At 40.2% G+C, this 72,089-nt stretch overlaps 1 pseudogene; it reads left to right on the top strand.

Annotated features, from left to right (window-relative positions):
* The first annotated feature begins 45,950 nt into the window (after positions 1 to 45,950).
* On the top strand, positions 45,951 to 47,687 carry LOC116458573 (pescadillo homolog; annotated as a pseudogene).
* The last annotated feature ends 24,402 nt before the right edge of the window (positions 47,688 to 72,089 follow it).

The following is a 72,089-nucleotide window of genomic DNA, read 5'->3' as shown; positions in this document are numbered from 1 at the left end:
ACAGAAAGCCTGGAGATACTTAGTGCTGGAAGAATGTTTTCCACTATTTTAGGGTGGAAATTGATGGGAAATTCAATGGGTGGGTAAAAAGGTCACTACCATAATGCAAAAAGCAATGTTTCAGTATCTCCATCCCACAACTCAAAAGGACCAAGGCAAAACTACCCAAAAGCCTGTTACCCCACTCACCTTCCCCTTCAACCAGAAGGACAGGGTTCAGAGCCTCAGGGGTAGACGTCAGGTAGCAAACAGAAAATCTCCTGCCAGTTCCTCATTTATGCTGGAGAACAGGCACCTGGTCTTCATTAACATTGCTGCAGTAGTTAATGTGTTGCAGGTGTGAAAGTGTGTGGCTGAAATCTGACAAAACACCTGTCTTTTGTGGCACCATTAGATCTGCCTAGTGTGGGACACGACCCCCTCGGGTGTGCTTTCTCCTGCCTTGAAAGCCACAGTAAGCATTGTCCTGTAATTACAAAATCAGAGTCATCATTGCTGGGAAGAATTCCTTAACAAATTACACCTAATTAGTCTGAAATTACCTTTAATTCATGGTGAAACCATAGGCTTAACTGTGTTCTATAACACCTTCCTTTTTATCTTTATGCAAATATGATTATACACTATCAAACTGGCACCACCAGGCATAAAAAACAGCTGCAGCTCGTTCTTTGGTTACTAAATGGGAACTGGACGCATGCCATTGATTATGTTTTCTGAAATGCTGCATCAAAAAAAATAATAATAATATCAGCCAGTTCCTTCTCTGTGAATTCTAGTTTTCTTCCCCACCCACAGAATCCTAATTGAAAGCTGTGAGATTGATCTCCCTTGCCCAACCCCCCACCTCCTCACCACATTTCTGCAGACACGTGTGTACATCTTGCTGCCGCCCAATCTTTGAGAATGTCATTAAGTGTCAAAACATATCTCATTTTATTTCTGATCACAGCTTCTTATGATATGGCTTATTTGGCTCTCATTCTCATCTCAAATCTTCACGAAACTTTTGATTCAATGCAATTTGATTCATGTACTTTGGATTAAGAAGTTACTCATGTAGCAGGCGTTGATCTACGAGCTTTACATATACTCTGTTATCTAATCCTGGCTGCAGTCCTATCCAGTATGTACTACTATTATTATCCCCATTTTGCAGATGAGGAAACCAAGGCACAGAGATGTTATATATCTTGCATGAGGTCAGGAAGCTAGAAGAGACAGAGCCAACATTCTTGACTGAGCCATCTGTTTCTAACATGCTCTTATTCCTTCTAATAGGCATTCCCAATGATGTCCAAGGTCTTTCTAATTGACACTGATTATTTTCAATTCTCCTATCACACTTCTGAGCATAACACTGTGGAAAATTTTTCCAGTTAGTTGGCATGTAAAGGTGAAAAGTTTTATTGTCATCAGAGAAAGAAATCATAGCTGACTCCTCCGTTGAATCCATACAATTTGTGTAGCAATTATATTTCCTCCTCTACTCCTGTGAAGGCATTTTTAGAGCCAAAGTCATATTTTCTGTTTTTTTAAAAACACAAACAAGCTGAGTGTATCATAGGTATTTTAAAATCTGCATGTATTTTAACTGGATCATACTTGGGTAACTTTTGCTCTGATATGAAAAAGGTTTGAGATGCTTTCTCAAATTAAACCAGTTTAATTCTTCAGAAAGCAATTAAAAATATTAAATGCTTTCAGAGTTTAAGGTCTGTTGCTTCTTTCTGCATCTTCTAGATAAGTTCCTTGAAAAATTAGCATCAGCTTTGCAACAGTCATTCCCATCCTACGAACAATGACAGACCATATTATTCCTAAGTACAATCCAATCCCAGGTTCTCTGAAGATTGTTCACTTTGAAAATGAACCCCAGACCACATCTAGGTTACTTTCCAGATAGGATTTTGAAGGTATGCAAAAGATTAATTTTCTTGAACAATTTCAGGCTTTGTATGCAAAGTCAAACACATAATCAGGTGCAGAGGTTGTACCAGACACCTCAGTAGGATGTCTTGAAGTTCCCCTGGAATGTCATGGTGAACTGGTTAAAAAAATAATTATAAGACTAGCGGTAAGGTTTTGGCTGAATACTACTTTTGTTCAGTATCAATCAATTAAAATAAAAGCATTTTTTGAAGGTTGTTCATAACAAATATCCGGGTCCATCTGTGGCTATTTTATTTATGGCATTGCTGTTTTTCACCAACAACAAGTTGGCTAAAAATCAGGTTTTAAAATCTTAATTAGAATCAAAACATGATCTTCTCATTTAACGCCTCCATTCAAGTTCATGTTACTGCTGTGTAGAAAACGGAGTCTGCTTTCTGGAGGCAGATCCTGACTCCTGCACCATGGTAATCTACACAGCCGGCCCACAGCTGAGGGATGAGCTGTATTTCTTTAAGTATTTTTATTAGGCTGATTCCCACAAGTTTAAGAACACTGTAATCGGAGACCCTGCAAGGCCACATTAAAATAAGAGGAGGAAACTGAACTCTCATTCAACCCGTTTCTGTGAAGTTTAGAATTTTCAACTCATTTCAAAGCAAAGGATGTTCCTTTTCACATCCTTCATGTTTTGTAAACACTGCAAGTGCCACTGGCTTCGTTTTCATCAGTAGGAGCCACCAGCTTATGTTTATTATTTTTAATTATTAGGCCTTCTGCAAAGAGAACATTACTGCTGACAATTTATATTAGTGATGATGCATCCTGATTGGTCAGAGGTGTTATTCCCTCCTTCTTTCCTCACTAGTAATGTTTGTGATTATTTATAACCTCCACACTTTGGTGTGTCGTGTTTTTCCCCCAAACAATTTTCTGTGACACCAGTTAACAATGCGTAATTACTATAACCAAGGCTGGGTCTATTTGATGCCGAAGCATCCGGTTGGAAGGCGAAATTTAGTCAAACATCTGAATGCTTGAGTTGCATAAGGCCAAACATCTGGATGTTCCCAAATATTTTCTCAAATATTTGGAAACAACCACAGATTTCTCCTCGTGTAGACAAAACATCCAGATGATTAACTGAATGCTTCTCTTTTCATCTGGATATTTGGCCACTGAATTTTCTTTGGGTCCTCTGTATAAGAATATCCATCCAGCTGTTTTACATAGCCATTGCTACACCAAAACAAGAAACACAGGGAAAAAACACACCCTATTTCTCCAAGGCAAGTCTATCTGGTTTTCAGTAATTGTGACAAACACCACACTGAAGCATAAATGACCTCCAGAAGGAGAAATCTTTCTGTAGTCTCTTCTTATCCACGGTTTTGATTTCTGTGGTTTCTGTTACCTGCGGTCAACCATGGTCCAAAAATATCAAATGGAAAATTCCAGAAATAAAGAACTCATAAGTTTTACATTGCTCACCATTCTGAGTAGCGTGATGAAATCTCACACCATCCCACTCCATCCCGCCTGGGATGTGAATCATCCTTGGTTCAGTGTATCTGTGCTGTCTACACTACCCACTTGTGAGTCACTCAGCAGCAGTCTCAGTTATCAGATCCACGGTTCAGTTATCACAGCACTAGTGCTCAAGTTACCCTTGTTTTGCTTCATAGTGGCTCCAAAGTGCAAGAGTAGAGATGCTGGCATATTGTTATAATTGTTCTATTTTGCTATTATTTATTGTTGTTGATCTCTTTCTGTGCCTAATTTATATATTAAACTTTATTATAGGTATGTATGTATAGGAAAAAACATAGTATACATACGGTTCACTATTATCCATGGTTTCAGGTATCCACTCGGAGTCTTAGAATGTATCCCCTATGGATAAGGGGGAACCACTGTATATCCTAAAAGCTAGGAAGAATAGAGTTCAAGTGTCGAGTCTCAGAAAAGGAAATTACTTATCCAGTTTTAACACCTTGCAGTAACTATTTTTGTTGGCACTAATAGTAATTTTGAAGCTCCAGTCTCTGTGTTCCTTCCCCAGCCATGCTCTTTGGGCTCCCTTGAATTGTCCTCCATCTAGAGATTGACAAAGTTAGACTAGAAGCTATTAAAACATTCAACACTCTGGTTAGATGATACTAAATCAAAACTGTACAAGTACATAACCTAAAAAAAATTGCAATTTTTGTAAGCAATAACCTCTCATCCAGAAGCTGGTAGCCACACTACAATATGTGACCTCTTTCTGAAATAGTGTATAAAGATTTATATAAATATGCATTTTGTGCAGAGGAGGGAGAGTACCTAGAAATTTCTCTAGTCTCTCAAGGGCTGTTTTTCAATGAGTACCTTCTCCTCAGTGGGCATATTTTTAATACTTTCTAAAATTATTTGTGAGTTGGGAGAATCGATGCCACTTATTTTATGTGGTTGTTTGTGATGAATTCTAGCAACATTTTGTTTCCTCCGTTGGGCTGGTTTCAAAGATAACATGAAAATAGTTTAAAGATATCAAAGACACTTTATATGTAGTCACCCCCAGCATATACTCCCTCTTAGCCAAGGATTGTTCAACTGCAAGAAACTGTTATCCACTCAAGCTTGTGAAGAACAAGGAGTTTAGCTTAAGGAGTCAGAGTAATCTCTTGGAAACAGATGGCAGGAAATACAAACAGGCCTCACAAAGGACTAGAACTAGGACCTGCGATGCCCAGAGGCACAAGGGAGCCACTCTTCTGGTCTCTGCCTCTCTGAGACCACATGGTCCCTCATCTCTCTGCCCTCTGCACTATTCTCTAATTCATCTAATCTCTCTGTGTCTTGGTTTCCTCACATGTACAATGAGGATAATGATAGTATCTACCTTAAAAGTTAGATGTGCCTATTAATGAGTTAGGCCATACAGCGCGCTTAGAAGACTGCCTGTCACATAATGAGCACACAATGAATGGCATCCATTGTTGTTGTTACCATTGATTATTCTCTTTGCAGACCAAACTCTCCTGCCTGCTCAGCATTACATATGGCTTTTGAATAGCCACACTCAAATGACAGCCCCTGTTCCCCAGGTTTGTTTGTATGATTCTCATTCTCATAGTTAACTGACTGCTGATTCTGAATCCCAATTTGAAATTCTCAGGAAAGAGGATCCAATGAGCCCAGCTGTGGGCAGGTGTGTACCTCTGGTCCCATCAGCTGCTGCCCTGCCCAGGGATGCCACAGAGCTCACTCACCCATTCATGACCTGCTGGGCAAACTCCTAGGGAAAGAAGAGTGGGTCAGGGAAGAAACAGAAGGTATTCTTAATGCAGATAGCAACATTTTAAACTTGCATTATATGTCGTTAAAGTTAAAACACATAGCTGAGCGTAAAGGAAAAAAATCTATGATCTCTCTACTTAGGGAAAATTTTATTTTTAATATTTTAGTACATATTTTATCATGCATTTTATACATATTTTTACCTATTTTATAAATGTAAAATGATAGTCTGCATTTTGTTTGCAGTTTTTTTTTCACTAACAAACTGAAATTTTCAATTAACTATTCAGTATTATTCTACAACATGTTTCTTAATGACAGGATGGCATTTGTTTAAATACATATAAAATAGAATATATTATAATAGCCCATCTTTGAACATTTAGGTTCTTTTCAATTATATAACTTATAACTGGTGCCTTCACATAGCATCTTTTGCATAAATTGTTATTCATATGGTTTTTTCTTCACTTTTAATTAAACAAGAAATAAACTCTGGTATGTCACTTTATTTTCTATTTTTACTTTTATTGCATTATCTACGAGTTTGTCTATTTTTACTTGTTTTTATCCAAGAGCCACTGTTTGGATTTATTTATCAGTCTATCAGTCATTTAGGCAGGCTTCAATGGTAAGCTGCTAATTAAGTTAAAGATAAAAGTCAAAGACACAATAAGATTCAGGATATGATAAGGTTATCTATGGAATATATAACTCTTTTTAAAAATGAACTTAATGATCTGTCCTGTTCACTTCAAACTTTCTGAGACTGTAAGCTGACTTTGCAAGAGGAAAATCTCCACAGCTATGTCATCTACCTGCTTATAGGGTGTAAAATTCAATCTATGACTAACAAATCAATATTGTCAATTATATTCCTTGGATATTCATTTGTTTCGCATTTATATATTTAGCCTGCTCTGTGGGTCAAATAAGAGGAGAATCTTTTTTTTTTTTTTTTTTTTTTTTGAGACGAAGTCTTGCTCTGTCACCCAGGCTGGAGTGCAGTGGCGTGATCTCGGCTCACTGCAAGCTCTGCCTCCCGGGTTCACGCCATTCTCCTGCCTCAGCCTCCCAAGTAGCTGGGACTACAGGCGCCCACCACCACGCCCGGCTAATTTTTTGTATTTTTAGTAGAGACGGGGTTTCACTGTGTTAGCCAGGATGGTCTCGATCTCCTGACCTCATGATCCACCCGCCTCGGCCTCCCAAAGTGCTGGGATTACAGGCATGAGCCACCGCACCCAGCCAAGAGGAGAATCTTAATAAAGAGTCTTACTACTATTGAACCTGACCATTTCTCCTTGTTTCTCTGACATGTTCCACGTAATTTCTTCCACTGATATATTCAGATTCTATTACAGTATAAATTAATTATAGATTGAAACTTTAAATACTTACACTGCCTTTATTTGTCTGATTTATTATTACTTGATGTAAATTCTATTCAGTCATATACTAATATTCCTAATCCTTGCTTTTATGTCTGAACTTGACCAAGATATTTTTGCCTAAACTTTTATTTTTGTACCTTTTGAGTTCCTTTAATATGGCAAATATATATATATATAATATGCTGTTTTAATTCTGTCTGATATCTTCGTTTTTGTTCTGCTCAGAATTTAATTCATTTGTAACTAATCAGAACTGATCAGTTTTACTAAAAGTTTAGTCGTGACTCTCTTAGAAACGAACGCTTGTTGAGATTTTATTCAACATCCAAGCAAACCAGACAGATGCCCTAATCAGTTCAAAAGAGAATCTGAAGAACAGATACATTTGATCAGGAATAGACGTTAATGTACAAATGCAAGCAAACTGGTTTCTTGAGGCAAAGCTGGAGGTAGGTCAATTGACCAGGTCAGGGCAGAATTTGTGTGTTTATAGACAAGAAATACTTAGCATTGCTATCAGTTACCAACAACTTACAGTTGTGAACTAACACAAAGACAACTAGTGGCTAGAACTAGATAACTGACAAGGGTGTCCTGTATAGAGCCAAGCATAGCTTTTCATTAAAGCTCATATTTCCCTGAAGTTTCTTTTTCAGTCACTCTGAATGCTTTCTGCTTTTTCAATTCTTTCCTATTTTTTTTGTTTTCTATTTTATTCAAGTTATGTTCCTCCCTCTCTTCCATCTAGTTATTTATAGGAAATTAACCTCTCACTATGGTTGAACTGTTCAACTGTGCATTCTAATTCGCTTTCCTCTAATTATTAACTTTAGATTACAACTTTTACTTCTTCCTACCAGTTTCTGTGATATAGTCCAGAACTTGAGGTCTAGTTTCTTGCCTTCAAATAATCACTCTCACTTTAAAATATGCATATTTTTGAGTACTAACATTTTATTGTTTCCTTAATTTATAATTATTAAGATTTATGTTTTACGATGATAGCCCTCATCTTTCTATATTTCATTACTTCCCTGTTCTTGAGTGTGTGTGTGGGGGGGGGGTATACTCATTTTTTAGTCAGAAAAGTTTTGCATATATTTATAAAAGAAACATATGTGTAATTCATGCACACTGGCAGTCATTGTATATCCAATAGTGTTTCTGGTACCTTTGTATGTGAACAAAACCTATATATATTATAGAAATCTTTGGTGATAGTCTTTTTTTTCCCATTTAAAACTGAGGAAATCACTTCATAGTCTTCTAGCTTCTCATTACAAAGGGAAAATTGAAATCTGAAACCGAATGTTTTTTATTCTTTCATGGATGACCAGTCTTGTCTGCTTAGATGCATGTCAGATGGGTTTTTCCCCTTGAACTTTAAGACTTTCATCAGCATACATCTATTTGTTGTTACTTTCATTAATATTTTTTGGGATTTTTTGAGCTCATTCAGTTTACAAAACCAGACCTTATTCACTAGCCCAGCCAAATGTCATTTAATTTTTCTGACTATTTCTTTCTTTCTGTTTATGCTGACATCCCCTTCAGTAACACTCACTCTCATGATGTCAGTAATATATCCTCCAAATGACTTACCCCAGCTTTGATTGTCTTTATTTTTTGTCATTTACCTCTGCATTCTGGAATATTTTTTACCAAGCATATATTCAATACCCTTCATTTGACTTCCTATGATGTTATTTCTACTCCTATTGCATTTTTAAACTCTGTTCTTAAATGTTTACTTTAAAAACATTTTTTCCCTTGGAACTCATTTTAAATTTCTGCCTCTCTGCAACCAGTTCCAATTTCAAATCTGTTTATTGTATTATCATCTCATCTTACAGGTTTTATTTTATAGAACCCATGTTTTTCTAATATTCATAAGACCACAAAATGGTGTATAAACCATATTTCTGTTTCTCTCAATAATTTTTAAAAATATGCTTCTGTCTGTGAATAGTGTGATTCTGGTTGTGTATGTGCCTGTGTGTGCCTATATGTGTATCCAAAAAGCTGAACCCTAAGACTAGAGGAAAAGGACAAAGTCAGCCAGCAAGATCATTTGTGTCACACAAGTCTAGAAAGTCATAAATTCATTAACACAAGTACTTCTTAAAGAAAAAAAAAAAGGAGAAAGAGAGAGAGTCCCAAGGGAAGGCTAAAAACAAAAGAAATGGTTGAAAATCTTTTCAAGGATGTTCCAACACCTCATATATCCAGCCAAGAACCCACCTTACCCTACAGGACTCTCCTCAGGTAGATTTACTCCCTGGAGAGACAAAACTAGTGCGATTCCCAAGTCAGGGTCCTTGGGCATACTTGAGGGTGAAGCTGAGGTATCGTTCTGAAAATGGAGCTGAGGATCCAGGCTAGGAATGCATATTGAGCTATGAGACTCATGTTCCCCATGCAAGAGACCGGAAGTTTCCTCTCTGAAAAATGGCTTCTTACAAAGACTCAGATCATGACACTCGGAGGGCACCAACTGACAGGCCCTGCCCCTGCACACAGAAATTCTGATCTTCATTATAAATATGAACATACAGCCAAGGCTCACCACACGTTTCAGAGAAGTCTCTGACAGGAAAGACTGGCCAAAATAAACAAATAAGACACGCTTGCAGGAAATAAAGACAATACAGTGAGCAAAGAAAGGTTTAAAAATAAATTCAAATATAGTATTAATAGTCTCAAAGTAACCAGAAAAGATTTTTTGCGTCATGAGATAATAACACATTGCTATTTTTTAAAAGACTTTTCACAGAACAATTAAATAAAAATGCTATAAAGAAGGGACGATAACTGAGGAAATCTTCAGAAAGTAAAGCAAACCCACAAGAAAGGATAAAAAATAGGAGAGGAGGGAAAAAGTTAATAAAATCTGAGCAGGGGTCCAGGAGACCTAACATCTAAATAAGAATTTTAGGAGGAAGAAAATCTAAAAGTTGAAAACTAAGAAATCATCAAAGTAATAATACATAAAATTTGCCACCTCTGAAAGAAATGGCTTTCTGGATCATGAAGACCCAAGTGCACATCGTGATGAATAGACCCACAACAAAGAATATCTTTGTGAAATTTCACAATACTATGGGTAAAGAGAGGAGCCTAAAGGCCTCCAAGGAGAAACAGCAGATCCCCAAGGAAGGATGAAGAATGAGAAGAGCATTTGACGTAGCAACATTGGAAGCTAAATGATAAAGGAGCAAGGCCTACACTCTGTCAGCAATGATTTTCAAGCCAGAATACTGACTCCAGCCAAATTTAAACCAAATGTCAAAGTAGAATAAGGATAATTTCAAGCAGTCCAAGTATCAAAAAATTGTCCTGTCATGTTCCTTTTTGAAGAAAGCCACATAGAAACATACTCCATTACAACAAAGGAGTAAATCACAAATGAGAAAGATGTGGAAATCAGGAAACTGGAGGTTCCACACAGTTAAAGACTAAGGGAATTCTAGGAAAAAAAAAAAAAGTGGTAAAAGAAGAGCCCAGGATGACAACAGTGCAGAAAGCCTAGAGGAAAATCAGCCCAGATGCTGGGCATGGAGGGCTCCAGGAGCTACATGCCAGCACTGCTTTGGTTGTAATGAGGAGATTTGCATTTCATTTGGAGAGTTTAGCAATAGTACACAGAAACTAAGCAAACCCACAGAAAGGAGGCAAGTCTTAGCTCTAGTGAAAACAAAAAGTTGTACAAGAAAGGTTATGATACAGTGTAGCTCAACTGTGAGCATTCTTTATATGATCATAATTATATAAATACTGATGACTGATAAGATTAAGTATGGATATGATTATACTGAGAGGTGTGGGGTGTATGAATTAGTTCAGGCCACTATAACAAATTACCATAGACTGGTTGGCTTAAACAACACTCATTTATTTATTATAGTTCTGAAGGCTGGGAAGTCCAAGATCAAGGTGCCAGCAGATTTGGTGTCTGAAATCACCAGAAGAGGGCCCTCTTCCTGGTTTGTAGGCAGCCAGGTTCTTGTATCCCCACATGGGAAAGAGCAGAGAGCGCTCTCATGTCTCTCCTTATAAGGCCACTACTCCCATTCATGAGGGCACCACCCTCATGACCTAATTATCTCCCAAAGCCTTCAACTTCTAACTTCATCACATTGGGAATTAAGGTTGCAACATACAAATTTTAGGAGGATGCAAACATTCAGTCCATAACACAAGGGAACGAACCTAATTCCTATCATAGGAAATAATATCTAAACTAAAAAATTAGCAGTAGAATGTGTTAGTTAAATATGGATACAGCAATAAGAGTTATGTGATTGCCTTAGAAGGATGAGGATGGGGATGAGGAAAAGGAGATAAGCATTATAAGTTGTTCAGTTGCTTTTTAAAACTAGAACTAAATATATTACTTTGATTAAAATAAAACTTTACATTTAAATTTATAATAAAGGAACACAATCAAAATATATTTTCCTTCAGATTATTCAAACTATATGCTCATTTCTTTATGATTCAGAATTATTCACGAGATCCTTTTTTCCCCCTAGTTTCTCATACTGAAATAGTAAAAAGTCTATTCAGGGCTGGTATTTCCCTCAGAAACAGGGTGAGAGAGTTTTCTCAGCTTGCAGTTAGAGGATATCTTTCAGATTTCAAGTGATGGGCTTTGGGCAATATCAGTGACCCAGTAGCTTGAAGGACATAGGAACAGAGATGGGGGTCTGGAAATCCTGGAAGGTTGGGAGTAGGGGGTTTTAACACCAAGGATTTCTTCTTCATTTCTAGGAAACCTGCTATTTCAGGGTTAAACCAATTGTGGGGCAGCTTCCTTCCAGGAGTGGAAATGATCTCCCTGATTGTTCAAGAAAAGGTTTCTTTACTGTCTTTGTTGGCCCTGTGCTTCCAATGCCCTGAAGTCTCTAGGCCCATTCCTCATGAGCAGCTCCACACCTCATCAGTAAATGTGCCCTCTTAGGAAGCTGCCTCTCTGTAACTACTGCCACTGCAAAAGTTGGCTTTTTGGTATTACTGCCCACATTCATGGATCTGTGGGTCAGATTTCTCTAGGCAGCTCCCTGCTGCATCAATTAAGACATCTCAGCCTCAGGAAATGACTTTTCCAGAGCCACTGCCACAGCGCCTCTGGGGGCTTCAGCTCAGTTCCTCCAGCCACCCAAAACTCTGACCTCAATTCTGCTCACAGTCAGTGGGAAAGAGGATACAAATTCTGCTTTCTCTGTCATCCTAAACTCTTGTCTACAGTATGGGTCTCTCTGAGTCCTAAAGTTGTCCATAAGCCCAAGATTTCTTCCACTTGCTTGTCACAAAATCACAAAACTTCCTTACAGCATTCCACCTGGGGGTCCTTGCTTTGGACCACCATTGAATCCAGTAGGAATTCCTCAGGTTTTCTGACATTTGAATAGCTCTATTTCCCAGCTGTCAGTGCTAATAAACAGGTTTTTTCATGAATTTTTAAATTTTCTAGATCTTCTCCACAGAGGAATAGCTAAATATTGTCAGCCTAAATCAGCATACAGCAAGTATCAGTTAAAATTAGGTTCACTCGCCAAGGTCATGCCTTTGCACTCCAGCTTGGGCAACAAAGCCAGACTCCGTCTCAAAAAAGAAAAAGTTAGGTTAACTCGCTTGCATGTTACAAAAACTCAAAACAAGGGTACTTAAATGAGATTAAGGTTTACTCCCCCCTCACTAAAGAAGTAAGGAGTTAAGCAACCAGAGTCGATGTAGTGATAACTTTTATATCATTGCTCTGCCATCCCTACGAAATGGTGCTTGTACTCATTATCCAAAATGGCTGCCAGGACTCCATCCAACAAATCTGTTTTCCGGGCAGAAGAATGGAGGAAGGAGCAAGAAACTGTGCTCACATTTCCTTTAGAGGACACCTTCTAGGGCCATACCCAATTCTACTTATTTCTCATTGGTCAGAGCTTAGTAATGTGGCTTCATTAAGCTTCAGAAGAAGTTGAAACCCAATATTGGAGTCATTAAAAATCCTTGGATATGAAATGAAAAACAGTGATTCTAAGGAAGCTAAATGTATTTTGATAAAAAGTGTTTTTAAGGACAAAATAAAAGAAAAAATAGAAATAATAAAAAGTATATGACCCTTGTGGGATTTATAAGCTTCGATCTCTCTATGACGAGATTAAACTACAGAATAAAATCAGATAATATAAAGAAAAGCAGAAAGAAAAGGGATGGAAAATGTATTGCTTTCACAAGAAATCTTACCTTCTATTCTTAGTGTCTCTTCATTCTGTCTATTTACATACATATTACATAATTTCTGTTAAACCCAATTCTCAATATTAGAATAATTTTTTACAACTTAGTGTCTCCCAAGCTTGAGCAAAAATCCTAGCACAAGGGAGAAACCTAGTAAGTTTATATTAAATGGGCAGTTGGATAAGGGGATATATGACTGTCAACAGCATAGTTTAGCAAAACACATTGCCATGCACTAGTTATCAAGTATTAACAAAGCTTCTATTGTATGCATACTATAGTAATGATTATGACAAAGAAAATAGAATCCATGGATTATGCTATCCTGGATCTTAAAGTAGAATCTGTGGAGTACTTTTAAACCAACATCAGGAAGCAAGTATAATCACCAGTCTAACTTTCTACCACCAAATGTCTGAGATGAGCCAACAGCCAGCCATGAATCCATATTACATATAGATTACAATGAATACATTATAGACTTCAATGGAAATAGAGAAGGTGCCAGAAAATGTAAAGTCTGTTTACTAACCTCTGGTTATTTTTAACAAGACTGATAGATTCTGATAAACTTCAACCTCATAGCGTGAGACATCTGTAATGACTTTCTCATGCTGCACCCAGTTGTGGGGCGATTGCTGTGACCTTTGAGTATGCACTTAGATCCTAAGATGTTTACAATAGTTCTCAAAGATAACGTTTCACAGCATAGGTTAATTTTATCCTTAAGAATTATTATCCTTCCTTTGATTTACCCTTCCTTGTACTCTCATTAAATTACCTAGCTCTTCACTGGCCCCGACAACATCTTAGCAGACTCAGGGCTCAAGCTTCATAGGTGAAAACCATCACCCTAACTCTGTGATGCACCTCATGAACTCACAAATCTCCTTTCTGCCAACTTATAGGAGCTAGGTGACAAAACTAGGAATTGAGACTTCTCAACAAGCTAGAAATGGAGCCCGAGTCATCAGCATTTACACCGGTGGCCCTGATAAGTGGCACCCTCATCTGACCCACACAGCAACCCAAGTGCAGCATATGGGTCAACCACACTCTAGAAATGGTTTCTGCCTCTCCTGCAGCTTGATAGTTTGATTGCATTGTGGTTGCTCTAAAAGCCCCAATACAGAGGTCTGTGGATTCTTCTCTTTACTATGCGGTTTGAAGCTGGGCAGAGGGGAGGAGACTTCGGAAAGAAAAATTGCCCAGTGCACCGTGACAGCTGTATAATTAGGCAAGGCAGGCCAGTGCTTACAGCATTTGTCATTCAGCAATTGTTCACACTCCAGGTTCCATAGCCAGGTGCTTCAAAGAATGAGGTGATGATAATGTCTTTATGTGACTTGAGCCCAAAGGACGTTCAAGCTCACATAGGCCAAGCAGGAACCCTGGCAGAATAAAACGAGCACTGCTTTACTTTCTTAGTGTTCACCAGTCTATTTGTCATAAAAAGTAAATGCACTTTGTTAGGAACTTTTAAACATTACTAAAAACACATTCAACCAAAGGAGGGCTGTAGGAAAGATTTGTAAATATTTGTTCCCAATTTTTTCCCCAAAATTTGTGATTTGTGATTTGTGACTCCCTTTGTGAAAAGAGGGATTGAATGCCAGTGAATAGAAAGTGGACTGGAGGGATGGAATCTGCATAAGAGTTATTGAAGCAGCCTGCGCCTCTTTGGTCTTCTATTTATCCAGAAAAAGAAGAATCTCTCCCATTTTTAAAAAGCTTAAATATCATAACTCTGACTGTTTTGTTAAACTGTACAATTCCCCCATGAATCGTGATCTCCTAGCACCCTGTGTACACAGAAGAAGACCTCGGTTTCTCACAGTTAAAATTCAAATAATCATGTCTGCAACACAGGTCATTTTTACCCTAAACCATGTTATCTCTTGGACTTATTTTCAATTTGTTTTTTTAATGATGCTCCACCTTTTTATGGTCTACTAGTAACAAGATTACCTTTCCTCCATCTTGCCTTCTTCTACTCTCAGTTCAACTGTACATCATGCAGTCATCCACTGAAGTTCACTAGACTCCTTGTAGTAATGCCAGACTGTGCCTGAGGATCTGTGGATCACATTGAAATTGTTTTGGATTTTAATCTGTGATTGACTCCTTTTTTGAGAAGGAACCCAGCTCAGCCTCATCTCTTAAAACTGTCCTTCTCCACCTTCAATGGTAGGTTCACAACAGCCTCTGTTTTTACTATGTGAACTCTGACCCTCATGCCTGATGGGCATCAAATCCAAGAGTATCAATCAGGTTCTCTGGAAGGGAACTGAGGATGCTCAAGCATCTGAAATGAGACTGGAACTGGCTTATATGAATTTGGGAGCTGTAAGGCAGCCATGCATGTAAAGATGCTGGAATAGCCGGTGTACTGAGAGAAATGATGAAGTGCAAATACAGAAGGCAATACAAGAGACATGCGGCCACAGAAAAGCCAGAAAAGACCAAGAGGACGCTGACTAGGCTCTGGACTGCATTCCAGTTGCTTGTTCCAGTCCTTCAGGGCCAACGACTCTTCCTACTCATGAATTCTGAGAGATTTCTCTCTGATCTAGTAACAATGTCAAAGGTTTTATTAATTCTACTTCAGTTAATTGGAGTAGGATACTGTTGCTTCTTGTGACAGGGAGGTAAAAGTTTTATTATTTGAAAATTTCCAGGGAGGAAATTGTCTTTGTTTTGAAAAATATCTTCATGAACTGCTTGGACTAGAAGGTTAGATATGAGGACACAGCAGGTGTTAAAGCAACAAAGGAGAACACTTAACTTGTCTGCATAAAGAGGATTTTTTTTTCCTTCCGAAAGAGAGGGAGTAAAGAGAAGAAGCAAGCAGAGGAAAGAATAAAAATAACTAATAAATGTTTTGAGGCTGAATGACTTTTCAGAGTACGGATCATGAAAATTCCCTGGTGGTGGAGTTGTTAGACCGTTTTAAGGATGGTGACATATAATGTTCAATTTGAAATTCTTTGTTGCTGCCATGAAATCATTCCATTTGTCTACATCCCACCCGCCTACCCTCTGCGCCGATATCTGCTTTGTTTGTATATGAATTTTTGTAGAAATTGAGGAATGGGCTGTTTCATAAATGTTTATTTTGGTACAGAATGTGTATAGCAAATGAGAGAGCAGGGGCCCAGATGTATAGGTAAGCATGATCTCTTGTTCTGATCTTTTATTTTCTACATAGTGAGAAGTAAAGATTAAAGACCATTTTATTAGAATGCAAGGGACTGATGGGGTTTGGGGCATGCCACCCCAAAGTATGGCACCTTGGCATTGGAGAAAACCACAGAAGCAGGACAGTCTCTCTGACCTTCTCCTGCCCTCTCACCATAAAACTTAGAAAGAATTCTCTGACCTTCACCAGAAGTAGGCTGTAAGACCCTCATGTAAGAGAGGCCCACCCGGAAAAGAGGAACATCCTTATCTCTGAAGACATGGGAACACAGAATAGAATCTGAACAAACAGGCCTTGCTAAGTCCCCGCTGAAACCCCAGTTTATTATCGTTGGATCATACCCCTTTTATCCAACCATACTTTTCCACAACTCTCCACTTCATCAAACTTAGCATAAAAATACACTGGCTTTCCCATTTCTGTGGGGTCTCATTTTCTTATGGCTCCCACATCACATAAAATTTATATCAAATAAATTTGTATATTTTTCTTTTGTGAATCTGTTTTTTGTTATAGAGGCCTTGACTGTGAACTTAAGATGGGAAGAAAAGATACTTCTCTCTTAGAGGACTGTAAGTCCCACGTAACCCTGCAATACATGTGCAACCCCAAGAATCTTGATTCAAATGTAGCCCCTCCTCTGCTCATAAATTCATTTTGTATATGTAAATCTAAGTTAAATCTAAAAGCAACAATCCAAACATATTACTTGCAACGGCTTTTGAGGTCTTCAGGTGTATAGGGTGTAATCCGCTAGAGAGATAAAAACAAGATGAGTACCGCAGTTAAAATACATTTACTCAATGGTTCCATAAACTTGGAGCAAAGATATATTAGATTTGTGATTTCATTTCTTAAAAAAGTTTTTTTTTTTTTTGCTTTTCAAAAAGATTCAGACTAGCATTCCTTTAAATAGCAAACTCATCTGATGCATTTAAAATATGATTTAGTTTTGCAAAACGGATTTACAAGTAACTTTTCAGGAATCCATCTATCGACTAAAGAGAGGTATATCTGTTATGCAAAGCACTGTACTTAAGTACCTTAAGGAATAATCCCAGTCCATTATTTCTTAGCCTATCTAGTGGGTGTTTGTATTTGTTTTATAGCTTTTTCCCCTCTTTGATTTACATTTACGAGACAAGTGGAGAGAGATGATGTGAGATGGTTTTTATTTTTATGAGCAAAAGGAACCACATCAACCACAAGTAGCAGAACACTGCTACGACTGAATTATGAAGGTCTCCCCAGCAGAGGGAAAATTAAAAGGGCATTTTGTCCCTACTTTCACTTCTTATGGTGAAATCATGCCCTACAGATGTCTACCAAGCAATTCAATTGTAAGTATGCAGCTGTGGTTGCACGTTCATTTAGTTGCTTATGTTACCAACACAACTTGAAACTAATTTAAATGTATTAAACTTCCATTCAGCTTTTGGGTGTTCATTTGTGATTATCTGCTGGCAACTGATATGGCTCTAATTAATCAGATAAAATAATGAATAACGGCCTAATTCATCTTTTTCATGATTCCATGAGCATATACCATCATAAAACTATTGAGTTAAAACTTAGATAAGCCCACTCTTCCTAAAATAAAAGTGGGCTTTGAAACCATGTCATATTTACTACCAGTTACACAAAGCTAGGTAAAAATATATTTAATTGACCAGAAAATATAACCCCATAACTATTACTGCATATCTTGCCTACACACACACACACACACACACACACACACACCCCTCCATTTCTCAGAGGGTGCAAATTGGCAGCACATGAGCCAAACCTAGCCCACAGATGAGCTTTATTTGGTTTGCATGTTAGAAATCGCATTATTATAAAAGCCTATGCATTAACGTTTGAAAATTAGGAGATTTCACATAGAAATTCACATTTCTAACTTCTCTTGAAACAAAAAGAAAGAAAATCTGGCAAGACTGGATTGGAATTCCACAGGGCAATTATCAGTCCCTTGGTTGGGACTTTAGGCTCTCTCAGCTTTGCCACAGTCCCCCCATACTCCATTACCTTTCTTTCACCCAGTCCACAGCACACATTTACCCTCCTAGCAGATGTTTGAGTTTGTAATTCCTGTGCTACATTGTTCTCCTTCTCTGTGTTTTCGGAAAGCACCTTCTCTTTAGAGGCACTAAACGCTAAACTGCTTCCCCCAGAGAACCTCAGGAAATCTGAGCCTCCATTTTCACTTTCTGTGCTTTTACAAATTTAAAAAGGTATCCCTATATATAACTAAGCCTTAAAATATAGGTGTGTGGGACTTTAACACACAGACTCTAATCATAAACATATTTGGGCATTTTTCTCCCTGCAGCACAAGTTTTCGTCTAATTTATGTTAATCGAATGAATTTTAAAAGCAGCACAATTGTTTAAAATTGGTCTGTTTGGGGAACCAACATTGAGGTAGAAAAAAAATCACTTCACATATAGCTGAATATCTCATTTGAAGAGTGTTGTTTCTGTATGTAACAAAAAGTAAACATGTTTATTAAAAATATGTAAGAGGCCAGGAGCGGTGGCTCATTCTTACAATCCTAGATCTTTGGGAGGCTGAGGTGGAAGGATCACTTAAGCTCAGGAGTTATGCCCAGCCTGGGCAACATAATGAGACTTCGTTTCTACAAAGAATTGTTTTAAAATCATCTGAGCATGCTGGCACGTGCCTGTAGTCCCAGCTACTTGGGAGGCTGGGGTGAGAGGATCATTTAATCCCAGCAGTTCAAGGCTGCAGTGAGCCATGATTGTACCACTACACTCCAGCTTGGGCAAGACTCCATCTCAAAAATATATATATATTTTGTATATATATTTTATATATTATATATACTTATATATATTATACTTACATATATTATATATACTTATATATATTTTATATATAGCGAGTGAGGAAGAGGAATATACATGAATAAAAGAAATATATATATACAGGAATAAAAGGAATATATAGAGTAACATATATTACTCATATATATATAAGAGGAGGTCTGTATTAATAATAGTGCTGACTATGTTTGGAAAATGAAGGTTGTTATTTTCAGAAAAAACTTAATGTATTCAAATGTTGGATATAGTCAGTGATGCTAGGGTTTTGAAGCTATACAATTATAGCTATGAGACACCTCTCCTATTGACATTCTCTGACAAAAATAATAATAACCTTGTCATGGTGCATCTGAAATATATAATCTCCATTTCTTTCTTTTCCCATTGAAAGAACTGTCTGTCCTATGATATATGCTTTCCAGAGAGTTCTCTTATTGTTTCTTGGCAAAACAAACTGTATCGGAGGACATAGTTTGTATCACAAAAATGTTATTTTTACTCCAATTAAGGGTTGTAGTATTTTATGTTAAGATTGTCCTGGTATATTCAAAGTATGCCTCATTGAGAAAATTTTATTTACATAAACTCTTCAGATCGTTATGTACTTAGTAAAGTACAAGTGAATGACATGGCACTATGTAAGGAACTCCAAATTCCCTAGAAACCATCTCCTTACTTTTTTCTCACCAGAAAAATGGTGAAATACACTATTACCCTCCTTTTTCAAATAAGACTAAGATTCTGCGTCATTTGCTGAGGTCATATGGCAAATTAACGGAGGAGACTGGTTCTCTGGCTTTAAGGCTCAGTGTGTATCTAGATCTGGATCTTGGTTACCTCCTGATCTAAAACTCTTCATAAACCAGTCTTAAGTAAATTTGTCTGCTCCGAAGGGTTACACCTGTTGGTCCCACAGACTAATGCAGAAAAAATGGACTGTGTTAATGTAATCTCTTTAAGACTCAGTACATTCAGCAGTAAAATGGGTGGGATGATTCTTCCTCACTGTGGCAAGACTTAAATTTGAGACAATATCCTTGCTAAGTCTCTTTGTTATAGTAACCTAACCTGGCCCTAAGACAACAGTTAGAGTGGTTATTACCTACTACTAACTCACTCCTTCTCAAGCTTGAGGATGTGTCAGAGTCACCTGGAGCGCTCATGAAAATGCAGATTATTAGGTGCCGTCTCCAGAATTTCTAACTCAGTAGCTCTGGAATTAGATCTGAGAATTTCAGTTTCTAACAATTTCCCAGGTGACACTGATGCATCCTGGGCACACACTTTGAGGACTCTGCCCTAACATCGTCAGTAAATCACTAAATATAGCCTGGCAGGGTAGACCCTCACAAAAGTCATCATCATTTCATTATTTATTGGCCATCCTGTGCGCAAATACAAAATGACTCACAGGTCCTCCAAAGGAATCCTAATAAAAGTAAGGCTAAAATAGCAATATAAAGATGTACTTTAGTCTCTGCTTTATTGTGTAAAGCATACATTTGGCGGAGTAATAAGTTAGTAACTTTCCACAGCAATATATTGATTTCACCACTGTTTTCTTTTTCTTTATCTATAGATAGTTCTGTGAGTTCCCAATTCTAGTGATTCAATGAAACCCATAAAAATAGGTTCACCTATTTACCAAATATAGTTCCTTGATGATATAGAGGATACTTGATTTTTATATTATATGAGAGCATAAGTAACTCTGGCATTCAGAAATGACAATATTCTCCTATCTTTGATCAAATTAGAAAGCCATGTGCATTAAAATGGGTTAAAAGGAAGAACTTGCATGTCTAAAGTTAAAGCATGACTAATGGATTGAAGAAATTGTTCAACACAGTTCATCCTGGTAAAAATATTACTTCTGTAGCCAAGCCAAGGTTAGTGTCAGGTTAGGTTATCTGCAATTCAAGTGCCAGATGTGCGTGTGTGTGTGTGTGCACGCGCGTGCATGCTTGAGCACGTGTAAGTGAACTTCCCACTAGAGAGTTATAGACACTCACAGGAATGACTTTACAGAAAGTTTTCCTTACATAGAGCTAAGTTTAATACTCTTTGGGTAACTTTGTCCCCACTTCATTTTTTCCCTGTCTTCTCTTGACCCTCTTTGTTGAGCCAGCTACTGTTTTTCTCCAACCTGCTAGGTTTTCAATACATTTCCTGTTGTGCATTGGGATAGCAGTGTTCCTGGAAAATTGCTTTTCCTCGGTGATCTGCGCCAATATCTCCCATATACACTTTTTAAAATAATTTAGAGACAAGTAACAAAGTGCTTACAGTGCAAGAATTTACTCCAGAAGACTCCAAACCATTCACTGACATTTTACAGTTTAATCCCAGCTTCAATTTCGTAACTGGTGCTCAAAACAGAAGAGGTGCACTGAGGTATGCACTTGAAAAGACATTTATAGCCTTTCATTTTGAGATTTCAAAAACATTAACCAACATACTCAAATTCCCTTAAAATTCATATGGAGAACTAATACACTATGCTCCTAAAAAAAAAAAAAGAACCTTGTGGAATTAGAGCTGAGAATCATTCAATAACCAGTTGTGAAAGTAAAAAACATTAGAATCAGAATTGTCACAGTAGCCTGTGATTTGTAAGGAAACCTTGAGAGTTCAAGTAGTTCATTTTCTAGCCTTCAAACAGCACTCTATTTAAAAAGTGCCAATTTTGAAAAATATATTTTTTGGCCTCTGTATCAAATTGTCTGATGGATGGTGTGTAAGCAAAATGACAATAATCATAGTTAGCACATAGATACCATTTTAACACTTTTACAGGTATTTAATTCATTGAGGCTTCATGACACACCTGTACTTTAAGTGTATCCCCATTTTCCAATTGAGGAAGCTAAGGCTCAGAGAAGTTAAGTAACTTGCCCAAGGTCACAAAGCATGTGTGTGGCAGAGCCAGGATACGAACACAAACATTATAGGTCAAGAGACTCTTGCCATGGAAGCCTCTTGGGGAGTGGGGAGAAGAGTCACAAAAACTCCTCCCAAAATTGCTTCATGGAAAAAATAACCCAATACATTTAAAGTAACCCTAAAGCTCTAATTACTTCTTCTTTTACTTGATTGGTGATCAAATTCCCTTCTAGCCTTCTGGGGAGGTTACTAAGAAGCTATGACACAAACACCACCAGCTACCCACAATCTGTGTTTCCTTTGGTGACCAGTCAGCCTCTTTATATTGCCTTCTTAAGGCCCAAACAAGGGCAAGGATTAGAGGCCTCCTGGCTTCCCAGCTGCTGCTCTCACACTCCCTGTCCTCTGGATCTCACAGCTCTGGTGGTCCAGGAGCAAAGAGAGAAAAATCACAAAGACGAAATTCTTCCCTGAGTTGAGAATAATGAGGAAGGTGTTGTGTCAACAACACAACCAAGGAAAAGTTGCCCTGAATTCCATCATTTATGCCCCCTGAGATCATCTGTGTAGCCCAGGGCATACAAAAAGACCTGATGTTGAGCTCAGTTCCTGCCGCTGATGACACACAAATAGAAGTCAATTTTACACATTCACTGATTCTCCACATATTTATTGACAGTCTAGGGTAGGGTGGGTACTAAGATGATTAAGACCCAATACTCAAGCTTGAGTTCTGAGTTTAGACTGCTCTATGCCTTGGTTGCTTCCAGCCAGAAACAATAACTCTATACTCCACTTCTCCCTGAAGGTGCCACTCAGATTTCTGAGATATGAAAAATGTGGCAAGGAAAGTTCCTGCAAAGCCCCAATCCTTAGAAAAGCAAACTTCACCGCCACAGTACACAGCACACACTCCAGAGTCGCCCACTGCCAACAGGCCAGCCAAGACACAGACTCCACCGGAGCGCTGATGTCTCCACTTCATGGCCTGCTTTCATTCCTCTCTTCCCTGAACACTTTTAAACTTTTTTTCTGGAGTCAACCCAAACTCAGCAAAGTTTCCAGATCTGTGGAAGTACAGCATGCAGGCAGCCCATTTCCTGACAATGCTGCAAAGCTTCAGGGAACACATTTTGTTATTTCCACATTTGTGAGTCAAGCTGAAGCCCTGAGCCTGACTCCTGACCAGGCTGTCCCCCACCTGGGAATGCTGCAAAGCTGAGGGGGGAAGGAAAATGGCACTAAACATGCATGGAGAAGTTAATAAAAATAAATGTTCCAATGGCTGCCTAGGCAAAAACATTGGCATCCGAGGAGTCTCTAAAGGGGACTGAGGTGTGAAGATCATTTTCTGAGCCCTATTCAGGTTCTTCCCATGATAACTTGTTCTGGTGTGATTGCAAAGAAAGCAAAGTTTCAGGAAATGTGGCTCAAACTAAATGACAAATTCTCTAAATGAACCCTTGCTTTCTTAAAGCAACCTGCAAAATGAAGCAAAGGGACTATACATTATTTCACCAATAATAAAAATATTTAAGCACTTAATATGCACACAGCATCATGCTAGGCACTGTGAATGGTACAAAGAGAAATATAACCATTGAACAAATTATTTTCAAATACCTACAAGGTGTCAGACATTGTATTAGCTATCGGAAATGAAAACCCAGGTAACGCATGGCTCTAGCCCATTCTGCAATTTTTAATCAGTTTTAAAGCAACAATGGGAAAAAGAAAACTGGTCATGCTGACTGATGGTATTTAGCAATAAGGAGAAATTCTTAGATCTACTATACTTTTTCTATTTTCTTGAGAAATACTGTTGATTGGTTGAGGTGGTTTGTCAAGAAAAGAAAGTCGTCTTTTAGTTGATAACGTAATTAGGAAGGAAGGAGTCCACTCCACTTCCAAGCTGTAACTAAAATTTTCAATGGAGGAAAACAAATGTATAAAGATGAGTCAAAACCAAAACTGAACACTGGTAGAGCGCCGGTTCCTACTGAAACTCACTGCAACAATACGGCTGATGCTGTCAATAAGGATGCTGCTGCCACATATTGCAAGTTGGTGTTTGTTATCAATATGTAATGCAATGTCAAGTAGGACTTTTCTTGTTGCACTGACATTTAGCTAAGACCCAATCTGAGCACCTGACAGTAAATTTCTCACATTCTAATTTCAAGGAAATTCCCTAAGAGTTACTGAGAGGCACCAGAGCAGAGCCAGCCCTGCCAACAGCCACCTCTCTCTCCTCCCACTCCAGTCCCTATGAAAAGACGACTGAGAAGTGAGAAGTGTGGGACTTCCCACTCAGAAGTGGGAGTGCAGCATTGCTCTATGAAGTTAGTTCCTCCCTTCTTCATTGCAAAAGGGTTGTGCAGTGCTACATTTTAGTGGGAAAGAAACCCCTTGCAGGAAGCTGTAAGAGTGAATGGCTGAAGGGCAAGAGCTATTATGGTATATAGGAAAATAAGCTGGAATCAGAGTTCCCCAGTCAGGAAGCTGTGGAGTGAGAAGCTTCTACAGAGACTCTCGAAGAACCACATAGGCAACCCACAACAGAAGGAACACTTAAGATATCCGTAATGCGACCGGGTGCAGTGGCTCACGCCTGCAATCCTAACACTTTGGGAGGCCGAGGCAGGCGGATCACCTGAGGTCGGGAATTCAAGACCATCCTGACCAACATGGGGAAACCCTATCTCTACTAAAAATACAAAATTGGCCGGGCATGGTGGCGCATGCTACTCGGGAGGCTGAAGCAGGAGAATTGCTTGAACCCAAGAGGCAGAGGTTGCGGTGAGCCGATATCGCGCCATTGTACTCCAGCTTGGGCGACAGAGCAGGACTCTGTCTCAGGAAAAAAAAAAAAAAAAAAAAGGTATCTGCAACGCAGAGAGGCCATCAATGGATGCCATAATCACCCAGTGCCTTCCCACCTCCCACTTGGACAAGAGGGGAAGAACGCAGAAGAGAAAGAGGTAAGATGATCTTATAATTTGTTGTGCATACCAAGACAAATGGTGAGAGCTGTTATTAATAACTACACCAGGACAACAGGCATAAACTGGAACTATCCCTGGAAAACTGGCTGGGCGCAGTGGCTCATGCCTGCAATCCTAGCACTCTGGGAGGCTGAGGTGGGTGGATCACCTGAGGTCAGGAGATAGAGACCAGCCTGGCCAACACGGTGAAAACCCGTCTCTACTAAAAATACAAAAGTTAGCTGGGCATGGCGGCGGGTGCCTGTAATCGCAGCTACTCGGGAGGCTGAGGCAGGAGAATCCCTTGAACCAGGGAGGCGGAGGTTGCAGTGGGCCAAGATCGTGCCACTGCACTCCAGCCCAGGTGACAAGAGCAAAACTCTGCCTCAAAAGAAAAAAAAAAAAGAAAGAAATACACATAATACACAGTAAAAACACACAAACAGTAAATGAAGTTCAAAATCCAGCCTTCTCTACTTCTCAATGGGGGATCTGGAGTGAGCGACTTAACCTCTCTGAGCGTCAGTTTCCATGACTGTAAAACAAGAATCATATAATTGCCCTAGAGAGTTGTGAAGTGATATAAAAGCATCTAGAGAGATGCTTGACAACAAGGGCTAATTGTGTTGTGTTCAACAAAGGCTAGTCTTCAGTTTCCCTCTCCTCTACCCTGCCATCATAACACTCCAGAGTTCTCTGGAGAAAGAATGAGATGTGCTTAACAGACAAGACATAGCACAATGAACATTAATTTCTTTCCTCCTGACCCAGATGCTGAGCTGCTGTGCAGCTGGACTCTTGACAGTGACCAAACTCTGTGCCATTTCATGTCCATTTTTTGCTTTCCTACATGGTCTAAGACCTTTGAACCAAACTCATTGTGAATGTGTTTGTGTGCGTGTGCACACGTGCACACGCACACACATTAGGGGCAGAGGAAGGAGAAAGTTCTAGGAGCCCAAAAATTATACCCCCCAATGCTTACACCCCCACCCAACTCAGAAAAGAAAACAGGTGAAAAGAATTTAGTCTCAGGAATGGTAAGAATTAGTTCTTGTGGGGTTCAAGCAAAAGGAAATTCATATATGCTCTCTTTCTCCAACAAAATCCCAGGCACGGGCAAAATGGATTTAAAATAAAATCAGGTTGAGTATATAAAGAAAAAAAAAGGTAAGCAAACAAACAAGGCACAACGTTCAATCAGAGAACTATGTAGGGAAGAAGTAAATCCACCTTCTTGGTGTTGGAGATAGGCGTGGGTATTTATGACCACATAGTAATGAATGAGTCTAAACTCCTCTCTTGCATCCATGTGATTTCTTTAGATATTTCCCAGTAGAATATATTTGATATTGTGCAGTGGCCATTCACCTTCTCACCCAATAACACATGTTGAGCAGCCTCCATGTGCCAGACACTGTACCAGGTGTTTTACATATTTTGGCACATTACAGTACATATATGGCATTGTAGGGCACAAGAAAGAAAATGGTTGACTGTATCAAGGGAGGATTTGAAGCAGAAGCAAATCCTAAAAGAAAGACCATTATAGTATTAAAAGCTGAGAAAACTTGGATTAATGTCTATAAATTTTATGAGAAAAATGACACTGCCCAATTCATGCTCCTTCTTATTTTAAGGGTGTCACGGGTATTAGCAGGTTAAGGTATATTACTGTAGCAAATATTTGATGACCAAAATGGGACAATATTATCTGCCTCTGCATGTGCTTTTTTCTCTATAGCAGAAATAGGGCATAATAATAGGTGATTACGAGATGCTCTGCGGAACCCCACTTGGGCCTTAAGTAATACCCATTCAGATAAGAAAGTTGAGACCCAAAGAGGTTAAGTAATGCTAGCACAAAGCACTCTGAGATGAGATACAAAACCAGCCTCATCTATTAATTCCCAAAACCTACTCCACTGGGAAGGTTGGTAAAAGTGTTGGGGGGCATTTTGGTCATCAAAACTGAAGCTGGGGCTTACTATTAGCATTTAGTGGGCCGGGGCCAAGAAGGTCAAAACTCACGTTATGCACAAACATGCCCCACATATCAAAGAAGACAAATTCAAGGGAGAAGAAGTATATGTATTGCTTAAATGCCAACAATATACCAGATGAAGCAATAGGGGCGTCATATATAATTAACTTAATATTTAAAACAACCTGTGAACTCTTTCATTAAAAATGTCAACAGCTCCCCACTGAAATATTTTTCTGAGTTGTAATCAGTGTCCATGATCAGATTCTTTCCAATGGACTAGGCATGTCTGTCTCTCAAATTGATTTCACGGGCCATTTTAATTTTTAAAAAAGTATTTAAGGGGAATCATCTACTCTCACCATCATTTCATAAAACAACAAATGCTGAAACATCAAACAAGCAAGAAGAACATAATCTCAGGAAAAAAGACAGTCAGTATGGAATGCATTTAGTGTTATGAAAAGCTCACTCGGTTGTTCCAGTTTTTCTCATTCTACCACAGGGCACCAACAACCTCACCATGGGCTGCATCCAACCTGTGGATCAGCTTTGCTGACCACTGACCTAAACATCTTGGGCAATTTGCTCTTGGCAAAACCACTTTTCAAAGAGTGGAGCCAAAAAGTCAAAGACTGAGCTATGACTCAGGCAAAACAAGGAGATCCAAAACCAGTGACCCGCAGCAAAAGAAAGGGAGTTGAGAAGGAATGACAAAAGGCAAAAAGAAAGTAGCCATCTTTGAGAAAAGGGTATCTGAGGTTTCCTAGAGCTCTCCTCTGCTTTTTAATAGGATTATTAGAATCAGAGGCCCTTCTTGTGGAAAATCCATGCCTCAGGAGTACCATTTTCTTTCTTCTACACTTTGTCAAAAGCCTAAAGGCTTTTCTCTCACAGTCTTTCGTGATTTCCATTGGTTGGTTTTTTCTTCCTTTTCTATTAGCGCTTTTGTTCCTCCCTCTTTCCCCAACATAATAGCAATGTTTTCTTGGCCATTTTGTCGTAATCTTCTGGCTCAGCAGTAGCTTCTTACAAGTCTGCAGTTCAGTGAGAGGTAGGACAGAGGTTACTAGCCGCAGAATGGAAAGTTCACAGGCTTGGGAGTAAGTGGAGGAGGCTGGTTTTTCCTCCCAGCTGACAATGCTTCATGGTAGCATTACTTAACCTCTTTGATCCTGAGCTTTCTTATCTGCAAGATGTGTTTAGCATTACTGCATCCATTGCAATGATTACTAAATAAGACTATAGATATTCAGCATAACTTGCATTCAATAAATGTTAGCTGCTTCTTCACCTCCCTTTTCCCTCTCTTCTACGTTGTTCACAATCATTCTGTCATCTGCCTGTGTGACAGGTATTTCCCAGTCTTTCAAATGTTTCTTCTGTCATTATATACTCACTGTGACTGAAGATAAGCAGGCTACAATCCAAAGACTCACCCAAGACCCTCCATCTGTATGATTTTCAAGCACAGCTAACAACTCATGGTCTGCTTCTTCTTGCCTCTCCGATATTTTCCCAGATGAAAAGTCCTCAGGTTCATCTCAACATACTAAATGATCATTGTCAATGGTACATTCAGCCAGAAGCCTCAGCTGAAGATGTCTCAATATGATTTTGCCTGAATTGACTTGTTAGGATTGTTTTTGTTTGGTTTGGTTTTTGTTTGGTTTTGCTTTCTTTTGGATATTGGATAAAAACTCATTTAAGAGAAATATCTACTAATTCAACAGAAGGGAACTAACTCTTCTTTCTGCCTATATTTCTTCTAATAAGAAGAGGTAAATGTATACAACAGTTCTTATGGAGGGGAAGCAAATCTTGGCAGTTAGCCAGACTATATGAGTTTCAATTCCAGCTCCGCCTATGTTACTGTGGGAATTACTCAATTTCTCTCTGCCTCAGTTTTCCTGTCCATAGTATAGTGATAATAATAGTATTTAACTTATGGAGTCACTATAAGGAATCAAAAGCTAATACAAGTGAAATGTGTAAGACATCACCTGGCACGTGGCAGGTGCTCCAAAATTATCACTATTATTAATCAGTAGCTTTTCAACAAACAATTAGTGAATACCCAATAAGTCTTAGGCATAGTTCTAGAGACTATAAAAGGTTAAAAAAGGATCACCTCCTCTTCTTAGCTTTCAGAGATCTTATAATTGGGAAATAAGAGAATTTATTGAAGTTGAAGGCTATTTATTAGCTTACAAAGCACTTCTCACAGCCAAGTGGTATAATTACTATCCTCATTTTTTGCAAGGAGCAAATTAGGTGCCCTGACCTGTGGCACTTAGCAAAAATGTGTCATGCCAACACTGTTTCCAGGATATTTTACTCCAGAGGCCCATGCTATTTAACTTCTAGAACATCAAGGCTCACAAGATGTATCAGAGAGTATCTCATGTTTTCTTTTTAAGAGTTTACTTAGCTCCTAATAATTCAAGTAAAGCCATAGGACTTAGGCAGATAGTATCTCTATCTCCAATTAAGAGGGTCTAAGTAGGCCAGGGCATTCTTCCACTTCAGGAAGGAGTACCTGGAAACATGAACATTGCTCTGTCTGGAGCCACTGTAAAAAGCCCTCCTTTCCCACTCTCAGTGTGAAACTGCAATCAACTTTCTAAGGGAGCTTTAAAAGTTTCAGATCAATATTAATATTGAATAATTGAGCCTTTACATGATTTCTGTCTATGGAAACACATACATTTATCTATGATGACAAAAGAAAACACCACTGATAAAACAGACAAGATTCATGGGCTGCTTCTTTTGGTGTCTCCAACAAATGTTTTTACCACCCTAGTAACCCTTGTGTCTAGCACAATGCCTGGAGCATAGTCAATGTTCAATACATAGTTGCTGAATTAATGAATGAATGACTATGTTCTATACAAACTATTTAAGAAGTCTTTGGAAGTCAGTTTTTGACATTTATTAAAATGAGAGACATGGTGAGCTTTTAAGAATCTTTCTGGAATTGCAATGGTTAATTTTAAACTTTCTTTTCTTTTTGTAACTGTGAACAAAGAAGCATGGTACAACTAAGAGAACACTGGAATAGGTGTTGGAAAACCTAGGCTTCAAGCCCTAAAACTGGGTTATTTTGTGACATGGAACACATTAAGTTATCCTCTCAGGGTCCTGGTTTTCAGTTTTGTAAAGTGCAAAGAGCTGCACTAGGTTAGTTCAGCAATCCTTGCCTGTGCATTTCAAAATACCGTAACTTTTATATTTGTATAACCTGAAAAATTGTGATGAAAAGTGTTTGATGAAAGTGAGCAATAGGTAAATGATGTCCCACGTGCACCTACATCCTTTTAAGGGCTCCTTCCCTTATGGAGTTGTCCTCCCTACCTGAGGTCCTTGCCCATCATAACCTGCACTCATACGGGGTTTGGTTTTACATTAGCTATCAATTGCTGCATAACAAATTACCCTAAAACTTAGCAGCTTAACACAACAAGCCCTTATACTCTCACTGTTTCTGTGGGCCAAGAATTTGGCACAACTTAACTGGGTGTCTTTGGCTCAGGGTCTCTCATGATGTTGTCAATCAAGCTGTCAGCCAGGGCTGCAGTCATGTCAAGGTTTAACTGCAGCTGAAAAATCTGATTCCAAGATCACTCATGTGGCCATTGCCAGGGCTCAGCTTCTTGCTATGTGGACCTCTCCATAGACTGCCTGAATGTCCTCATGACATGGGAGTTGGTGTTCTGAGCAAGGAGAGTTTGAACGTGCCCAAGATGAGAGCCACAGTTGTTACAGAAATAATCTTGGAAAAGACACTCCATCACTTCTGCCATATTCTATTTGTCAGAATTGTGTCAACGAGCCCAGCATACACTCAAGGTAAGGGCATTAAACAAGGCAATACCAGCAGGCAAGGACCGGTGGTCCATCTTAGAGACTGCCTACCATAGCTCTCACTTACACACTGCTATGAACTCTAGACATGTGGCTAATCAGGAGGTATTCATTTTAATTGGGAGATATTAGTCTCTCAATTAAACAAGACATTAAACAAGGCAATACCAGGAGGCAAGGGCTGCTGGGTCATCTTAGAGATTGCCTGCCACAGCTACCACTTACACACTTGTATGAACTCTAGACATGTGGTTAGTCAGGAAGTATTTGTTTTAATTGGGACATATCAGTCTCTGTCCACTCAATGAGAAAATTCAAGCATATTTGATGAAAGGCAGAAGTTAGCTAGTAAGGTAGAAACTAAGGTGGAATGAGAAGAGAAAGGATATGGCTCACATTAGAAGGGAAACTGCGGCCATATATATTGAGTCCCACCACATGCTAATCATGGTGATGGGCAGCCTCATGGCTTTGGCTGACCCAGCTCTCCCCATTTCTCACATATAACCTTGAGAATCACTGTAGAATGTGCTAAGAGTGCAACATGCTGAGATAAGGAGAAACTGCCTGGAACAACTTTGTTCCCATCCCTCCTAGAACATGATGTCCTACAACACTTTGGCCCAGTGATCTTAGTGTCCCCCCAGAGTATAACAACCCAACACAGAATGCTTTGGAGATACCTCAGCTGCAGCATGATGTGGATCACACACAGATGAGACCCCATCTGCCCTGGGCAGCTTTTCTCAGCCTTGGGAAATGAGCGTGTGGTGAATCTGAGGCTTCTGTTGTTCCTTGCCGTTTAATCTGTGAGTAATAAAGTTGCTTTGCTTAGCTCGTATGAGAGTTCTGTCTCACCAGACTCATGTAAGTGCTAGAGTGACCCGTGCATGGTGAACCTGTTTCATAACAGGGTCAGATAAAATTTAGTATTCCCTGAGATACAATATATTTGTTGTTGGCTAGTTCCTGCAAACTTCCATCACCCTACAAGGAGAATTAACTGAAAAAAAATTGTCTCAACCTATTTGAAGACCAGAGGCAGAATATCATAGTGAATGGAGCATGGTCCCCTTGCCACCTTGCAATTGTAGATGTGTCATTTAAACTCTCTAAATCTTAGTTTCCCCACCAAAAAAAAAAAAAAAACAAAAAACAAAAAACTGTGTCACTCAAACTATCTATCTCACAGATGTATGATGGAAATGAAGAGTTATTTCTGAGAAAGGTCTTTACAGACAATAGCACCATCCAAGGGAAGAAGATATTATGATTATGCAATTTTTCTCAGGCACAGTGAGAGAACTAACTCTTGACCTCTCTACATTTTTCAAGAAATATGTGCAAATACTTAGACATTTACAGAAACCACGTTATTGCTAAAAATCATGAGCCTATCAAGGATGCTCTACTCATGAGGATTAATTAAATTATGCTATCAAAGCAATCCCAAAATTGGAGCCACTTAAAACGACAAAACATTATTTCTTTCTCGTACTATATGCCCATCCCAAAATGAGTGAAGCTCTGCTCTGTGACATTGTAATTTGATGGTGGGTCCTGAACTAATGAAGCAGCCATTGGCCCAGCCAGCCTGGAGAGGTGAAAATAGAAGCATATACACTGGCTCCTAAGCAGCCCAGAAGCCACATAACCCATTCCCTCTTTCACTTCATTGTCCAAAGCAAGTCATACAGCCAAGACTAATCTCAGAGAGAGAAAGAAGTACAATCTTCCCACGTACCCATGAAGAGAGGGGCTCTGTGAGCATCAGGAGACAGCAGTAATGTCTTCCACAGTGCCTTCTGAGAAAATAGAAGGTTTGTATTTCCAAGCCACAGGAGACAATTAACCTGTAACAGAGTTCTAATCTGTGGGCAGGCCTTCTAATTTATGAATCACTTAAGATTGTTTTTTTCTGCAATGAGTGATTACACCAAAATTATTTTTTATTAAAGAAAACACAGGGCCTATTAGGAAATGTTATCATCAACACTTCCTGCGGTGTGTCTCTAACTCATATTTCTGCAGAGAGAAGTCTGAAGTGGTGCTGTGGTGCCTATGTGCATTCATCTGTGAATGTGTTCTTGGGACACTGGGAAGTGGAAACACGTGATTGGCTTACGGTCAAGTTTAGTCAGTGCTTATAAATTTCTCTTTGCAAGGTTAATGACTTAGCCCCTTCTAATTTAGCTGCACTGAAACTTGTTATAAATTTGTTAGTTCAGTTGCATCTGTTTTAGGTCGGCCTTCAAATTGCAGGCTGCTCTCACTCCTTCCCCAAGTTTCCTCCTGTAAAGTTTCTTTGCACTACGTCAATCCAAATGAACACTGAATTTAGGCTTCATTAGTTCTGGCTTCTACTCCCTGCTCTTCCATTAGCTAACTGTATTGCTTAGGAAAAGTTGCTTTACCTCTCCAGGCCTTATCTGTAAAACAAGGGAGTTGGCAGGGAAAAGATCTTCCAGCTATAACTACGTAGGATTCTAAGTCATGCTGTGAAGGCAGATAGAGAATATGTTTGTTTCTTCCTCTTTTCTGAGTTTATCAGCAACTGGAGGAGCTATCTCAGTGCAAACTTGGCCTCCTAACATACAGCAAAATGCCTTTGAAGATCAGTCACATTTCAGCACCTCCTGATGCATTATTTCCTCGGTTCCCTCCTTGAGAGCATTGAAGTACAGACCTCAGCCATAAGGTGCAATCTGTGTGCAGTGTACTTTTTAATACCCTTTTCCTTACTTAAAACAAAAAAGTATACACACAGGTTGCAAAATATTCCTCTACTTATACGATCTTCTGCTTTTAAGAGTTTTTGCTCCTAATGCTGGGAGGGACAGCATTAGGAGATATACCTAATGCTAAATGACGAGTTAATGGGTGCAGGAAATCAACATGGCACATGGATACATATGTAACAAACCTGCACATTGTGCACATGTACCCTAAAACCTAAATTATAATAATAAAAAAAAAGAGTTTTTGCTAGGATGATGATGTTGTGGATTGTAACCACAGGTTAAGTAACTGCTCTAGCTTTTAATTGCTCATCGTTCCTAACATTTTTATAGTCACATATGTAACAGTCAATGGATTCAAACATTCTGGAGCACCAGCTAGGAAAACAGGGTCATATTCCTTCATATGGTTTTGTTGGTATGAGGCCACTGAAGAAATGATTTCAGTAGGAGAAAAGTGTTTCTCAGGTGCCCAACTATAAATAGCTTCCTAAAACATGGCTTTAAGGACAAGTTAGTGTTTCGCTTGGAAATGCCTTCAACATCTTAAAAATGTTAATCTCAGATTCACAGTCTTTTCTGGATTTTCTCAGCTCTGATGAGTAACTTGGAAATCCTAAAGATTTTGAAGTCGTGTACATTTTGATTAAAACCCTAGTCACCGAGTAACCTTGCGCAAGTTATGTAAATTCTCTGAGCCTCAGTTTCTTCATCAACAAAAATGGAAAGGTACCTATCTAATGAATCGTTGTGATGGTAGCTAAAAAGTAATCTGAGTATACATTATCCGTGACAGATGACCAACATCTTCATTCCCACAAAACTGTTGGGATGAGGTTTGCGTTATATATGTCAGTACTGAACTTACATCAAAAGATTAGGTCAGACATTTAAAAAGCACGAAAAACAGGTATAAATTGGTTTAGGCGAATCTATCTCATAAGTAAAGAAAGTGATTATTTGAATTTTGTCAAAATTCAGCTGGAGTGTTGTAAGCTTCCTGGTGATCACTGAGTTAGTAATCTTCTCCTACGTTCTGCTTCATTCTCTGACTTTATTGGTTCAGTGGGCTACATATATCCAAAAGTGAGGATAGGAGACTTCTATTAGGCTGGCCAGTGTGAAAAAATACTGCATATGCAACTCTTTTTATTTTATTTTATTTTATTTTATTTGAGACAGAGTCTCACTGTGTCACCCAGGCTGGAGTACAAGGGCACAATCTCGGCTCACTGCAACATCCACCTCCCGGGTTCAAGCGATTCTCCTGCCTCAGCCTCCCAAGTAGCTGGGATTATGGGTTTGTGCCGCCACACCTGGGTAATTTTTGTATTTTTAGTAGAGATGCGGTTTCACCATGTTGGCCAGGCTGGTCTCGATCTCCTGACCTCAAGTGATCCACCCACCTCAGGCTCCCAAAGTGCTGGGATTATAGGTGTGAGCCACTGCACCCGGTGTCTTTTTATAAATTTTATAAACAACTGTAGCCATCAAACATTTCTTCATCATTCAGGTGATAACTCCAAGATATGTCCATCACCTGTTTATACCTATTATATCTGAATTAAGACATACATCTTTTTATACTTTCAGTATTTTTAAGTAGACATCTTGAGAAAATACTGAACAAAAGGAAATTATGCTGTACTGGAGTTCTCTCTGTACTTCAACTTAGCATCTATAAAATGTTCTTTCTTGTTATCCACTGGTCATGTTTATCATTCAATTTTGTTTGTATTCTATGCCTATAGTTCTTTCCTAATTTTTTTTAACTTTAACAATTTTCTGAGGAAAAGAACCAAGCTCACTTTTCCTAAGTTTCAGGTCTTTATAAAAAGCTCAATTCAGGTACTATTTCTGAGTTTCTCTTCATTTCCATGCATTAAGATTTCTTGATTTCTTCCTTCAAAAACAGTTGTCCCTCTTGCTTTTTTTTTTTTGGCTCCTCTTCCCAAATTCAGTTTTATTTTCTCACGCCCCAAACAAAGAACACAGAACCTTAGAGCTAGAAGAGATCTCACATATTATCTAGCCTTCCTGCTACAGATAAATAAAGCAAGGCCCTGAGAAATTACATGAACTATCTTCTAGCTCGCAATCCTTTTCAGTATGAACCCCTCTTGACCCCCCTTCTTCCTGTCAAAATAGAAGAAAGAAGAAAGAAAAAATTAGTTGTTTTAACTTGGGCAAATAATTTTGATTCTTCAAATTATTTTCTCATCTACGAAATGTGGGTGTTTGGGTTGATGGGCAACATGAAGAGGAGTCTGGGGAAATTAAATACATGGCCCATGAATCATTTTCCAAGTTATAAAACCTACGATTAAGGTATAATGGAGTCATTTAATCTATCTACCAGGAAGTGGAGGGATCTGACAGGCTTATTTCCTTTCTTCCCAATGCCACCTTACAGCTGTGGTCTTGTGGTAATATGGCTGCTACAGTTAGAAACCAAAATTAGAAACCAAGCAACCACAAGAGGAAAGGCTCTGGAACAATTCTAGGCCCTGACCCAGCATTTCCAGCCAAAGACACTGCAGGCGTCCACGCTTTGCTGCACATATGGTCTCTAGTCTGCAACTCTATGAACAGTGGGCAATCTCCACATACCTCACATGCATACCTAGAAACCTTCATGCTCACTTAACTGAGACTTTTCAACAAATCTTAGAGAAAAAGAAAACTAGATAACCAGTTACTTAATTACGGACTATAACTCAACTCATAGCAGAGTATCATCAACAGTTCTGCTGCCATGATCCACCATCAGAGAAATACTCAAGTGTTTTTCATCAGAACCACTGATATGAGCTTCTCTGACATTGAGCTATGGATTTTATTGTTATTTTAAAGAGAAATTATTGTCAAGCACATGAATTGTATAACATCTGTTTTCATTCTGAAATCCTTTTTCCCAAAGAAGTTTCCTTTTTTTCTCAAAGAAGTAAGAATTACCATAGAAGACCCAAGAATTCTAAAAACTTCACAAACTTATACATAAAAATTAAATAAGTTGTCAAAGTCATGGATTTGGGGGTGAAAGGGAGGAGGCTGCAAACTAGTGATACTGATGACCTAGCCTTAAGAACACCAAAAGAGAAAAGTGCCCACTGGATTCTTCTCTTCCTATCCAATTGTATAATAACATAGAGATAAATTCCAAGATTCACTTCAGTTTAGAATTATTTCATGATGATTCCCAGGTTGTCTGAGGTATAAACCATTATGTTCATCCCCCAGAGAGCCACAAGGAATTAGAAAAATACATCAGAACCCTGGAGTCAAGAACTCTTAGCCATTTACCCACCAATGACACTCAGCTGGGTCAATAATACTTGCTTTCTAAAAAAATATAGGGATGTGATATTACTCCTTTATTAAAACAACCATTTGAGCTGGGCTGTTTATGTGAATTTTTTTTAAAAAAACACTGTGTTGGTGAATTATGTTGCAATTAGTGAAATTTCAGGAAGAAAAGCACTCAGGACTCATATTTTATGGCTGTGTCACTTGAAATATTATGGCTAGAGTCTGATATATCAACAATCTGCTAGAGGGATGATATTCTTCTTCTGTATTTTTAAGAGCGCAAAAAGAAGACTTGAGTAGTTATTATGTGGCCAGCAACTGATTTATATTGCTTCCCATTGCAGTCAAATCATCTTGAGCAAAAAGGGGGGAAAGGGTAATTGTTAACAGTACAACCTCGCTGTAAAACATAGAGTGTTCCCTTTATACGGAGTTTCTCAACGTGAAGTTTTGTGTGACATTTAATATTGTGGCTGGACTTTCATGTCAGCTGAAATCAAAATTCTCACGTAATTACAAAAGGTACATCCTGTGGTTCTCAAGCCACAAAATGATGGCCTAGAACAGAAGGGAAAATATACCTGGGGGATGGGAACGTGTGATATCCTTGCTTTTTTTTTTTTTTTTTTTTTTTTTTTTTTGTCACAGCTAACAAGCAAAATAAACACCACCCCAGCGCCCATGGTTTTGACTCAAACATGTAATGTGTGGGTTCAGAGGATGCTACTGAGATCCCACTTATGCCTGTTGCCAGTCATGTTTCTCTAATGGTATGTTTTAGACATAGAGCTCTATGACTAGAGACAAGCTTAACTCAAACTACACTGAGTTTGGAAGAACACGCCTGCCAGGAGCCTAATGTACTTAATACAACAGGGCTGGGTCAAGAAAGTGTCATTTGGTATTGCTACAACGATAGGAGGCACGGGCTATTTTAAGAACAATATGGTTTGGGGTGATCTCTGTGAAGTTTATGAGTAGTCAGAGAAGAGAACATAAAACTTGCTCTACACATGTAATTAAAATACAGGGTAACTAAATTCATGTGCAAGTAATAGGAGAGCAGAGTGGAGCCAGGGGATCATAATCAACATCCTGGTTGAAGTGAAAAGCAATTTGTGGTGGCGCTTTCAAATTCCTACTTTAGTGGACGGATTTGGAAAGCTCACGTATAGTCTTCCCGGCTGGGTGGGTTTACTATCATAGCCCTTTCATTTTAAAAATGTCTCTAAAAATAGCAGTTGGGTTTGGTTTGGTTTTTTTTTCTCCAGGAGAAATCACACCATTTTATAAACAAATCACTGTTTCATAGAAGCAAACAGCTAACAGCTAAGCTGCACAGTAATCGGTGTTTCTATTCTCCTTCCATGGTGGGGTGGGGAAGGTTACTGGGCCTGAAACTCCAGCATCTCAGAAATGGCCTCCCACACTTCCATGGGGCCTATCAAATTCCAAAGCATATTCTAAATGTGGATTTGTGAAATAGAGAAAATAGAGTTGGGGAGGAGACTTTACAAAATAACAGATATTACTAACTACTCTGCAGTTGGCTATTATGTGGTCCAAACATCTGTATGATGGACTGAATTATTCACTTTGTCCTGGAATATCAGGAACCACCCATCCCTCCTGTCCAGATGGGGCAGTTGGGATGGCTTAGATCGTTAACCATGCACCATGCTACTACAAATTGGCGGGCTGCCTATGTGACCAAGACTTGGCTCCACACAGAAACGTTCAACTGTTATTCCTAATAAGCCCTATAAAACAGACCCCAAACAGCCACAGACCAGATTTATAAGGTGGTTGGGGTGGGGGAGATAGTAGGATTTGAAGAGATTGTGAAAGAACAAAAGATCTTCCACATGGTTTTGTATTATAAGTGATCTGTAAAAAGAACAATCATGCACAAAATACTATCTGTGGACCATGGCCTCCAGAATGTCAACATCTAAACCATACGTACATATTTTGGGGAAAACAATCTCTCTTGTTTTTAAGTGAATTGTTAGCTTGTACCATGAACTGTATCAACTTGCAGAACATTAAAGTGGAAAGGGTATTAGACCCCATCTTAATTAATGTCAACATTTTCCCTTATGGGGAAAAATATCCAAAGACACAGCACAGTCAACTTTTAATACTGTGGACCAACCCTGTGTTCTGGAGATAGAGTATAAGTGTGAAGAGACAAGCACTGGCTCTGGATCAGACAGATTCGGCATGGTGTCCCATCTCTGCCACTTTCTAGCCGCTACTTCCCCTCTTAGAGTCTCTGTGTCTATGCCTCCTGGGTCAGAATAAAATCAGATCAAGGTCAGCAATGGCTGCCTCTCTCTAAATGTGGCACTAGCCCCTGCTCAGGCAGCTTTCATAACAAGAAGAGTGTTTGCATTGGGTAAGATGAGAAGATTCCAAGAAAAAAAATAATAACTTTTAGTGGATTGGCAGAAAAAGAAAAAAAAAATCCATCAAATATTCTGGTGCTTAAGTTTTCCCTAGATCCCTGGCGCTTCTAGAGCCTACCTTCTAGGACCCACTGAGGCAAAGAGAGACTGAGGGGGTGGGATTCCACGACACTCCTACCCACCTCTACTACCACCTTCAACTAGAGCAGCTTTGCTTCTTTCTCTTTCACATATTGGGCTCTTCAGCTGTACCCTATTAAGAAATATGTACATATATGTACATTCATGTACATATCAATTATCCTCCCACCTTCACTCAAAATGCTCGTGGTGAGAATAGCATAGAACTAAATATAAAATAGCTGGGTAGTCTCAGGCAAGTCACTTGCCGTCTCTGGACCTTGTACATCTTATCCCTAAAATGGGAGGTTTGGATCAACGACTCCTCAGGTCTCCTTCTGGTGCTAACAGCCTTCCCTCCACCTGTCCTCCCCCTAACGTGCAGCCCCCAGCATAGTGAGAGGAGTCATTTTCCTTTCCCTTTCCTGGTGAAGAGAAGCCATTCTCCTTCCCAGCGAACACATTAGACTTGGGCACGAGCCACTCCCCTTCTTCTTTTTCTTCATTTGAGGTTCCAACTTCTCCCAGGATAACAAGCCTCTCCAATCTGACTGACTTAAAAAACCTTTTCTGTCACTCACTTCTTCATGCTAGGGTGAGGTTTTTTCTGCCCACCTCTTTCCCTCCCCTCAAGGGCTATGAAGAAAGGGAGGAGAGGAGTTCTTGTTTCTCGCTCTTTCTTTTTGTTTTGTTTTTTTGTTTGTTTGTTTTTGTTTTCTGTTTGTTTTTTGAGGCAGTCTCACTGTCACCCAAGCTGGAGGGCAGTGGCGTGATCTCAGTTCACTGCAACTTCCGCCTCCCGGGTTCAAGTGATTCTCCTGCCTCAGCCTTCTGAGTAGCTGGGATTATAGGCGCCCACCACCACACCTGGCTGATTTTTGTAGTTTTAGTAGAGACAGCATTTCACCATGTTGGCCAGGCTGGTCTCGAACTCCTGACCTCACGTGATACGGCCGCCTAGGCCTCCCAAGGTGCTGGGATTACAGGCATGAGTCACCACGCCCAGCATTTCTCGCTCTTTTTGACTTGCCCTAGTCTGTCTAATATTGTCCTGGCAAACAGAAAAGGAAGCGGGGCTAACTCAGTGTGTTGGGGAGACAAGTGGTTTTAAGCAATCCTGACTACACTTGCCATAAAATGCTGGCTGTCCACGTTTGTTGAACTCTGAGACTTGAATAATATTGTGTACTTTATCTTTATGGCCTCTTTTATGCTAACAGGCCTAGGGGTAGCAAAAAAGGGCAATGTACTGTAGTCTGCTAAAAGCTTTGCCATTTGATTGCTTCATAATTTCACCATTCATCTAATTTGGAGTGCACATTCGTGCAACAAACCTGTCTGTCACCCTTAACAAGCTCTTTGGTACAGACCGGAACAATCTCCCATAATGTAAACAACCTTCTCCTTCGGCAGAGAAAGAAAACACACAACAGGTTCTTAACACTTGCAGAAGTAATTGCCTTGGACTTTCCCACCCCTGGTATCGGATTTCTCAAGTCCCTGGACTCTTCATCAAGGAATATCTTTTAAAACATTTTCCCCCTATTCTTTCTTCAAAGCAATTCCATACACATTTTCTTAACACCTTCTATGCACAAGCCCCCACACTAGCAAATGCAACCTATGGGACCCTCTGTAAGATCTGGGCTTTGCTTCCTGGAGAAAGGCCCTTCTGTAGTAAAGAGAGTACATGCTTTAGAGTACGACAAATGTTGTTTTGACTTTGAGTCTTCCACTTGGTAGCTCTGTGACCCGGGCAAGTTAATCATTTTCTTCCAGCCACATTTTCTCATTTCCAAAATGTGGTCTAGATATTAGCTGCTATAGATTGGGGGACACCAAAAAGGACGTTAAATGTATGTGTATACACACAATTAATAATATAAAGTGAATTAAATACATGTGTCATCTACTCTCTGCTCACCCAGCCTGCCATTTCCTATGTCAATTCCTTGAATCAGCCACCTTTTATTTATTTACATACAAATCTATACAAACACAAAAGGAAAGAGAGGGTAAGGTAGAGGGAAAGAGACGCGGATTTCATTTCGCTTCTTCAACTGCTTCCCTTAGGATAAAGACCTTTCCTCAATTAATGAAATTTTCTAATTTGCACAATGTAATAGCTGACACAATTGAATTGAAGGAAGGAAAGAGAGTAGACCATGCCACATTTCCATCAATCTGTATAAACATTTAAAGGTCTATAAGAATTGAAATGGTTTAAATTGAAGAAAATTCTCAAAGGGGATCTAACAAGTCACAAGAAGGAAATTTGGGGGCTGCCATATCAAAAATGACAATGAACATTGTGATTTAAAGTTGAAAATAAGCTTGATTTTTTTTTTTTACTGCTTTCACATGATTGACTATTGGCTTTGATGTCATATTAAAAAAATTCTACAATAAAAATTCCATAAGAGTTATGGGACCATTTCTTAATTATAACCATCAGAAGTAGGTAAACAAGGCAAGCACCTTCTTTCTAAATGAGTGAGTAGAAAAGCTAATGACAGATAACATTTAAAACATAAGGACCTGAAGAACTTCTTTACCTTCTCTTTTATGAAAGTGTTCAAGAGTGGTGAGAATAATGAGTGAGATAATGAGATGTGAAATGGATAAATTATAGGAAGGTAAAAAATGGCTAAAGCATCGTGGAGAAAAAAACAATATATTCTAATTAGCTGAGCCTGGAAGGTGGCATTTAAGGGAAGCTAAGGAGCTTATAGGGTTATTTATCTGGGCTTTTCATTTTTTTTTAGATATGCTGAAGACTTCAATTTATAAAATTATGTGTCTGTCACTCCTACCAAACCATGAGGTCCTGGAGAGAAATGAGACACTATAATGAACCAGGGTCTTCAACTAGGCCCAGCCGACAGTATGCATTTAGTGATGATGATGACAAAGACAACAATGATAGCAATAAAAAAAAAAAAAAAAGGATAGCTAGTACAACTGGAATAATAACAGTTAACATGTATTCAGCTCCTATTGTGTCCCCAGACACATTTCTAAGAATTGTATATGATGTATACGCATATGTATATACATACATCCTAATTAAAAATTTACGTGATCCTCGGTAGAGACAATATTAGTTTTCCAACACAGTTGCAGAATTTTTTTTTTTTTTTTAATAGAGACAGTCTTTCTCTGTCCCCCACGCTGAAGTGCAGTGGTGTGATCACAGCTCACTGCAGCCTGGAACTCCTGGACCAAGAGATCCTCCCACTTCAGCCTCCTAAGTAGCTGAGACTACAGGCATGCACCACCATGCCTGGCTAATTTATTACTTTTTGGTTTGTTTTGTTTGAGACAGGGTCTCGCTCTGTGGCCCAGGCTAAAGTGCAGTGGTATGATCTTGGCTCACTGCCACGTCCACCTCCCGGGCTCAAGTGATCATCCCATCTCAGCCTCCTGAGCAGCTGGAGCTACAGCACGCCACCATGCCCTGCTAATTTTTCTATTTTCAGTAGAGACAGCGTTTCGTCATGTTGCCCAGGCTGGTCTCGAACTCCTAGGTTCCAGCAATCTGCCCCGCTCAGCCTCCTAAAGTGTTGCAAAGTGCTGGGATTACAGGTGTGAGCCACCACGGCCAGCCTGTTTTTGTTCTTAATAATTCATGATTCCTTGTCAGTACACCCTTCAAAGAGCCATGGCTGTCTAACTCAGATTACAGAAAGTCTTATGGGACAGAAGACCATGGCTCAAAGAGGATATCCCTGCCAGAGGAGAAGAAAAAGCTAGTCTGTTCAGCCCTGTAGACTGTGAAGCCAAAACGTCAATGGGGGCTATCCATGAATAGAGGGATTGTGTGCAATTTTACTTCTCTCTTGTGTACTTACTTATATTCCTATATTAAACAAGGAACATGCATTACTTCTAAAATAAGTAAAGAAAGACATTATGGAGCCATTTTTTAAAGAGAATGATATTCTACAGTCCACGAAATGAATTTCAATCAACAATAAAATATTTAATGCTAAGACACATTACAATCAGTATTACAAAGGAAAAACAAGAAGCAATGTCATTATGAGCACTGTCGTTTGAGATTTCTGTCTAGTTTGAGGCCTGAATGCTCTGAGCCCTGAAAATAATAATAAAAATGATTTTGAGAAAGTAAAACAGGACCTCTCTTGAAAGGTTAAGAAAGCTGGGATGAAAGAAGAAAAGAGGGACAACGTATCAACAAATTCAAATTGTCATAAAAATGATACTGACCAGCTGTTCACCACCTCCATTTAGGACAAAACCAGACAAACATATATCAAATTGCAATGAGTTCGCTGTTCAACAGTAAAACAACCTTCTTGAAAATAAATGTGATAGATACTGAAATTCATAGCTCTTTACCCCTGGAAATACTTTAATATACATGGGCAAGTCTTGAGGGTCTGCATATACAGTTTTGCACAGAAGCTAGACAAGGTACATTCTTGCAAGTCTAACATCACTCTAATCCAATGGATTTAAACTATTTGAACCATGATGAGAGGCCTTCATGTAGTGCTGTATACAAAACAAAGTTTCTCCTGTTGTGTTTAAGTTAACTTAACTGTAACCACACTAACACCCAACTTATGAAACAGTTGGCCAAAACTTAGGCTTCTCCAGAATATTTTCTCTAAAAGAAACTTTGCAGCAGAAAGATTTTAGAATAATATTTGACCTCCACTTGGGTTTTCTCTCTTGCTAAACTATAATGAGAATTGGAATTATAACTGGACATGATGGAGTCATTCAACTTGAGCCCATTAAATTGATGATGCCAAAACTGTGGTATTCTGGTTCCTTGGGGAGGGAAGGGGGTATAAATTAAAAGAACATCTATGTTCCTGTACCAATAAACTCAATAAATCTAGTTTCCTGTGTTTTATATTTATTATATTTAATATTTATGCAATGAATTTTCATTAAACACACCACAACAGGCCAAATATATATATGTGATACTTTACAGCACTCGAACTTTTCTATCTGTGCCCTTATCTGATCCTTGCAACAACACTAAGCAGGCTCCAAATTTTATCATTTTAATGATTCTGGAACTAAAGTTCAGAAAAGTTAAGTGACTGGCTCATATTTATTCAGCTAGTAAGCATTAAAGACTAAAACTGGGGTCATACGGTGAAACCCCGTCTCTACTAAAAATACAAAAAATTAGCCGGGCGTGGTGGCGGGCGCCTGTAGTCCCAGCTACTCAGAGAGGCTGAGGCAGGAGAATGGCGGGAACTCAGGAGGCGGAGCTTGCAGTGAGACGAGATTGCGCCACTGCACTCCTGCCTGGGCGACAGAGTGAGACTCCGTCTCAAAAAACAAAACAAAACAAAAAACAAAACTGGGGTCATATGACTAATCCTTCAAGTCTCTTTCTGTTTCACCATTCTTCTCTACATTCTCCGTTCTTTAGAAGTTCATAGTATAGTTGGTGACACGCAGTTAAAATGGTAAAGAGTATTAATATGAAAATAACCCCATAAGGCAATGCAAAAGTCACAGGAAACCACATAATCAAAGGGCAAGATTGTGGCATAAGTTACAAGGGCTGCTAGAATCTAGACAACGAAGAAATCATGGTGACCAGAGGAGGCAAAGATTGATTAAGGAAATGACGTCATAAGCTAAGGTATGGATAAAGTTTTTTAGACTAAGAAGGGAAGGAAAAACATTTCAGTTAAAGGGAATGGCAGAAGCACTAAGTGGGAACCTCAGTGGTAGCTTCAGAGGACCATGAAGAAATCAGCTGGAGTGCAGGGTCCACACAGAGTCAGGACGATGTATGGCAGGATCTGGGAGAAGCTTGAATAGGGTAGAATTAATATTGACTAAATATCATTTTACTCTAGGCACTTTATAAACCTGACATCATCTACTTCTGAAATACTCTCAGGGTAATTACCATCCCTATTTTCCAGATGAGGAAATTGACATTTCAGCCATGTTAAGTGGTTTGTCCAAAATCCTGTAGCTACCAGTGTGAATTACCAAAAAATGGTCACAATTTCCTGTCCTAGAAAACATTCCCCTATTCAATATGCTTTGCCTCTTATTCGAAACAGAAATGTAGACTATTTCTCCAAGCCTTGACTCAGGACTGGACTTGTGATAGAAATGTGTCAGGAGTAGCATGGTTGCCAAGGCTAGGACCTAAGACACCTTGCAACATAAGTTTTTGTCAACTGGGAATGCAGCAGCCCTGTGAGCACAAAGCAGTTGGTCTAGACTCCTGGAGGATGAGAGGCCGAATGAAGGAGAACCTCAGTGCTGCAGCCAAGAGCCAGCAGATACTGCCAGAGATGAGTGGCACTTACATCCATCTGGGATTTTCCAGTCCACCATCCCTCCAGCTAATTGCAGCTGCATCAGTAAGAGTGGGTGAGACTGGCAGAGGAAACACCCAGCCAACACCCAGGATCATGAGAAGTCATCACTCTTATTTTTAGGTATTTCTAAGCTTGATTCTTTCTATCATATGACGCCACAAGTGAAATTGAAAAATTTCCAGTTATTAATTGGGAGCTATTTAAAGTATTTGAGTTAGAGAGAGAAATGAAGAGAATACTATTCTAAACAATGAAGTTGGCATTCTAAACTTGCAGAGAAGAAAGTTGAGGTACTTAGTAATTATAATAACTTGGGTTTTAGTTACTGAGTATCATAAAGGTGGTTTGAATTGAGAAGGCAACTTTCCCGCCTACTAATTTCTCTCTCTCTTTGTTAGTAATAAAAACTTTGTCGGGAGGAAGTGGCGCTGTCTGTCCGCGCAGCTCTAGTCGGCTCCTCAACGTGGAGCCATGGGAGGCCTTGGGAAGAAGTATGAACCAGGCTCAGCCACCAACTACATCACCCAGAACATAGCCCAGAAGACGCTCCAGCTGAGCCTGGCTGACTTTAGGCGGCTGTGCATTCTGAAGGGCATTTATCCCCATGAACCCAAACACAAGAAGAAGGTTAACAAAAGTTCTACAGTAGCCCGAACTTTTTACCTTATCAAAGACATCAGGTTTCTCCTCCATGAACCCATCGTCAACAAGTTCTGGGAATACAAGGTGTTAGTCCGGAAGCTCCTGAAGGCCTATGGGAAGAGCAAGTGGAAACACTGTAGAGCGTCTAAAGGACAATAAGCCCAACTACAAACTTGACCACATCAGCAAGGAACGGTACCCTACATTCACTGATGCCCTGCGGGACCTAGACAATGCCCTCTCCATGTGATTCCTCTTTTCTACCTTCCTACGGACTGGCAAGGGCCATGTGCAGACCATTCACCATGGAGTTCATGCACTGCATCATCGCTGCTAGTGCCCTGCCACAAGGTCTTCCTGTCCATCAAAGGCATTTACTACCAGGTCAAGTTCCTGGGACAGCCCATCGTGTGAATCACCACTTATGCCTTCTCCCATGACCACCCAACAGACATGGACTACAGGGTCATGGCCACCTTCACCAATTCTACAGCACCCTGCTAGGCTTCGTCTACTTCCACCTCTACCAGGGGCTTAACCTCCACTACCCACTGAAGCTCAAGGGTCAGGCCCAAGGAGAAGCAAAGGCCAGTGAGGGCACCCATGCATTGGACTCTGAGAGCTCCATGGAGAAAATGGCTGCCCTCAGTGCCAGCCTGGCCCGCAGGGTGGTGCCTGCCACAGAGGAGGAGCCCGAGGTGGATGAGTTTCCCGCCAATTGGGAGATGTCAGCGCAGGAGGAAGACCGCAGGAAGAAGCTGGAGGCGCAGGAGAAGCACAAGAAGCTTTCTGAGGGCCCGACGTTCTTCCTGAACCGAGAGGTGCCCCGTGAGGCCCTGGCCTTGGTCATCAGTTTTGGGGGGGGAAGTGTCCTGGGACAAGTCTTTGTGCATCGGGGCCACCTATGACATCACAGACTCCCGCATCACCCACCAGATTGTCGACTTGCCTGGGCAGCAGACCTCCATCATTGGCAGGTGCTACCCGCAGCCCCAGTGGGTGTTTGACTCGGTAAACGCTAGGCTTCTCCTCCCCATGGCAGAGTGCTTCCCTGGGGTGCAGCTGCTCCCACGTCTTTCACCTTTTGTGACCAAGAAGGAAGGAGATCACGTCCCACCTGAAAAACTGAGGCTGCTGGCTCTACAGCAGGGAAAGGACCCAGGAATCCTGTATGCATCAGAAGAGGAGGAGGAAGAGGACGACGACAACGAAGATGATGGTGATGAAGGGGGAGAAAATGAAAAGGAGGAGGAGGAAGAAGATGCAGAGACTGGTTCAAAAAAGGAGGAAGAGGCCCAGCTGGCAGCCCTGGAGGAGCAGAAAATGAAGGGGAAGACAGGTGCCTTGAAGCTGGAGAATGAGCAGCGGCTAGCCCAGGTGGAGGAGAGCGAGGCCAAGCACCTGGCCATTATGATGATGAAGAAGTGGGAGAAGTACCTACACCAGAAGATCATGTTTGACAAGAGGCGAAAAACCCGAGAGGCCAACAAGCTGATGGAGAAGCGGGAAGCCCACGATGAGGCAGTGAGGTCTGAGAAGAAGGCCAATAAGGCAAGGCTAGAGTGAGCGCCGGTGGCCCCTCACAGGGCTGAGGCCAGCTCCCAGCAGCTGGACGTGGCAGAAGCAGGCCAGAAGACCTAAGTGTGATGGACACAGTCACTTCTCTCCTCCTCCTTTCTCCAGCCAGCCCTGACCCCTCATGCTCTCTGACTGGGCCGGTGGGCAGCCCTGGCCTCTCTTGGATAGAGCTGCCCTGCTGGTGCCTAGGCAAAGAAGAGGCCTCTGTGCCCAGCCTGATTCTGTGCTCCCAGGAGCCAGTGACAGGAGGTGCAGGGGCCCACCCAACCCCTTACCCGCTGTCCCCATTCACCCTGGCTTTCCACAGCACCCTCCCACACAGTTGGACCCATGATTCTCAGGGTGCTGTGATGGGGTGAGGTTGGGGGGAGCATTTGTTATTAAATGACTGTATTTTGCGCCAAACAAGAAAAAGAAAAAAAAAATCAACATTTTCTGATGACATGGGCCATCAGGAATAAAAGCTACATTTCCAGACCTCCCTTGTAGATAGCAATAGCCATCAGACTAAGTTCTGGCAATTAAATTATAGCAACAGTGTTAGACAGGAGCATTTTTGCCTCATTTCCTTGTACTTTCATAGCACTTCCAGCCTGAAATACAGATATAAAGGCACATCCTCCGCCACCATCCTGGATCAGGAAGACAAGAACAACACATTAGATACAGTAGTGTTGAAAGATGCCTGGATCCCTGATGACCCCATGGTGCCACCATGCCAATCCTTCTACCTTTGCATTATTTTTATGAAAAAATGAACTATAATATTATCTTGATGAAGCAACCATAATTTTGGAGTTTTTGTCACATTCAACTCAGCTGATAAATTGGTAACTGGCGCAGGAAAATTCTGGGAAGGAAGCATCAGAGGATTTGGTTCTCCCCAGGTACAGAAGACAAAGATGATATCCAAAAATGAAAGAAGTTTTTAGCCTGGATAATTCAAGACACTATGGTATTTTCCCTTTTATGTAGTCAGTTCCCACTCCTCCCCTTAGCCAACCAACACATCAGGGAGTCTTTGAATCATTATGCGGTCTTCTCATTCTGTAGTTTGAACCCCATGAGTACCAAGTCACACTAGTTGCCCATTCCAAAATGCAGCCAAGTAGGAAGACATTCATAGTATGAGCAGAATGGCCATTAAAAAAGTTGGCCAAGATCAACACTCCCAATCCTTCTCTTACTTGGAGTAAAGTTGCTCTTATCCCAGAAACACTACAAACATGTACAACTGAAACCTGCAAAATGAAAAAATGTCATTTGGGATAGAAAGAAATGGTGCTCAAGATGCCTGGTATACATCAGTCAACAAACAAAAGACACAAAACTTCTGCCTTCATGGAACTTAGATTCTGCCAGGGAGAGGCCAGTAATAGAAGAATAAATATAATCAGTAAAGTAAATGATATGGTATGTTAGACAATAATACATTCACTGTAAAAAGAGGAAAAGAGCAACTTGGGAAAAGCAGAAGTGTCCTCAGCAAGAGTTTGGAGGGAGCAATGTTCATTTCTCAGGATACATATTTCATTAGAAGGTAGGTTAGCTGGAGTATATAGAACTTTCAGGAAAAGAGGTTTGTAAACATCCACAAAAGAGATGAACTTACTGCAGATAATTTTTCAGGAATAATAATGTGTTCAATCCCTTTGGGTCAGTGAGATAGCCTGAGTGGTTTAATCAAATATGGGTGAGAGCCACATATAATGGTTCCCAGTTTAGAAAACTAAGGAGCCCAGTAGAATTAACATTATCAACAGTACTGTTTAATAATTAAAGTCACATAATAACTATAATCAGTTGAACATAGCCCACATTTATTGAGCTTTAACTACATGTCAAGCACTGTGCAAATTGATTAAGAGAGATAAGCTCTCAGAGGAGATGGTACTTGAGGTAGAGGGAATCCTATTGAAATACTTTTTTTTTTTTTTTTTTTTTTAGTTGGAGTCTCACTCCGTCGCCCAGGCTGGAGTGCAGTGGCATGATCTCAGCTCACTGCAACCTCCGCCTCCTGGGTTCACACCATTCTCCTGCTTCAATCTCCCAAGCAGCTGGGACTACAGGTGCCCGCCACCACACCCGGCTAATTTTTTTGTATTTTTAGTAGAGACGGGGTTTCACCCTGTTAGCGAGGGTGATCTCGATCTCCTGACCTCAGCCTCCCAAAGTGCTGGGATTGCAGACGTGAGCCACTGCACCTGGCCTTGAAATACTTTTTAAAGAAAATAATCAGAAACATGTTCCTAATTGCCACAAAGAAAGTATGACTTGCTGTGTGTGTGTGTGTGTGTGTGTGTGTGTGTGTGTGTACTTGCATAGCCTTGTAAATACTGGGGTACTCTACATGCCGTGAGCACCTGAAAAATTTGGTAAACATTTAGACGTCAACTGGTTAAAATGACATTAACTAAAACTTTTTGAATATGCTATTGGGATAGGGGATGGGTTATGGTATAAATTTACTGGCTGCTATTTAAATGAAAAGAATTACAATGCACTTAATGTTGATTCTAATCAAGTGATGTTAGAAGATTGAATTTCAGACTGTAAATGTGGTGTGCACATTTGTCTCTGAGTGAGACTTTGCATCCCAGCTGTTGAAACATTTGTGGGAAGGTGAAAGTTTTGTGGACTAATAGATTCCTGCAGTGGGGCACAAGCTTAATGCAGCAAAAGATGTTTTCACTGAAAAGAAAAGTCATCGCATCCTTCATAGAGACACAGTCATTCTGGGTACACTTAAGCAAAACTTATTCTCCCAAGAAGAGTCTGTGACAGTAGAGAATATATATTACATAAGAAAAAGCAGTTCAGCCTTCTGAAACACAGAGGGTAACTTAGGAACGTAAAATTTTGTACAGCTCTCAAGATACTACCTGATGCCGACAGCTAGTATCTTGAGAGTTGTGTAAGAGTTGATGTTTAAAACATCAATTGTTTATAAGCAATTGCTTAATTATCATGAAATCTTATTTTTATGTATGGCAGGAGTAGGCAAGAATAAACAAATGAGATTATTAATAAATTGCTTGTGCTGAGTTAACCCTACTTAAATCTTTATAGCATAAATATAAATCAGTCCAAAATTTTAAGGAACTTATAAAAAATTCAAAAAGTTAGTAACTTCGAGAGTTAGGATATGATCTCAGGATATCTGACCCTGAAGGCAGTGTGTTTAATCAGTGTCCTTGCCAATACACACACACACATGCACACACACACACACACACACACACACACAGAGAGAGAGAGAGAGAGAGAGAGACAGAGAGACAGAGAGACAGAGAGACTTTATGGAACTGACAAGGTTATTTTGTTTCTTTTGAGCTTGTAAGACTCTTGCAGTGGATAATTTTTGGACTGTTCTTTGGATGGCCGGCCTCTGCTCCCTCTTCCTTTTAATAACAGCACCCAGACTTTTCTCTTAGAAACCACCTTCTCCCAAATGTTAACCCATGAACTTCAGACTGACTTCTACCCCAGTTTTAGGAATAGGATGGTTTTAGTCCTGGACGGAGTATTTCATTCCCCTGGCCACAGGGATCGATTCATTGTTGCACATGTAAATCAATCTAAGCCAGACCCACTAAGACATTTTCTTGAGCTACCAGGTGAAAGACAGGTTCTCTTTCCACCAGGACATGAAATTGGAGGGGATTAATTCAGCCATCATGCCACCATATGGAGTCTGAGAATGAAGCCAGGCTTAGAAGAGCAGAGAAAATTTGGAGTCACTGAATTCAGCCATGTCCAAAGTCAGCTCCACCCCTACCCCACACATTTATGTGAACTCATAAAACACATTTTATGGAAGCCAATTGGACTATGTTTTCTATTGCCCCCAATACCAAGAGTCCCAAGGGATTCAGTGTTCCTTTACAGGGAAGAGAGAGACAGGCCTGCTTGTATCAGCAGAGCAAGGTGTGGAGTCCTAAAGACAGACATGTGGCAGAAAATGCGATTTCAGGGGCTGACAAAAACATTGTACTAATTCCTGAACCTTAAGCTCTCCACCGTATAGTGAGACCAGGCCTCAGCCCTGTCCCCATCATCTCCAGTTTTAGGTTCCTGGAGTTTCAGAAAACAGAACAGAGAACTCAGATATCCTTAGTGAGAAGATAAAGGACATCATCAAGAGGCAAGAGCTTTGTTTGGTGGCCCAAGACTTTTAATCTTTTCCTACTTCTCTCACTATCTCTGTCACTCTATCTCTCTATCACTCTGTCTCTCTGTCTCTCTCTCTCACACACATACACACACACACACACACACACACAAAACCATACAACCCCTAGCCCCAGAGTCCATGATAAAGGAACTTTGTGAGGAGACGCCACACCTTTCCTGTTTCTCTCTTTTATCTCCAAATTGTACATAGAAAAATATCCCAGCATGCGTTGGGTGTAACATAATCCAGGCTAAATGTGGAAATTGCAAAACTGAGGCTTAAATAGACACCACATCCTTAGCTCAATCTCATTGAATCTCCTTAAAACAAAATAAAAAGGAAAAGACAAAGACAAATCATACCAGGGAGAATGATTGCCTGAGTAAACTCTTGACTTTGGTTGGTCTGTCTTTTGTCATTTTAGGCCCAGACTGCCGGCACTGTCAATGTACTTTTGCTGGAAATTATCATTGGCTACATAAACAGAGCATATCTTTTCACAGCAGCAATAACACACACACACACACACAGGCATGCGTGCACACACACGTGCACACGCACACATACACACACACACCTCCCCCACATTAATGCTTTCTGGTTTTTCTATTGCTCTGTCCGAGACAGAGACAAAAGATTTTTGAGGACTGGATGACTTAAAGGAGAAATGCTTCATTTCCTAAAATGAGGGCATTGTACTGCCTTTTCTGTCCCACTATTAGCATCTGAGCCTTCAAACAAAAACCCAGGCAAACAAAAGCCAAGGGAACCAGGGCAACCGTCTCTCAAGGGTTAAAACTAGATCAAAATCAAATGGCACACTTCACCATGTCTTCTGCATGACTGATACTGCAATCGATCTGCAGCGGTTCATTTTCTCTCTGGAATCTCTGCCTACTGAGAACAAATACAAACACATGTGGAACCAATAGGAAGCAGACTAAGGGCTTTAAGAGTTCTGCACCAACCTGTGTCAGAGAGCTCTCACTTAGCAGATGGGGCAATTAATAAAAGAGTCAAATGGTACAACTGTGTCAAGGTGCCTTAAGTGCTAACAATCCCCTTTTGTCTTCCTACTATAGAGTACAGATGGATTCCAATTCAGAATAAGAACTGTATTGTACCGTAGTTTACTCTTGTATAGTGTCCCTGTATTAACAGGGGCCAGGTGTCCTATGTCTCCCATTTTAAAGACAAACATGATACTGATTTTTCCCCCTGCCAGCATTTTAAGTGCTGACATGACCACTAATCTGGGGGAAATTAAAATTTATAAGTAAATTAGCCTTTCAAAAATATCTGAAAAGGAAGGATTTGCCATCAAAGTATTGCCAGTTTGTGTACGAGCCTTGCTGCTCATTGATTCTAATCACAAATATATGATTCTTGCCCTTCAGCCGACAGCTTGGGTTTATTAAAGTCACTGAAGACTGAGCGTCCTGCAGGTGCTACTTTATTTTTCTAAGATCTAGAAAATGAAGGGTCGGGGTCAGAAGTGGTTGCAGGAGGTCACGTGTTCTTTTTTGCCAATATGAGCCTTAGTGTTCTGGTGAATTTTCAGCTCAGTGAATTGCATTCTGCCTCAGCCCCTCGCCCCGTCTTCACTGGCTCCCTAAGCTGCTGCAGTCACAGACAGTAACCAGTGATCTTCCTCTCTGAACCAGGCCCAGAATAGTGGAAATGTGTCTGCCACTCCCAAGCCAGCTGCATGAAACTGAGAATCTGCTTCACTGCCCAAACTGAATGCCAACCCTGAGAGACCTGGCGTGCTCTAGTTTAAATGGGCAATCTCTCATAATTCTTTTCCCATAGACATCAAAATACCATGAGGAAAAGAGAACATTAGATGTTCCATTGTGTCCTCTTTATCTCTCCACCTTTGTGATATATGAGATAGACTCCGGGAGGCCATGGGCCATGCAGGGGCCTTCTCTTGGAATTTCCCCTTCACTCAGCGTTCAGTGAAATCTGCATCTGGAACAGGCAGATAAAAAGCAAGCTCATCTACTCACTTAGATAATTCATCAGAGGTTGTAGAAAGCTCACGTAGATATTTGTTGTTGTTACTGCTGTTATAATGTTAGGGGTGGTTTTCCCATGTGGGCTGAGGGTGAAGCAATGATTTACTTTGCTAAAATAAAAATCAGAAATTTAATTAAATTCAACAAACATTTCTTGGGCTCTAACTCTAGCTGGTTCCAAACTTCAGTTTCAAGACCTATTCAGAGTAAGTTAAGCCTTTAAGCTGAAGGGAAACTTCTAGATTATTTTGTCAAATGTCCTAATTTAGAAGTAAATTCCAGAGAAGCCAAGCAATTTGAGAAAAGTCATAAATCTAGAGGCAGAGCCAAGGCTGAGCCAAGCACAGTCTGTTGACTGGACCCAAATGACTCCAACACTCTTTCTTCCACACACCCGTGTGTATTAGGTTGATGCAAAAATAATTGCGGTTTCAGGCCTTGAATTTTAAGTCATTATAACTAGGCTCAAATACAACTTTCAATTGAAATAGGAACAATTACAGTCAACACATTTTTGCCAACAAGAAATAGGTTTATTTCCGCAGCATAAAAATCCATGCTTTGGGATTGGATGAACACTTAGAAAGCACTTTTTGCATCCTGCTGGGTTGCAGAAGTGTTTTCTCTGCAAAAAGTTGTTGAGATGCTTGAAAAGTGGTAGATGGTTGGGGAGAGCTCAGGTGAATTTGACCCCTTCAATTTGGTTGAAGCAAAACTTCATAGCCCAATTCGTTCCACTTTTGAAGCATTGGTTGTACGAGGTGTGGTTGGGCATTGTCGTGGAGAAAAATTGGGCCTTTTCTGTGGACCAATGCCGGGTACAGGCATTGCAGTTTTTGGTGCATTTCATCAACTTGCTGAGCATACTTCTCAGATGTAATGGTTTTGTCGAGATCCAGAAAGCTGTAGTGGATGAGACCAACAGCAGACCACCAAACAGTGACCATGACCTTTTTATTTTGGTGCAAGTTTGGCTGTGAAAAGTGCTTTGGAGCTTCTTCTCAGTCCAACTGCTGAGCTGGTCATCACCGGTTGTTGTATAAAATCCACTTTTTGTTGCATGTCACAATCCAATTGAGAAAGAGTTCATTGTTTTTCCATAGAATAGGAGAAGATGACAGTTCAAAATGATGAATTTTTTTAAATCTTCGCTCAGCTTACAAGGCACCCACTTATCAAGCTTTTTCACCTTGCCAATTTGCTTCAAATGCTGAATGACTGTAGAATGGCTGACATTGAGTTCCTCAGCAACTTCTCATGTAGTTGTAAGAAGACCAGCTTCGACAGCTTTGAAGAGAGTAATGGTTCCCTCACCACGCAGCTTGAGATCTGAGAATGGGCAGACTGCCTCCTCAAGTGGGCCCTGGACCCCCGAGTAGCCTAACTGGCAGGCACCCCCCAGTAGGGGCAGACTGACATCTCACATGGCCGGGTACTCCTCTGAGACAAAACTTCCAGAGGAACGATCAGGCAGCAGCATTTGCGGTTCACCAATATCTGCTGCTCTGTAGCCACCGCTGCTGATACCCAGGCAAACAGGGTCTGGAGTGGACCTCCAGTAAACTCCAACAGACCTGCAGCTGAGGGTCCCGACTGTTAGAAGGAAAACTAACAAACAGGAAGGACATCCACACCAAAAACCCATCTGTATGTCATGACCATCAAAGACCAAAGGTATATTAAATCACAAAGATGGGGAAAAAACAGAGCAGAAAAACTGGAAACTCTAAAAATCAGAGCACCTCTCCTCCTCCAAAGGAGCACAGCTCCTCACCAGCAACGGAACAAAGCTGGACGGAGAATGACTTTGACGAGTTGAGAGAGGAAGGCCTCAGAAGATCAAACTACTCTGAGCTAAAGGAGGAAGTTCGAACCAATGGCAAAGAAGTTAAAAACTTTGAAAAAAAATTAGACAAATGGATAACTAGAATAACCAATGCAGAGAAGTCCTTAATGAACCTGATGGAGCTGAAAACCACGACATGAGAACTACGTGATGAATGCACAAGACTCAGTAACTGATGCAATCAACTGGAAGAAAGAATATCAGTGATGGAAGATGAAATGAATGAAATGAAACATGAAGAGAAGTTTAGAGAAAAAAGCATAAAAAGAAATGAACAAAGCCTCCAAGAAATATGGGACTATGTGAAAAGACCAAATCTACGTCTGATTGGTGTACCTGAAAGTGACAGGGAGAATGGAACCAAGTTGGAAAACACTCTGCAGGATATTACCCAGGAGAACTTCCCCAATCTAGCAAGGCAGGCCAACATTCAAATTCAGGAAATACAGAGAATGCCACAAAGATACTCCTCGAGAACAGCAACTCCAAGACACATAATTGTCAGATTCACCAAAGTTGAAATGAAGGAAAAAATGTTAAGGGCAGCCAGAGAGAAAGGTCGGGTTACCCACAAAGGGCAGCCCATCAGACTAACAGCTGATCTCTCAGCAGAAACTCTGCAAGCCAGAAGAGAGTGGGGGCCAATATTCAACATTCTTAAAGAAAAGAATTTTCAACCCAGAATTTCATATCCAGCCAAACTAAGCTTCATAAGTGAAGGAGAAATAAAATCCTTTACAGACAAGCAAATGCTGAGAGATTTTGTCACCACCAGGTGTGCCCTAAAAGAGCTCCTGAAGGAAGCACTAAACATGGAAAGGAACAACCGGTACCAGCCACTGCAAAAACAGGCCAAATTGTAAAGACCATCGAGGCTAGGAAGAAACTGCATCAACTAACGAGCAAAATAACCAGCTAACATCATAACGACGGGATCAAATTCACACATAACAATACCAACCTTAAATGTAAATGGGCCAAATGCTCCAATTAAAAGGCACAGACTGGCAAACTGGATAAAGAGTCAAGACCCATCAGTGTGCTGTATTCAGGAAACCCATCTCATGTGCAGAGACACACATAGGCTTAAAATAAAGGGATGGAGGAAGATCTACCAAGCAAATGGGAAACAAAAAAAGGCAGGGGTTGCAATCCTAGTCTCAGATAAAACAGACTTTAAACCAACAAAGATCAAAACAGATAAAGAAGGCCATTACATAATGGTAAAGGGATCAATTCAACAAGAAGAACTAACTATCCTAAATATATATGCACCCAATACAGGAGCACCCAGATTCATAAAGCAAGTCCTTAGTGATGTACAAATAGACTTAGACTCCCACACAATAATAATGGAAGTCTTTAACACCCCACTGTCAACATTAGACAGATCAACAAGACAGAAAGTTAACAAGGATATCCAGGAATTGAACTCAGCTCTGCACAAAGTGGACCTAATAGACATCTACAGAACTCTACACCCCAAATCAACAGAATATACATTCCTTTCAGCACCACACCACACCTATTCCAAAATTGACCACATAGTTGGAAGTAAAGCACCCCTCAGCAAATGTAAAAGAACAGAAATTATAACAAACTATCTCTCAGACCACAGTGCAATCAAACTAGAACTCAGGATTAAGAAACTCACTCAAAACCGCTCAACTACATGGAAACTGAACAACCTGCTCCTGAATGACAACTGGGTACATAATGAAATGAAGGCAGAATAAAGATGTTCTTTGAAACCAACGAGAACAAAGACACAACATACCAGAATCTCGGGACACATTCAAAGCACTGTGTAGAGGGAGATTTATAGCACTAAATGCCCATAAGAGAAAGCAGGGAAGATCTAATATTGACACCCTAACATCACAATTAAAAGAACTAGAGAAGCAAGAGCAAACACATTCAAAAGCTAGCAGAAGGCAAGAAATAACTAAGATCAGAGCAGAACTGAAGGAAATAGAGACACAAAAAGCCCTTCAAAAAATCAATGAATCCAGCAGCTGGCTTTTTGAAAAGATCAACAAAATTGATAGACCACTAGCAAGACTAATAAAAAGAAAAGAGAGAAGAATCAAATAGACGCAACAAAAAATGACAAAGGGGATATCACCACCCATCCCACAGAAATACAAACTACCATCAGAGAATACTATAAACACCTCTATGCAAATAAACTAGAAAATCTAGAAGAAATGGATAAATACCTCGACATGTACACTCTCCCAAGACTAAACCAGGAAGAAGTTGAATCTCTGAATAGACCAATAACAGGCTCTCAAATTGAGGCAATAATTAATAGCTTACCAACCAAAAAAAGTCCAGGACCAGATGGATTCACAGCCAAATTCTACCAGAGGTACAAGGAGGAGCTGGTACCATTCCTTCTGAAACTATTCCAATCAATACAAAAAGAGAGAATCCTCCCTAACTCATTTTATGAGGCCAGCATCATCCTGATACCAGAGCCTGGCAGGGACACAACAAAAAAGAGAATCTTAGACTAATATCCTTGATGAACATTGATGTAAACATCCTAATAAAATACTGGCAAACTGAATCCAGCAACACATCAAAAAGCTTATCCATCCATGATCAAGTGGGCTTCATCCCTGGGATGCAAGGCTGGTTCAACATACAAAAATCAATAAATGTAATCCAGCATATAAACAGAACCAAAGACAAAAACCACATGATTATCTCAACAGATTCAGAAAAGGCCTTTGACAAAATTCAACAACACTTCATGCTAAAAACTCTCAATATATTAGGTATTCATGGGATGTATCTCAAAATAATAAGAGCTATCTATGACAAACCTACAGCCAATATGATACTGAATGGACAAAAACTGGAAGCATTCCCTTTGAAAACTGGCACAAGACAGGGATGCCCTCTCTCACCACTGCTACTCAACATAGTGTTGGTAGTTCTGGCAAGGGCAATCAGGCAGGAGAAGGAAATAAAGGGCATTCAATTAGGAAAAGAGGAAGTCAAATTGTCCCTGTTTGCAGATAACATGATTGTATACCTAGGAAACCCCATCATCCCAGCCCAAAATCTCCTCAAGCTGATAAGCAACTTCAGCAAAGTCTCAGGATACAAAATCAATGTGCAAAAATCACAAGCATTCTTATACACCAATAACAGACAAACAGAGAGCCAAATCATGAGTGAACTCTCATTCGCAATTGCTTCAAAGAGAATAAAATACCTGGGAATCCAACTTACAAGGGATGTGAAGGACCTCTTCAAGGAGAACTACAAACCACTGCTCAATGAAATAAAAGAGGATACAAACAAATGGAAGAACATTCCATGCTCATGGGTTGGAAGAATCAATATCGTGAAAATGGCCATACTGCCCAAGGTCATTTATAGATTCAATGCCATCCCCATCAAGCTACCAATGACTTTCTTCACAGAATTGGAAAAAACTACTTTAAAGCTCATATGGAACCAAAAAAGAGCCCGCATAGCCAAGTCAATCCTAAGCCAAAAGAACAAAGCTGGAGACATCATGCTACCTGACTTCAAACTATACTACAAGGCTACAGTAACCAAAACAGCATGGTACTGGTACCAAAACATCATGGTACTGGTACCAAAACAGAGATATAGACCAATGGAACAAAACGGAGCCCTCAGAAATAATGCCGCATATCTATAACTGTCTGATCTTTGACAAACCTGACAAAAACAAGAAATGGGGAAAGCATTCCCTATTTAGTAAATGGTGCTAGGAAAACTGGCTAGCCATAAGTAGAAAGCTGAAACTGGATCCCTTCCTTACACCTTATACAAAAATTAATTCAAGATGGATTAAAGACTTACATGTTAGACCTAAAAACCATAAAAACCCTAGAAGAAAACCTAGGCAATACCATTCAGGACATACACATGGGCAAGGACTTCATGTCTACAACACCAAAAGCAATGGCAACAAAAGCCAAAATTGGCAAATGGGATCTCATTAAACTAAAGAGCTTCTGCACAGCAAAAGAAACCACCATCAGAGTGAATAGGCAACCTACAGAATGGGAGAAAATTTTTGCAACCTACTCATCTGACAAAGGGCTAATATCCAGAATCTACAATGAACTCAAACAAATTTATGAGAAAAAAAACAAACAACCCCATGAAAAAGTGGGTGAAGGACATGAACAGACACTTCTCAAAAGAAGACATTTATGCAGCCAACAGACACATGAAAAAATGCTCATCATCACTGGCCATCAGAGAAATGCAAATCAAAACCACAATGACATACCATCTCACACCAGTTAGAATGGCAATCATTAAAAAGTCAGGAAACAACAGGTGCTGGAGAGGATGTGGAGAAATAGGAACGCTTTTACACTGTTGGTAAGACTGCAAACTACTTCAACCATTGTGGAAGTCAGTGTGGCGATTCCTCAGGGATCTAGAACTAGAAATAGCATTTGACCCAGCCATCCCATTACTGGGTATATACCCAAAGGATTATAAATCATGCTGCTATAAAGACACATGCACACGTATGTTTATTGTGGCACTATTCACAATAGCAGAGACTTGGAACCAACCCAAATGTCCAACAATGATAGACTGGATTAAGAAAATGTGGCACATATACACCATGGAATACTATGCAGCCATAAAAAATGATGAGTTCATGTCCTTTGTAGGGACATGGATGAAACTGGAAACCATCATTCTCAGCAAACTATCGCAACGACAAAATACCAAACACCGCATGTTCTCACTCATAGGTGGGAATTAAACAATGAGAACTCATGGACACAGGAAGGGGAACATCACACACCAGGGACTGTTGTGGGGTGGGGGGAGGGGGAGGGATAGCATTAGGTGATATACCTAATGCTAAATGACGAGTTAATGGGTGCAGCACACCAACATGGCACATGTATACATATGTAACAAACCTGCATGTTGTACACATGTACCCTAAAACTTAAAGTATAATAATAATAATAATAATAAAGAAGAAGATCAGCTTCAATGATTGCTCTCAAATGGTCGTTGTCAACTTCGGATGGCCAGCCACCATGCTACTCATCTTCAAGGCTCTTGTCTCCTTTGCAAAACTTTTTTTTGTTTTTTGTTTGTTTGTTTGTTTTTGTTTTTGAGACACAGTCTTGCTCTGTCACCCAGGCCTGAGTGCAGTGGCCTGATCTCAGCTCACTGCAACCTCCGCCTCCTGGGTTCAAATGATTCTCTTGCCTCAGACTCCCAAGAGGCTGGGATTGCAGGTGTGCACAATCAGGCCTAGTTAATTTTTGCATTTTTATTAAAGATGGGTTTTTGCCATGTTGGCCAGGCTGGTCTTGAACTCCTGGCCCCAAGTGATCCGCCCGCCTCGGCCTCCCAAAGTGCTGGGATTACAGGTGTGAGACACCATGCCCAACCGCCTTTACAAAACTTCTTGAACCACCACTGCATTGTACATTCATTAGCAGCTCCTGGGCTAAACGCATTCTTGATATCATGAGTTGTCTTCACTGATTTACTACCCATTTTGAACTCAAGAAAATTGCTCAAATTTGCTTTCTGTCTAATATCATTGCCATAGTCTAAAATAAACATAAAATAAACAGCAAGTAATAAGTCATTAGCAAGAAAAACATAGGGGAAAATGTCCATTAAAATGATATATAACATAACCACATTTATTTAAGAATGTATTCCAATGTCAAATGCAAACTTCCAACAATGCAAAAAACGCAATTACTATTACAGTCAATATTACTAGATGGTGCTCTACTTTTTGTAACACACAAAGTCTCATCCTGAGGCCCTGTCCCTGCATTTTGGGGAGTGGGAAGGAGGAGACTACTCCAATAATTCTTCTTTCAAGGAAAGGTTGAGAACAACTCATCCATAGTTTTTTTGGAAGAAACAGCATTCATTTTTTCCCTGAGATCTTTTCTCTTTGTGAGGAGAAAACAGGGATCAGAAACATTGCCCATTTTCAAACCTGAGATCACATCTGTTATGGAAGATACTGTGACAAAACAGCATTTCCACACAAAAAGTCATATCGTTGCTTGGCTGGCCTCACAATAATATTCTCTCTTATAAATGATTCACTGTTTAATTCCTGTCCTACTCAATGGCACCCCACAATTTTCAGAAGAATATTTCAACACCATATCTTAGCACTGTTCATGCATGAAGTGAGTTCTGCTCTCTACCTTAGCCTCCTCTGCTTGGCTGGAAGTGTTGCCCATCAAAATCTGTTCTCCTTCTTCTATAATAACAGAGTTGAGGCTAGGTGTGTACGTTAGAGACTGTATTTTCTAATATCCTCTATATCTAGGACTAAGTTATCCCAATGTGAGCCAAAAGGGTGAGCTTTAGAGCAATGGACATTTTCTCCTCCTATGATCTTTTCCTTTTCCCATAGGTGGGAACATAATGAGAAAACTTCAATCAATCAAATGAGGTAACACTCAAAGAATAAGCGGATCAATGAGGAAAAAGGAGCCTGGGTTCTTGAATAACCACATGCAGCAGAGTTGCCTGTGAGCCTAAACCATCCAGATTATTGCATCAGAGAGAAATGGCATTCTCTCTTATGAAAGCTGTTTAATGCTTAAGTCTCTCTGATACAATAGCTTAGGCTTTGCCCCAACTTTTGTCGTAGGTGGGGTTCCCTAGCAATCAGTCTCTGAGACTTTGATACATATGCATGCAGGTAGTTTAGTAGCGAGTGCCCTCCTTAGTATCATGGATAAGGACAGTAGGATTTGGCAGAGGGAGAATTTAAACCACATGAAGTGGTAACAGAGGCCACAAATGACCCTAGAGGAAGTTTTAGATTTGAAATGGCCCTTCAGATTTGTTGAGGCAAGAAGACCAGACAGTCATACCTCCGTAGTGACCAGTCATATACAGATGACCTTGGGGAGGAAAGGAAATATGAGTGAGGACACTGTCTTTGGCTAAGAGAAATACCTAACTAGGGGCTCAGTTGAGAGCCTAGAGCTCTATCCAGTAGTTAGGGATGAGTTCTTCAGCCCAAAAGGGGATCTGGGTGACACACCACAGCACCACAGCCACTTCAGTTTACACCTTGAACTCCTCAGATCCACTTGGTTCGTATAATAATACATTCTTGAAACAGCAAATTGTGGATTCCGGTTGGCCTCTTTCGTCAAGGAAACTTACAAACTTCAGCCCCCACACTGCTGCTGGTGTCGGTGGTTGAAACTGATTCACATCATTCCCTCCTCTATCACCTTTTCTAAATTCCTCTCACTCCCTGCAAACACCTCTGTTGACCTACATCGCTTACATAGTGGGATGACTCAGAACTTCAATCCTAAAAGATCCGAGCCCTGGTCTCCAGGCTGTTGTTAGGGTTTTGCTATAGTACTTGTCCCTTGTCAGGGGAGTACCAAGAAATGCTCCATGGATTATGTGGGTGCAAAACATACAGTTCTTTTCACCCCTAAAGTAACAGCAGCCCTACCTCCACCTGATGATCAGGGTCAAGTATCCATGGCAGAATGGTGACTCTTTTTTTTGCCTACTGGTTTATTGGCATAATCAAGCCTAAGTGACCAGATGGCAATTCTTGCCTAATAATGGAACTTTTGTTATATCCTCCAGTGAAAGTGCTGGTTCTTGAAAACCGGAAATTGTAAACACACTGATCACAGAGTTGTGCAGGGAGAAAATGCAAATTTCCCAAGTGGGTCACTAAGAGTGACAGTAAGAGAATTCCCTTCTGCTTCTACTTTTCTGTTCCTGGACCAATGTATTCTTTCTACTGTGAACAAAACATTAAATTGTCATTGATGTAGAGTAGATACCACATCGTATAGGATGGGGCCACATTCTCACTAGGTATCATCTCCAAATTGGTGCCCACTTTGACTAAGCCAATTGATAAGTCGATTAGGTTGGCAACTTCTGGGGTTGGTGGCAGGATCAATGGATTCCCTGGCCATATGCACACTACAACACTTCCTTTGCCAAAAAAAAAAGGCCCTTGGTATTATATGGGATTCTTTGTTGGTGTACCATACACCCTAATGAAGACAAAGACCTTGCATAAGTCAAATTCATACACAAATATACAAAAATATGTGATGATTCCAATCAACATGAATAGTTGCTTCTCCCAGGGTGGAAGAGTTCTAATGTAATCAACTTGCCACCACTCAGTAACTGATCTACATAAGGGAAGGTACTATGTCAGCAGCTGAGCATTGATTGGGGTTGCTGACACATTAGAGATTAGCCAACAAAAGTAGCTAGGTCAGCCTTGGTGAGTGAGAGTCCGTAATATTGGATCCATGAAAAGCCTCTTCCTTGCCATCATAACTACTCCATTATGCCAGCACTGGGTGGCTGAAGAGAGAGCTAGCTAATGTCAACTGCTGAAATCCTTCTGTCTATTTAGTTATTTATTGCTTCTTCCTTGATGGATACTTTATGGAGGCTTTCATATGTGAAATAAGGATATTTACTCTTTTTACTCACTCCTGTAAGTTTTTACATATGCCTCTTCTCCAGATCATTTTGTTCCACATCTTCTAATAGTTCTTCTTCTTGGCCCCTGATCAACCAATGAAGCTATTCACCACTACCCATGAGTTTTTCTCTATTTTTATATTGGACCACTTTTATTTTCATACAAAGTGCTTGTCTAGGTGTGCCATTAGAATCTCCACTCATTGACAGAGTCTCCTCTTACTACTACCCCCATAAACATTATCCCTGAATGGGACTGTAAAGCAACTATGATCCATTTTTGACTTGCACCCACATGTTGATCTTTTCCTCTGCTTTCAGCTTCTGTTGGAGATCTGGCATCTGTTTCAGGATTTCAGGTTCAGAAACTATCTGAGGTCTAGAGACTGGGCAAGGGGATTGGCTGCTGTGTTCAGCCTTTTGATCATCCATCCTTGATTTCTTTTGATTGTGTAAACTGAGTAAGCTCTTGTTGCCCCTCACTCCATTTATTTTGCCCCCAGGGCCACTGAATTCTATTAACCATCTCTCAATTCCATTTTTGTCTCCATTATGCCAGCACTGTGTTGGAAATGAGAGCTCGGAGTCGCAGGGAAAACGAGCACTCAAACAAAAGATTTATCATGTCAGCCGCTAAAGTCCTTCTGCCTATTTAGTTATTTGTTGCTTCTTCCTTGATGGATGCTTTATGGAAGCTTTCACATGTGAAATAAAGATATTTACTCTTCTTGTAAAATGTTACTCCCATGCTATTAACTTAGCTCCCAACCAAGCTAACACTTCAACCTTGCCCCTCATTATAAAAAATATTCTTGCCTCTGATAGTCAAGGGTCACCACCTGACCTCTATTTCTTGGAATTCTATTACTCTCATTGTTATCAGTCTACTCAGTTTTCTAACAGCATCCCCTACCATCAGTCACTGCTGAGTTTCTCTGTGATGTTGGAGCCTGTCTCACCAACATATTCCTGATCACTTAAGTAAAAAGTGCATCCACCAGGTCATCCTGATGAAGATATTAGCCAGCAGCTTTCCCAGCCTTACAGAGTATTTCCATTTGAGCGTGCCTGTGTCTCTGAGCCTTATGATCCCTTCTTGCACCAACTGCCAGGGCACAACAACAGTGAAAGGTGTAACCAAGAATCTCAGAAGGAGAAGTTGAGCTATGGTCCAGTTGCGTCAGAGGTTTCAGAAGACCTTGCTGACATCTCTTGAAATGGGATGAATATTCAGAATTTTCTGTCTTAAATTAAGGGGAAGAGGTCTTTGTACCTTTATATTTTGGATGTATACTGTCCCAGGGGAAGGTGTGTAAACTTAGACAAGGCAGCTCCCTTTGGTTGAGGGCAATTTCCAAAAGAAGGTAAGCGGAGATTTCACAGCCATCATAACTCCCAGCAGCTGGAAAGTTGCGTGTTACAATCTCCAAGTGGCAGAGGGGGTCATACACTAGAGCACCCATCTCACCAGTATTCACTACACTTCACACAAAGATGATCCTCAACAGCAATTGCCAAAATCATCCCCTTCTATCTTGGCACCTACAGCTTTCCCATCTCAGCTCTTCTCCATATAGCTAACTCCTACTTACTCTTCAAAATAGCTCAAATATTGCTTTTCTGTCTTCCCTGACCCCCCTTAGTCTACTCTGCTTTACTGTCTCTCCTGTTTTGCTCCCCAGTAACTTTTATCATCATTTTATTACATTATATTGGAATAATTATTGAAACCCACTTTAAATAGTAAACTCCTTGAGGGAAGGGACAACGTCTTGCTCTCCTTTATACCCCTTAGGTTGACATGTTGCCTGGCATATAGCAGGCACACATCCAACGTGATTTATTAAATGTGTGAGTGGGTAAATGAATGACTGAATACATTAATGAATGTTCACATACGCTCTCATTTTATTTCCAAAAAGAATTTGAGGCAGCCAAGTTCCGAAACACCCAACATACTGCAGCTTATGGAGTAGTAGCTCAAAATATGCAAAACCTGGCAGAAATGCATGTCTCACTCTATAGAATGGCACACTATTGGGGTATAAATATGAATCTTGGAAAAACCCTGATTTCAAGCTACAGATGCCCAGATTGGTGACAGCAGGGTATCTTCTCACAAGGACCAGAGATCCCAGCCAACAGCACTTTCAAGAATGTGCAAGCAAAGAGTTAACAGTCTCACAGCTGCCTTTCATTGGAGGTGTTAATGAGGTGACAGGGGGGAAGGATTTTAAAAAGAAATTGCCTTCAGTCATTCCAGTTAAATTCCAGTACAATGGGAAGGCATGAAGCTCTCTCCACTCCTCCTCTCTCTCGACCCCTCCCCTCATCTTAATGGGGTCTGACCTTAGCTCTGTGGTTGCATGCCTCAGTCCACAAAAGACTTGGAATGGCCCCTTTGGTTTCCAAACCTCAGGTTGCCTTGGGGAAGTTACTAAAATTTGGTTACCAGAGATACTTAGGTTAGAGAAAATGATTCAAAAAATAATGTGTGGTGAGACAGTCGTAGGATGTCATCTGCGAGAACAATCAGGAACCCAGGCATGAAGTCATTCCAATGTACTTTTTTACTTGTCTGTTTGGAAATTCTGTTTCTCTGGCATGAATCAGGAATAGACGACAATGTTTTAGAAGGAACGGATACTTTTCTGAGTCTTTGAAAAAGATCTCAAGCATGGCCAAAAGACAAAATGGCCACTCCAGCCAAAAGTTTTCAACGTCCCACGGTAGCCACCTCACAGTGAAGTTAGAGATAAAAGGATGCTGCAGTGAGTAGGTATTGATATGGAAGGGAAGTGCTGGGAAGAGCAGGGTGTGGTCCCTTTAAATGATACGCAGAGTCCCTTTAAATGATATGCCAGGGAAGTGCTGGGTAGAGGAGGGCGTGGTCTCTGGCTAGGGCTCCACCCTGGGGGCCTGTGCCCACGGACCTAGGTGAACACAGGCATTTTTATTTTCCTGCCCAAAGGTTGCATTTCCCAAGACTACCCTGGCCTGCCACGCCCCCATCCTGGGCCTGTAAAAACCCGGAGACCCTAGCCGGCAGACACACCGGTGGCTGGACGTCTAGAGGAGCACATCAGTGGAGGAACACATGGGCGGCTGGATATCAAGAGGAACGCCCAGACAGACACCTGCACGCGGGCAAGCCATCCACCCGGGGAATGAAGCAGAGTTGGGCGGGGCAGTCAGAAGAGAGCTTGGGCCACTGAGCAGCCCGATTCCAGGGGGAAACCTTCCCACTCCATCCCCTTCCACCTTCCCCCATCTGCTGAGAGCCACCTCCACTCAATAAAACCTTGCACTCATTCTCCAAACCCAGGTGTGATCCAATTCTTCCAGTACACCAAGGCAAGAACTCTGGGATGAAGAGAGCCCTCTGTCCTTGTGACAAGGTAGAGGGTCTAATTGAGCTGGTTAACACAAGTCGCCTATAGACAGCTAAACTAAAAGAGCACATGGTAGCACACGCCTGCTAGGGCTTGAGGAACTGTGAACATTCATCCCTAGACACTGCCCTGGGATCGGAGCCCCACAGCCTGCCCATCTGTATGCTCCCCTAGAGGTTTCACCAGCAGGGCACTGAAGAAGCCAACCACTACCCCATCACACGTCCTGCAAGGGGGGACAAGGGAACATTTCCCGTTTCTGTATTGCTTATGGCACCAATGATTTCAATTTCTGAGGAGACTACTCCCTTGAGGAAAACATTTATTGTTGACATCTATATGATATATAGACAAGGACGCAGGCTAGGGAGTCGAAGAGATACATGTGTGTATAAATTTGGGCAAGCAAAAACTGTCCCGTTTCTCACCTGTAAAATGGGGCTTATGATCCTACCTTTAGGATTACTGCAAGGCTGAAATGTGATAAGATGTGAAAAATATTTAGCACAAGACCTAAGGACATAATCAAAATTATAAATGAGGAGGATTTGCCAAGGAATTCTCTGCTCATGGTAGAAGATGTATGCTATTTATGTGTACAATACTGAAATACCTTATGTACCATGAGTACAGGAAGAGGCTCCTTCATTTTCTTAGGACCTGTTAAGAGAAAAGATGAGAAGAAATCCTAGTTGTTCAACAAGGATGTATCACTGTGTTCAGAAATTACTTAATCTCTTTGAGCCTTGATTTTCTTCTCGATAAAATGGGGCTCTTATGACCTACTTGGTAGGGTGTCTATGACATTTAAATGAGTTAGCAAATTTAAGCAGATAGTACAGTCCCTGGCTCAAAAAAACCTCCAGTCGCTTACTAATGAATTGTTCCAATGACAAATAGCCTTCAATCTGACTCTTATTTTCTAGTAAACAGATTCATAATTATTAAACAATATCTATTCCAGCTCCTCATCAACATGTGTGAAGTAAAACTTTTTCATAGTCGTCAAAAAATTTGTAGAGCTTAGGCATAGGCCAGAGCAATGTCTATGCAAGCAACATTTTAGCACATTCTACAGAGCGGATCTGGATTCTAGAATGCTGAGAGGAGAGCAAGAGGCCTCTAGACTAGCTATTTACTTTTCCATTTACTAGAAACAAACAGCATCAAGAACAATCCATAAACGTTAAGACCAGCAAAGGAAAAATATTACCTTTTTTTTAAATGGTGGATAAATCAGGAAATCGTTTTGTCATATGTTAGCTTAAAATTAAAAATAGAAGAATTTCTGTAACTTCCATCCAATTTGCTGTGAACCTAAAACTGTTGTAAAAAAATAAAGTCTATTTTTTAACAGAAGAGAACTGGATCAGTTCAGGCATATTTTCAAAACAAAAATAGAACTTTAATGTACCTTATTTTTAAATTTTTGCATCAGATGAAAGTGTATTGAAATCCATTTAACAGTAAATAGATACCTTTGAAAATAATATTTGAAAAGTACTTACATAGTTAATATTTCATTTTGTCCTCATTACAATCCTGTGAAACAGCTATGGTGAGTTTATTATTCCCCATCTTTTTACAAATGGGACTTGGAGAGATTAATAATAGGACCAAGATAACAGCAAGTTGTCACAATAGTCAAAATCCCCATTCACATCTCCTTACTTCTTCCTCCAGCACATCACAGTGCATTTCACACAGAAGGAATATAATGTAAGGAATTGGCTACAAAGATACTGGAAGGGCTGGAAAGGAAAAATAGGAGAAGAAACACAAGTAGAAAACGATGCGTATTCTTGTGGTTAAAATTATTGGAAGGAGAAAAGAAGAATGAGACTGAAAGAGAGGACGAGATGTTCTTAAAGTCTGGTGAGAGTTCTTGATGCCAATTCACCATCCAAATATATGGTTTCTCAGGGAAACTTAATACCCACATCTTGTGACACTGAACCTAGCCTCGTTATTGATTTTTGCCTTAGAATAAAAATACAGAAAATTTAAAAAATTACTTTAAAAAAACAACATAGCAACAGAGAGCATACACAATTTAAAAGGCATTCCTGAGAACAAAAATCATCCATGGCCTCCTGTTTTGGTCTGGTGCTGCAATCCCATTAGCTCCCCTGAGCAAGCTGTGGTGGGCCCAAGCTAGGAAAGAGGACTAGGACCCACGGAGGTACACTGGCAAAGTGGGGCTCTCTGAATGTACATTGTTTCAGGAGCTCCTTGATCTAGGAATAATGCAGTGTTGAAGGCCTCAGTGCTCTTAGTGAACCCATAAAACTGAAGTACAAATATTCTGGGTGTTAACCATATACTCAAGCACAGACTGAAATAAAAACTGTAGTCATGATGTCGTCAAATGACTGGGTTTTTCACAATTATAATTGATATTTATTGACTTTACTGTTTGCCAAATATTTTGCTAAATGTTTTCATGTACAATCTCATTCGATCCTCACCAAAACCATATGGTGTAGTTATTTTTATTATTCCCATTTTAAAGACGGGAAATTGAAGTTAAGAGGTTAAGTGCCTTTCCCAAAGTCACACAACTAGTAGAAAGAGAAACTGTGAAATGAGCCCAGGCAGTTTAATAGTAGGGACACAATGCCATTTTCTTTCTTCCTTCCTTCCTTCCTTCCTTCCTTCCTCCCTTCCTTCCTTCCCTTCCTTCCTCCCTCCCTCCCTCCCTCCCTCCCTCCCTCCCTCCCTCCTTTCTTTCTTTCTTTCTTTCTTTCTTTCTTTCTTTCTTTCTTTCTTTCTTTCTTTCTTTCTTTCTTTCTTTCTTTCTTCAAGGACTTGCTCTGTCATCCAGTCTGGAGTGCAGTGGTGCCATCAAGGCTCACTGCAGCTTCAACCTTCCAGGCTCAAGCAATCATTTTCCCGCCTCAACACACACCACTCCCACAACCCAACCAGTAGCTGGGACTACAGGCACATGCCCCCAGGACTGGCTAATTTTTGTATTTTTTGTAGAGACAGGATTTCACCATGTTTCCCAGGCTGCTCCTGAATCCCTGGGCTCAAGTGATCCACCCGTCTCGGCCTCCCGAAGTGTTAGAGTTACAGGCGTGAGCCACCACATCCCGCCCAGTGCCATTTTTTTCCTTCATTGGAAGGGTGACTTTTCCTTCCTAATTCCTGTCCTAAATCCCTCAGTCCTTCTTGGCGTGAAATACCTACAGTTGTTCGGCCAAGGAAAGTCATAAAGAGTGTAAACAACAATTTGCTTTCCAAATACATTATATTCATAGATATCCCATCAATTACAGTTCTTTATACCAAGCAATGGGTCACTTTCTTTTCTGCACACAGTGCACTGTTCTTTCCCAAAAAGGACATGGCACGTAACTGGCATAATTGACTCATGCGGCAACTACCTTTTTAAATATTTTGTTTTGTTGCTGTTTTCCTCCTGGAGGAACTCAGCCCTAAAGCAACATTATAGCTCTGACTTAGAAGTTTGAATTAGGGAATTTAAAATGTCATTTTATAAACGCACCTAGGGTCAATTCAGTCTTAAAAAAAATAGACACTAACATAAGACTAAATAAAGGGTAAGATGGGATGGCAAGCTGACATCTCAGGGTGTGAACGTTTTCAACCAGCTTCACGGAGTCTTGTTTTGTTTTGTTTTTTATTTTGCTGTCTCCATCTATGTTCATTTGTGTGGAATATTTAAACAATAATACATTTCCTAAACTTTTATTAATACAAAGGAATTTCTAACTCCTATCCAAGACCATTACAACAGCAACTAACATTGCATTATGTCAATGAATGTGTTAGCTACAAATTATTAATTTTTTCTAGGCATAAATAATGGACATAAATTTGGAGAAATCCTATCAGAAAAGAAAAGAGAAATTTAATAAAGGGAACATGCCACCTCCTATTTAATATAGGACATTTGCCAAAACAAGATAAGCACGCTAACCAGAATTTCAACACTTTCTAGGTGTTAGAAATGTTCACCTTTATTGCTAATATGTAAGTCCTCCTCTTTTACCTCCTAAGCTCATGCCAAGGCTGAGAGCTACACTGCAGTGACTGGGGAGCTACTGTCCTGGCCTTGAAAGATAATCACCCTCCGCACAGCTAAGCATTTGGCACAGCCATGGATTCAGGAGCACCGCAGAGCTCTGAAAAAGTAATATTTTAATTATTGCTTTTTTAAACATATGCTTAAATTGCATTTTCCAGCTAAGGAGCAGTTTCAACTATCATTCATATCTCACCCACAAAAGAAGGTTCTCAGGCCAACTTGGCAGCTTTGAGCAATTCGGCTGATCTGGAAATCTTTCAGCTCCCCAGTTAGAATCCTTCATGTTCAAATCCAGGTGCCAAAACTTTTACTGAGCGACAGAACTACTGCTTAACGGCCACTCTCACCTGCTACTGTCACTGAGATATAACTACCACTATGTTTAGAGCTACCTCAGGAAGAGGAAGTCA

Source organism: Hylobates moloch, unplaced genomic scaffold (assembly GCF_009828535.3).
Source record: "Hylobates moloch isolate HMO894 unplaced genomic scaffold, HMol_V3 SCAFFOLD_19, whole genome shotgun sequence".
Classification (NCBI taxonomy): Eukaryota; Metazoa; Chordata; class Mammalia; order Primates; family Hylobatidae; genus Hylobates; species Hylobates moloch.
This window is presented reverse-complemented; position numbering and strand designations above follow the sequence as displayed.